This window comes from Lytechinus pictus, chromosome 5 (assembly GCF_037042905.1).
Source record: "Lytechinus pictus isolate F3 Inbred chromosome 5, Lp3.0, whole genome shotgun sequence".
NCBI lineage: Eukaryota > Metazoa > Echinodermata > Echinoidea > Temnopleuroida > Toxopneustidae > Lytechinus > Lytechinus pictus.
In genome coordinates, this window is record NC_087249.1 from 48,297,263 (window position 1) to 48,368,359 (window position 71,097).

General features: G+C 36.0%; 1 protein-coding gene across 3 annotated transcripts; it reads right to left on the reverse strand.

Annotated features, from left to right (window-relative positions):
- Positions 1 to 19,451: 19,451 nt before the first annotated feature.
- On the reverse strand, positions 19,452 to 50,770 carry LOC129260143 (sodium/glucose cotransporter 4-like). 3 transcript variants are annotated; one of them, XR_010293499.1, is made up of 16 exons: positions 50,601 to 50,731; positions 47,632 to 47,734; positions 44,522 to 44,593; positions 43,738 to 43,842; positions 39,798 to 39,857; positions 39,015 to 39,119; positions 36,029 to 36,215; positions 35,460 to 35,674; positions 34,469 to 34,604; positions 31,386 to 31,493; positions 31,037 to 31,187; positions 29,878 to 30,046; positions 24,158 to 24,373; positions 22,812 to 22,938; positions 20,846 to 21,217; positions 20,508 to 20,713 (listed from the first exon to the last, which is right to left on the reverse strand). XR_010293499.1 is itself a non-coding variant. In XM_054898186.2 (15 exons), exons 2-15 carry the CDS (start codon positions 47,722 to 47,724, stop codon positions 21,000 to 21,002), a joined length of 1,962 nt encoding a protein of 653 aa, XP_054754161.2. In that variant the 5' UTR covers positions 47,725 to 47,734; positions 49,013 to 49,297; the 3' UTR covers positions 19,452 to 20,999. The 3 variants fall into 3 exon arrangements, 2 of the variants coding, with proteins under 2 accessions (XP_054754161.2, XP_054754160.2); XM_054898186.2 differs by lacking the exon at positions 50,601 to 50,731 and adding an exon at positions 49,013 to 49,297 and having other exon boundaries at positions 19,452 to 21,217; XM_054898185.2 differs by having other exon boundaries at positions 19,517 to 21,217; positions 50,601 to 50,770.
- Positions 50,771 to 71,097: the final 20,327 nt, after the last annotated feature.

Sequence of the window (71,097 nt, forward strand, 5' to 3'; positions counted from 1 at the left end):
GAGCCTGAAACCTTGAGGAGTGCCCCGTCTAATGTCAAATTTCTTATACTTAAATATGGCAATGGAATCGATATTGCTGTAATCTATATATCCTTTTGCATTAAGAATGACTAAAAATAAAAGAATATATATATATATTCTGTTTTATTTTATCCAACTTATCTCTTAAAGGGGAATCCAGCCTTGGCCATTAAATGTTGTGTTGGGAAGGAGAAAAATAAATTAAACAGAATGGTGAAAGTTTGAAAGAAATCGGACAAGCAATAAGAAAGTTATAGCTGCTTTAAAATTGAGATCACTAATACTATGTAGATTTCAAATTGGCAACTGGGTAAGTAAATTATGACAAGGGGGAAGGACAACTTTCCCATAGGCCATGTACTTTATTATCAGGGATTTGTGGTTTTCTCCTAAGTACCCATTCCCCTGGGGCAGTAATATAAATATAACCCAGGTAGTATATTGTTTTGTGTCCTCATGAAAGAAAAATAAAATTTGAAATAAAACTTTTTGGAAAAATGACATTTTAGCCATAATATGTATTGGAGTACATGGAAGAGTAGTCCTTGCCTTACATCACTATGATATTCCATATGCAGCCAATTTGAAGTCTCCATGTGTATAGTGATTACCAATATTTACAACAATACTTTTGAAAATTCATAACTTTCTTGCTGTTTGTCCTTTATTGTTCAAACTTTCACCTACATGTATCAACTTGTCTGATTTTTCTTTTCCTTATAAAAACAAGTTTTTTATTTTGGTTGGATTCCCCTTTAAAAGGTGATAATAAAAAATATGAAAAAATAGCAGGATTTCGCCCTTCCTGTGACGATGTTGACACTCTGTCAATTGCCCATGTGGGATTAAACCAACGGATATTGCAAAAGAAAACAAGAATATGAAGGAATGTGATTCATATCTTTAAACGATTAGCCTCAAATTTCAATTTTGCTCCAAAATATCTTCGAATCTAATGAAATTTATGATTATTTATGATTACCAGTCACCAATAATATCAGTTCAAAAATTACTTACCCATATCCCTAGGGAGAATACGAGAACGAAATGTATGACGATGACGACGATATCCCATGCTTCTAGATTACCGTTTGACGTCGTATTACCCATTCTTTAACGAACTTCTATTCATAGGCTCCCAGATCAATCACGAATTCGAAATTCGAGAAAACAGATGAAGAGAAGAGAAGGCGCTTTTTATGCGAGAAATCTGGCACAAATTGTAAATAGTAATGTAGAACGATTGGATAAGATGATGTGAGATTATGGACACAATAGATAATGAAGACGTCTTAAGGTATAAATCTTTACGCCGAGAAAACGCAGAAAGACCAGCACAATGTTCATGTAAAGACAATGAATGGTCTTTTGTGGGTTAGGCTTGGGTACGATTTGGGTGTGTACTCTCTGCAGGTTCCAAGTTACGCGTTCATAGATTAATGTATTCAAGATAAAAACGAATCGGTAATTATCGATTGTCAACAAAATTATTATATTGTCTTAGTGGGCCTTAAAAAAGAGCGTGTTCAAAATCCAAAGGTTTTGTTTAGAGTATCTCAGGGCATCTAATTGGTATCTTACTCTTAAGGGGTTATCACACTTGAAAGTTTTAGCCTGCGTGTGCCGACGTTACATAGACTATGGCCAGCCGTTTTTCTTAAACCAGTTTCTTGATTTCAACAATTCTCTCTTGTAAAAAGAACAAAATGGTTTTTCATATACATTATTGAAATTATCAACAAAATGTTATTTAAAAAACACTATTCTCGATATCAAAAATAGAACGTCTGACATCAGTAAATGAGATTAAAAGAGAAAACGGCTGGTTTTACGTAGAGTGTATCTATATACGCTAGTTAAAACGTCCAAAGAAGAGCGACTATGGTTTTGATGTGGATGTGTTTTGTTTTGAGGGTGTTCGATGTTTGGTATTGCCCCTCCCCCTTATAGGACTCTTTCGTTATCGAAGACGGTTTGTCCGCGTAATATTATTTCCATGGAAACGGAAGCATTTGTCACTTTTATAGGAATTGTATTGACTAATGGCGCTCCAATTCTGCACATCTCGGTTAGTGCAGGGAGATGGAAGCATTTGCCATCGATAGTGGCTTGCTCGAAATGTTGAAGTGTCCATTTCACGTCTTCGGAAGACAAGAAGATGGGAGAAAGAGAGAGGGGCAGAGAAAGAGTGGGAGGAAAGGTTGAAGAGAGAAGGTATTTGAGAGAGAAAAAAATAGACAGAGAGGGTGGGAGCGGAAGAGGGGGCGGATGGGAAATTACACCTTCCTCTTTTCTTCCGTTTTTCGTAACTCTCTCCCTAACCACGCTAGAATAGCTTATGCAGTAAACACTCCTCCCTCTCTCTCTCTCTCTTTCTATCTTTTTATTTCTCTGTCATCCTGGCGTGCGTGAATTAAGCTCTTTCCTCTCATGTGAACATAAATTTATTTGTCTTTCTTTATTACGTTTAAAAGAAGTCCTATAATGATAATGACATGACATGATGTAACTCTGTGTGTATGATAACATGATGTGACAGTTGTGACATTGTGTGTTTGTAGCTACTACTACTAGTCACACCAACGAAAACCGATTCAAAACTGCCCGATGATAAACCATTCGAAATAGCTTCATTGGTTTACATATTTGATCTTTTTGGAGTTAATTTGTAGTAAAATGTAGTTATTTTCCACATCAATAATAATAACTGAAAAGCTACACAATTTATGCCTTTACAAGTATACAAGTACCTCCTTTCATAAAGCTTACATTAAAGGTATTGTTTAACTTTGTGAGCAGCCGATTTAAAAAATTCTCAAACCAAGATGAAACATGTGTACCAGTGCATGTATTAGAACTAATAAATCCTGAAAACAACCATTATTGAGAATGAAAAGCTAAAACTACAAGGCAAACCCCGATTTTGTAAATAGGTGTCTTATAGACGCCTAAATAAGTGTATGGGATGAAATTAAGATGGTGTTTTCGGTCACTTTATATTTAAATTTTTGAAGCACTTAATAATTATTTTCGAACGCATTTTTTTCTGGGCTTCATTTTTGTAACATATCACAGACACAGGTGACAAGTGTGACCTTCTAGCTCAGATTTTTTTAAAGTCAAAACAATATTAACCAATCACTTTAAGATGTAACTATGGGATATTATCATATTAATAACTACGATGACAGCACTGCCGAACACGTGTGTTACATCCAAGCAAAACGAAGGTTTCAGTCATGATGCTAGTGATACGATTGATGGCAAATAATCAATTACGCAATAGATCCCTGTTATACGTCCATACCTTTAAACTGCATCGTTCCATGATATTACAACAAAGTTTCACTGCTAATGCAAACTTCTCCAACGAGTACAGATAATTTAGAAAATTAAGATTCACGACAGTTAGCAACGATTCAAATAATATTACCAATAAGAAAAGAAAGTAATCAAATAATTTGGATTAATGTTAGATGGAATGATAATACGAAAAACACAAGAAAATGTTTAAATTTGTCTGCACAGTTTTAACTACATGCCAATTAAAAGTTGAATATGAGCTAGTGACTGCTCTCGAAGCACTTTTAAGACATTGGTCTGTGATTTATTTTCGATTGATTCTTTAATTGCATTTTATTCATCTATTTTAGTCGGGCAGCATATGTCATCTACTTCGACAAATTGGTCAGTTTGATTTTTCACTTTCATAAGTTTGGTCACATTACAATGAACAATTTTCAGCTTCGTGTCAATTGTCTATTGGTCATCTTGACCACGTGAGGGGTCAATATGGGGTGAATAGGGGTCTTTATGAAATTGTCCCGATTGTGTCAAATAATATACGTAACATTGCTTGTCTTGTTATACTGAACACAATAGTGTAAACCACCATATACCGTTGACCTCCCGTTATTATTATCATTGTTATTATTATTCTTTTATATCTTTTTTAATTCTCTGTATTTCTATTTGTACTTGGGACGTCACTTTTGTTACTCCCGTGATCAGAAAAACTTCAATAATGCTAAAAATTCAGCATCGTCAACTCCTTATACAGTAAGCTTAAGTATACATGTTATTAATTTTTACACCGTTACTCGATTCTGATTATCCATGTTTAGCATGAGCAAATAATAGAAATAGTTTTCTCTTTATTTATAAATACATTTGTCTTGTATCGGCTCGCATTGAAAATTAACAGTCGGCTTACTATTTGAAATTACAAAGATTAACAAAATTGTTTACAAATATATTTCATATCACTAGAGGTGGAATGACATAAGGTGTGTAATTAATTTTTTGTCATTCCATTTTTTCTTCATTTTCTCTATCTAATAATGGGATTATTACACAGTTACACGACCCCTATGATCTTCTTTCTTTCTTTTTTTCATTTTTAATTTTTCCATTTTCTTTTTTCCCCCTTTCTCATTTGTTTCCCTTTTCTCCCCCTTTTCTAATACCTGAAGAAAGTAGGGGAGCTGTCGCCCCGGCCCCTTACGTCGCCGTAGTGTACTTATAACTATTAAGAATTGTTATCCATAGTAGGCCAGTAAGAATACACACGCGGCGCCTAAAAGCACTCCATTCAACAGGGCTATTTTAGCCGATTTAGGATTCTCATAAGCAGTTGTTTTTCTCACTTGCTGTGGGTCCTCATTGTCTAGCTTTCCCCCCTGATCCGTTGGCGATCCACTGATCCCGCAGAGGATGTTCCAGGCCTTCCATTTAAGACCCGTCCTTTGTTGAGCTCCTATGTTGGGAGAAATAATGCAAGTACATATTGTTAACGTCGTGATGTGGCGGTTCGAACTCTCGCCTTGTAATCAGAGGGTCGTGTGTTCGAATCCCACCGCGGCCTAGCGTACTTTGACAAGACGTTAATCCACACTTTGCCACTCTCCACCCAGGCGTTAAAAGGGTATCCGGTAGGAGAAGCCTATTTAGTACAAGGCCCTGGGAGGCGGGGGTGCTGGGGATGCTGAAGCACCCTGTTACACCCACAAATGTAATAATCGCCCACAAATGTAATAACGCCCACAAATGTAATAACACTTTACCCACAAATGTAATAACGCCCACAAATGTAATAACACTTTACCCACAAATGTAATAATTTCACCCACAAATGTAATAATGCACTTTACCCACAAATGTAATAATTTTTGATCGCCCACAAATGTAATAATGACTTTACCCACAAATGTAATACATTTGAAGGGATTTTTTGCGAATCCGTTCTGAACTAAAATCCTATAGTAATGCGTTCATATAGCACAAAAGTGCAAAGTCTTTTTTCCAGACCCGGTTAATAAAACATAGTACAAGTCTAAAGTCTTTTTCCAGACCCGGTTGTTTCAAAATTATAATATAAGTCCAAAGTAAAAAAATAAAAATGAGAATCGAGCTTAGTCTTTTCTCCAGACCCAGTTAATCAAAACTGGTCGAAAAGTAACAAAGACCCAAACTCTCTTATTAATGTTAAATATAATGGAAATATAGCGTAGTCTTTCATTCAGACCCAGATCTTTCATATAACAAATGAATAATAATAATAATAAATTAGTAATAATAAAAAAAGCAAACAAAGACCCACGGTCCTATTTGTTGAATAACATGGAAATATAGTGTAGTCTTTCCTCCAGACCCAGATCTTTCAAATAAGAAATGATGAATGATAATAATAAATTAGTAATAATAAAAAAAAAGCAAACAAAGCCCCAAGGTCCTCTTTATGTTGAAAAACATGGAAATATAGCCTAGTCTTTCCTCCAGACCCAGTTATAAAAGTCATTTAGAACACAACAACAACAACAACAAAACAAAGACCCCGCAATCTTATCAACATTGAATAACATGGAAATATGTTGTAGTCTTTCCTCCAGACCCAATTATTTCAAAATAACCAATCATTAAAAAAGAATAACATAATCTAAGGCCCAACTATCCTTCAATCTAAGAACCTTCAATAAATAAAGTTGAGAGTTTTCTTTATTCCAGACCTTGTCATTTTCAAAAATAAGATAAATGACATCCTCATAACTAAGACTCAATCATATTCTTGTGCCTGTTCAACATGAATAAGATGATTGGGGGAGTATTTCATCAACATTTATGTCCGACAAGTTGTCATATCTGACAAATGTCCCTGATGTTGATTGGTTAAGAAGCAGTGCTACCATGGTAAGTGTCGGATAAAACGTCAGACAACTCCTTTCATGAAATGCTCCCCGGTCTCTAAGTTTTGATGTTGTTTTTTTATTATAAATTTATGTGCCTGGAAGAAAAAGTGAATGTTTAATTACTTCATTCATTATAGGATGTTAGGCTGGAAGAGGGTTAAATGGTTTTTTTTTTTGTTCTTTTTTTTAATAAACTGGTCTGGTCAAATTAAGTATGCGTTATCACAAGGGTTTTATAGTTTGGAAGGTGCTGGGGTCTAAGTTTTAAGATTAATGTTTCGCTTAATTTGTATTTTTAAGAGAACTGCGTGAGGGGTAAACACAACACTCCAAGCCCAAGCATTTTAAGTGGGTTTAATTTTGAAGATTGGTCTTAGCTGTGATTTTTTTTCAATATTTGTTTATCTTTAAAATAACCGGGTCTAGACGAAAGACTAAGCATAATACTCGTCTTATTCCACAAGAATAAGAATATGACAAAGTCTTTTGTTTTTAAGATTGTTAAAGTCATTTTTAAATTACTGGGTCTGGAATAAAGACAACGCTCTAAACATGTGCTTTTCTACATGCATGGTCTTAATTTGGAGGATTGTTGGTTCTCAGATTCGTTGTTGGGGGTAGGGTTTTATTGATTTTTATTCTTGAAATAATTGTGTCTGGAGGAAAGTCGATCTTCGACAATCGGTCTCCATGTTATTCCACAGTAATTAGATTATTGGGTATTCGTTTTAGAATATTTATAAAAACTATTTTTTTTTAAATAATAACCAAGTCTGGAGAAAGGATGTTTGCTTTACCCATGCATTATTAGAATGTTTTGTAGGGGTCGTAGTCATGGGCGGAAATCCCAGGGGGACAGGGGGGATGTGTCCCCCCTACTCAAAATAGTAGGGGGACACACTATCAAATGTCCCCCCTACTATTTCTGGTCTTTTATGATGGTAAGAAATTCATCATTCAAAATCGAAATAAAACATGTATTTTAAGACGAGATGACCTTACTTCCGGGTGATAACATTTATTTTTGCTTGTCAAATTTTCCAGACCCTTGTCCCCCTACCTTTTTGGAGAGATTTCCGCCCCTGGTCGTAGTATTATTTCAAAAAAACTGGGTGTGGGGTAAAGACATATTTTTTTACTGGGTGAAACTTTGGAAAATTGGTCTTAGATTTGAAGTTTTTTTATTCATTTTTTTAATAGCCGGGTCTGGAGGAAAGAGTACACTTGATTCTCAATTTACCCTTAGCGCATATATTCACAATATACGCCGTATAAGTTGAAATACCAACAAGGACATTAATTCTACTAGTTTTAATTAACTGGGTCTGGAGAAAAGACTAAGCTCGATTCTCATTTTTATTCCACTGGAATATCATTATCGTATCTTAGTATGGACTTATATTATAATTTTTGAAATAACCGGGTCTGGAAAAAGACTTTGGACTTATATTATTATTATTGGACTTATATTATTTCCTTCGGCAAGAAACTTATCCACAGTGTGCTGCACTCAACCCAGGTGAGGTAAATGGGTACCGGTAGGAAGTAAAGCTGTGTGCGCTATGAACGCCTAGCTTAGCCGGGTAATATAGGAGCGCCTTGAGCACCTAACAAGGTGGATATGTGCGCAATATAAATAACCTATATTATTATATTATTATTAAGATTTTTGAAACAACTGGATCTGGAAAAAAGACTTTGGATTTAATATTATAATTTTTTTAACAACTGGGTCTGAAAAAAAGACTTTGGACTTATATCATAATTCATTAAAACAACCGGGTCTGAAAAAAAGACTTTGGACACATCTTATAATTTTCTAACAACCGGGACTGGAAAAAAGACTTTGGACTTATATTATTATTTTTGAAACAACTGGGACTGAAAAAAAGACTTTGGACTTATATTATAATTTTTTAAACAACCAGGTCTGGAAAAAAGACTTTGGATTTATATTATAATTTTTGAAACAACCGGGTCTGAAAAAAAGACTTTGAACTTTTATTATTATTTTTTAAACAACCGGGTCTGGAAAAAAGACTTTGGATTTATATTATTATTTTTGAAACAACTGGGACTGAAAAAAAGACTTTGGACTTATATTATAATTTTTTAAACAACCAGGTCTGGAAAAAAGACTTTGGATTTATATTATAATTTTTGAAACAACCGGGTCTGAAAAAAAGACTTTGAACTTTTATTATTATTTTTTAAGCAACCCGGTCTGGAAAAAAGACTTTGGATTTATATTACAATTTTTGAAACAACCGGGTCTGGAAAAAAGACTTTGGACTTATATTATTTTTTTTTTAAACAACCGGGTCTGGAAAAAAGACTTTGGATTTATATTATATTTTTTTTAACAACCGGGTCTGAAAAAAAGACTTTGAACTTTTATTATTATTTTTGAAACAACCGGGTCTGGAAAAAAGACTTGATTTATATAACAATTTCTGGAACAACCGGGGTCTAAATGAAAGACTACGCTATATTTCCATTATATTTAACATTAATAAGAGAGTTGGGGTCTTTGTTACTTTTCGACCAGTTTTAATTTACTGGGTCTGGAGAAAAGACTAAGCTTGATTCTCATTTTTATTCCACTAGAATATCATTATCGTATCTTAGTTTGGACTTATATAATATTTTTTTAAACAACCGGGTCTGGAAGAAATACTTTGGACGTATATTATAATTTTTGAAACAACCGGGTCTGAAAAAAAGACTTTGGACTTGCATTATAATTTTTTAATTAACCGGGTCTGGAATAAAGACTTTGGACATATATTATAATTTTTTAATTAACCGGGTCTGGAAAAAAGACTTTGCACTTTTATGCTTTATGAACGCATTACTATAGGATTTTAGTTTAGAACGGATTCGCCAAAAATCCCTTCAAATTTATTACATTTGTGGGTAAAGTCATTATTACATTTGTGGGCGATCAAAAATTATTACATTTGTGGGTAAAGTGCATTATTACATTTGTGGGTGAAATTATTACATTTGTGGGTAAAGTGTTATTACATTTGTGGGCGTTATTACATTTGTGGGTAAAGTGTTATTACATTTGTGGGCGTTATTACATTTGTGGGTGCAACACACCCCCAATATTTTCCTTGGCGGTGCTGCGTGTATCATTTTCCATAGGCAGCACCCCAGGAATTCTTGACAGTGTGATAAAATGGAGAAATGTAACAAAAATGACCTATATTCTTTACAGGAACCTTTTTTCTTTTTTTCTTGTAAAATTTATCGTGACGAAAATGACCTTCATTTTAAAGTGAAACCTGCTTGTAAAATTGACATCAGCACCCCCAGTCAAAAAAATCGTTCACAGGGCCCTGATCTATTATGCCTAGCAATTGAGTCTTGGAACGCTCCCAATGGAGTGGAGAAAGAGCATACATTGATTGTGTGCGGACATGCAAGGATCCGCTGACCGGGGTGTTAATAATTACACTGTAAAGCGCTTAGAAACAAAACGTATTAAGCGCTATATAAATGTAACCATTATAATTATTTAATAATTGGAGTATCAAAGCGTGACGTCATAATTTTCATTTTAGGTACAGATTCATTATCATATTCGATGAAAAAAACCTTTGATGACAAACCTCCACACACTAATTTGACATAAATTGGTTGTTAATGGTTGCCAAGATATGATCAAACGCATACCTAGTAGACCATTCCCATTGAAATCGGTACTTTCTAAATGCTATGTCAGTTTACTCTTTTAATCCTTGGCATGCTCTAACTTTCTAGCCAGTCAATCGTATGGATTCACTTACACATTCATCGTTCCGACAAGCCAACTGATACTAAGGTAGGGCCTAATATGATATCAATATTAACTATAGTATCAAACTACATACTCTGAAAATAAGGATAATGAATTATTTTTAAAGATTGTCGAGGGAACTTAAAGGTCTTGCAAAGTTACAACAGTTGCAGATCCTTTATGAAACGGGCTCCTGATCAGTAGGCCTAATGAGGGTCAAATCAACTAAGATCTTGGGAGTTGGGACTTTCATTAGTGATATAATGACCTGGAAAATTCATACAAACAACATTTGCGAAATTTTATCGAGAAAAACTGGTGTATAAGCTTTTAATTTAAAAAATGATTAAATTCCATATTATGCGTATGTTGTATTCAACTTCATTACTCCCATATTTAATACATGGAATTCTTGCCCGGGGAAAATCTATTAAGCTTCAACTTTACAAATTTCTGATTATTCAAAAGAGAGCAATTCCCATATACATGTAAGTTCAAACTTTTTTAGAAAACAAAAGTTGTTTTGGAAGTTTCTGATATTTTCATTCTGCATTTGGGTTCTTTTATAGGTCCATGATTGAACACAATGATGACCTGCCTCCGGCACTTGATTATAATTTCATTTTTATTAAAACAACCAGTTGCATGATTATCCAACACGTCAAGCATTTGATTTCATCGTCCGAAAAACAGAATAAAATTTGTCTTTAATACTATTCAGGTCACAACATTGGATTTCTTCCAATTGCAAGATATAAAAAGAATCTGTTAGCTCAATTGTATTTGAAAGACAAATTGAAGACGTATCTTTTTAGACAACGGGGATTTTTCGCTTCCACCCCAAGTGCGCCTCAAGAACATAGAAAATCTATTGCCAAGAACCATTTATTTTGTCGAAAATCGGTGAATCAAATTAGCAGTTTTGTCCGTGACATTGAAAATGCTGAAAATTTTCGTCATAATGTACTATCAAACAACAGGGTTATTGAATTTTAAAGTTTAGCTATATTTTTTGAAGACATATATTCACGTCGCCATTAATATTCATGAGGTTGGCTGATAATGCCATGTACCCACTTTTTTTCTTATGTTATTGCGTGAAATCATAACTATTTCTTATTTTCATACATGTGTGTATGATGTGTCTCCTTTGTAGTGGCCGCAATGAATATCTAAATAAATGCAATACATTAGTTGTCTATCCATCTTTTTTTATTCTTGGTTGAAATATTTTGAATGAACAAAATTTCATTTAATGAAATATAAAAAAATAAGAATATTACATCTTCAATAAGCTCACTGAATATGCATGAAGACAGGCATAGAACTTTTTCACCGAAAAAAAATGCAAATCTTTGAATTACCATATATTTGCTATTCCTTGTCTGATTTTGATTAAACTTTCAGTATTTTTTTGTCTGATTTCCTGTGCAATTGGCAATATTTTCAGCCTGGAGTAAATGTTTTATCGTGTTACGCAATATATGAGCATCTGGTACCTCTTCTAACTCCTTTTCATTTGATACTTTTCTTACCTAGCAACTATAGAATTTCCCCTAGTCTCCTGGTTGCAGCTCCTTCCCCTCACTCTGCCTGTACGTCCGCCATGTAAACATTACATGAATGGCGCAGTCATATTTCGCCTACGATTCGAAAACAGCATTTTTTACAATATCTTTGTACCCGATTCCTGTGTGTGATTTTCTAATCTAAAATGTAAAATGTTTTACTTCAAAAAGTGTATTTCATTTTGAAAAAAAGGGGCACATTTCATTTTTTAAGGGCATTTTCCATTTATAAAAAGGCAATTTTTCCTAAGGGAAATTGGGACGGGGAATTGGGGCGGAATTGGCTGGTATGCACATGAGGAGACTATGACGTCATCCACTCACTATTTCTTTTGTATTTTATTATATGAAATACGAAATATTTTAATCTTCTCCTCATTGTCAAGTGATACAATGATTAATTCCTCCCTGAACATGTGGAATTAGCATTGTTTGATACTATATGGTTCAGTCAAGTTGGTCCTTATTGTCAAATCTAAAACAAAAATGAAATATTGTATAATTCAAACAGTAAAAAACAAAAGAAATAGTGAGTGATGGACATCATCGACTGAGTTGTGCATATCACTGCTTTTGTGAAAAATAAGCGAAACTTAAAATGACATAACTTTCTTATTTTACATCCGATTTTGATGAAATTTTCAGCACTATGCTAGTTTGATTTTTTTCTATTTATTCAAATCAGCAATTTCCTGGGGTGGACTTGACCTTTAAACATCGTAAATTTAATTGACGATTAACGGATCTTCTTTGATTTTGTTTTCTTTTTTGTTTTGGTCTCGTAACCCGTGTGTCCCCGTACTTTTATGTACTTTGTGTCACCAGTGGCGTAACAGGTGGGGGGCAGGGGGCAAGCTCCCCCCCCCCCCTTGGCGGAGTTCACTGGGGAAATAAAATAACGGGAAAAGGAAAAAAGGGGAGAAAGAAAGAAAGAAAGAAAGGGAAAGGGAAAAGAAAGAAAAAAGAGGAAAGGGGCAAAGGGGAAAGGAAAGGGAAAGGGAAAAGAAAACTAAGAAAAAACGGAAAACGGAAAGAAAACGGGAAAAGGAAGGAAAGAAGAGCAAGTGAGAAAGAACAATTCTCCCCGATATACAAATACATTAGCATGATTAGTAAGACAGGGAAAGAGATTAAAGATGACAAAAAGGCAAACAAAAGCGGAAAACTAAGGCAGAATGGAATTAGCCAAAATCTAAATTGGAACATAAAGAAAAGGGACAAGATAACACTACCGGGCTGCCGAGGATTGAAGATAACGAACGGGAAAAAAGATGGACGGTATTTGCTAGTAGGTCCATGATGGTATACAGCATAATGAAAGTCTATCATAAACTTGCTAAATCTCCAGAGCTACCGGGGGCTCTGTCCAAGAGTCAAGACCCCGTGCAGTGGGTGCTCTTCACCTGTAATCTTTAAAGGGCTCTATAACGGCCCCTATATGGACCCTTCCTGCATTAAGCTTTGCGTTGAAGCACTGGCGTACGGGGGTGGTTCCACAGCCAAGGGGAAATAAAAGAAAATAAAGGAGGCAGCGAAATGAGATGAATGAAAAAAAATATGACATGATATTTGCTATGATGTAAAAATCTATCACATAATTAGAATTTCATTTTAACAGGCCATTTTTCTTTTTGGCTCGCTTCGCTCGCTGGCGACTTTTTACAAATTTTCCCACATTTGCTATGGTGTGCCCCACAAAATATTTGGATGATTACGATACACAACTGCATTGAATGTATGTGTTGTGTGAAAGATATGTAAATATAGACGCAGTTTGATAAAAATTAGTGGCCATATGTAAGGTTTAAAATGCTTTAATATCAAGAGGTTCCGGGGCTCCGCCCCGGACCTCACCCATAAAGCAATGTTGTATGGATGAGTTTGGACCATTGCCCCAAAAAGTTGTACAACCAAACCAAAAAAGGAGGAAAGAAAGAAAAGCAAAGGAAAATGTATTATATTTTTTTCTGAATATCACGTCAAAATCTATCTTCAAGTTAGATTCTCATGAAAAGGTGATTTTTTTATCTCACTCGCTTCGCTCGCTCGGGACTTATATTAAGCTTCTTCTTGCCACAAGCGCCATACTCGGCCCCCTCGAGCGTATAGAGCTTCGCGCTGATGCTCACAATAATAACAAAAATCATGTTCACTGAGGCGTACAAAAAAGAGAGAAAAAAGGTATGGGAGGAGGGTGAAATATGATATCATCTTTTTAACATTATGTCAAAATCTATCACAAAATTATATTTTTGCAATAAAAATGTCAAAATTTGTGCTCGCTCGCTTCGCTCGCATATATATTTTTGTCCGATGCACCATATCGCCCCCTCAAAAATTTCGCCTTATGACGCCATTGCCTGTTCCATGATATGACCGGGAAATTGTTGGTTCTGGCCCCCAGACCCGGTTTTTAAAAACGTTTTACAAATGTTCCAAAGTCCAAGGACCCCATAATATTAAATAATGAGGAAATATAGGGTAGTGTTTCCACCACACCCAGTTATGTTCAAACATATTTTCTAAATATTACTGGGTCTGGAGCGAGAATGTGTGCTTTACCCATGCATTTAAAATGTTTTGTTGGGGTTTTAGTTTTAAGATTAATGTTATGTTTATTTTGTAATACTGTATTTAATAACTGGATGTGGCTTAAAGACAAAACTCTCATCCCATATTTTTTCACTGGGTCTGAATTTTAAAGATTGGTCTTAGGTTTGAAGTTTGAAGAAAACTACAGTGTACATGACGATGTGTGACTGATGGTAAAAATCTAACTTCTAAATTTCAATTTTACTTTGCTTACGATTTCAACTGATTTCTTTCAGCCACAGTCACCTCTATACAAATGCAGTTGATACCGATTTATTTTTCACAAAGAATGTGCCTATATAATTTGTGACTCAAAATCATACTTAAATCCTCAGTTGTAGACGATTTAATAAGATTACTCGTTAACCCTACTTCATCCGGGGGCCATAATGCCCCCCCCCCCCCGACAATTTTCGCGATATATCTGCTGCGCAAATTTTTTTGACCTCGCCGCTGACTGACTTTTTACTTTTAAGGCTCGCGCAAAATTTGAGACCAAATTTGTGACGCCCGGGTACGCGGTTACATTACGCAACATTATGTAAGTGCATGTCAGACCCAAAATTGCTCATAAACGTGATTTCATGTACAAATCCAATGCAAATTGTGCATTTAGCCAAAATTCATAAATGTATCATTATTTCTACTTTTACTGATAAAACTTAATTAATTTTGCCTTGTTTATGATCAGAATCAAGTCTGGAACGATTTCCATCGAAAAAAACAATAAAAAAACTAAAAGTAAAAAACAAAGAAATACATAAGAAATTAAAAAACCAATAAAATACATAAGAAATCGGTCTTGGTACCAGAATTGTTTTTATTCACAATTGTTAGGAATTATATAAAGAATATTTTCACCAAAAAATAGCATTCTAGGAGCTTTATTTAGTGAATCAATCAGAGCAAAAAGTATGATTTCATGAATAAATTAGCATAATTAATTCATATAAAATAAAAATATATGAATTCAGTGAAATCTACCAAGCAACTGCGTAGATTACGTCATTCTCTACCATCATGTAAATTTTCGTTGTGATCGCGCAATCCGCGGCTGAGATCTTAAGGGGGGCCATAATGCCCCCCCCCCCCCCGGGAATGACAAGAATCAAAATACCCCTGGAGATTTAGGGTTAAATGCCTTCAAATTTTGTAAAACAACCATTTGGTTTTATTAGGTTTCCATGGTATGCTGAAAGATTTATCCTGGTTCAACTCACTACATCTTAATTTTCACCCTTTATCTTTGCTATTTCCTCTATTTTGCTGGAAACCCCTCCCCCCTCAATAAAAATAGAAAATAAATGAATGAATAATGAATAAATAAACAAGTAATAAATCAATACATAAATAAAATAAATAAATAAACGAATAAATAAATAAATAGATAAATAAATAAATAGATAAATAGATAAATAAATAAATAAATAAATAAATAAATAAATAAATAAATAAATAAATAAATAAATAAATAAATAAATAAAAGGCATATAATATCATTGTGACCAGCCACCCCAAAACCAACGATCAATCGCCCAACATGAATTTTTATAGTTTTGGGCGGTTTTAACGAGCACATCCTAAGCTTTAAAACTATATATGATATAAGGAGAAAACAACGTCCCCCAATTCAGCCGTCTTCGCTCTGTGGGATCTTCTAACATCCAAATGCATCAATATTCAGAAGATAAAGCAGATCCGTTGAGATTTAATTTTTCGCCCTACCCGCGACTGGTCCAAATTTGCCAAAATATGACCAAATTGATTTCTCCGAAATTGCCCCCGAGACCCCCCCCCCCCCCCAAAAAAAAAAAAAAAAGTTTGTGTTTACTCAAGCATGACATGTGCACACTGCAATTTCAATGAAACTTCCAAGCAGTCCGCTAAAACTTTTGTCAAAGAAACTCTTGTACCTTCTTCTCTGTAAATTGTTACAATATAAAGATGAAGAAAGGCTCCTTCAGACATTTTTAATTTTGACTTTCTGAAGACCGATTTACTTTTTAAGCTATTAACAGAGAACCTTCCCTGGCGACTTATTTGTGGTGTTGGGGTGGTTGGTCTCAAATATATTTTTTTTAAAGAATAACAATGAAATGAATGAAACACACAAACGTCGTTTCCAACTTGATTCAGTCTTGTTATTAATTGTGCATATGATTCTAGAGAGCAGAGGCATCGAACATGTTCCGGTTGGGGGAGGGGCAAAGGTAAATGCAGAGTCAAATTTTTCGCGCCAAGTATAATACAAAGCTTTGCGCACCGAAACATGGACAGTATTGATGCTTAATAGTATTTTCATTTGACTTTTGATAGTTTTACAGTGTTTTCCAATGCTATATTTGCATTGCTTATAAAAGTTGCCAAAAATATGGGGGGCAAATAAATATGTTTGCCCCCCAAATATGTGTTAATTCGTTGGCGATCACCTCCCCCTCCCATCCCAGCCCTATAGATCGACGCCTCTGCCAGGAAAAAAAATTATGCTTAATTCAGATTAAAAACAAAATATTAGATATATACATCACATAAATTTACAAATTCACTTCAATCACGATGATATAATGGATAAGTATGTGAGTACTAACAGAATCTGCTGACTTTTCGTCAGATGGTTAAAATTATAAAATTGTTTTAAAAAAAAGAAAGTTGGTAATTTCACACACTTCAAAAATAGATTGTGAAATAAAAATTCACATCTGACAGAGCAAGCATTAGGGGCATTACGTCAGAAGGGGTGCATGGGTCAAATATGATAAGTTTCACTTCATAAGATTATTTTTTTTTTAAGTCGTGTAAGTAATTTCAATTCCACGAACTTTTATCGTAGTATATACAAATCAATTCAGTTTAACACCAAATAAAGATGATTGTATCTTGGTAAGATAATTGGGGCCAGTTGCCATGTTCATGTTCTTATATTTAGAATACAAACTAAAAAAAAACCGTGACATTTGGAAAAAAAAAACACGTTACAAGCTACTGTTATAAGCTACTAAATCAGGGTGTCATTGCATATCAAGTACTAATATTGTAACTTAGCCGTCCCACGGTAACCTCTTTAAAATTCGCAATATACAGATGTGGCTAGTTTTGAAAAGAAATATACGAAGAAAGACTGTACTGTACCAATAGAAAATGAACGTGATTGGTAACTAAGACCATGTAATGATCTTATATTCTGACTTAAATCTGAATTAAATTTATTTTTCGTAAAGTTTTCCATTATATTAAATAAGAAATACCTTTTTGACAGGTACGTAAAACGTGATGACCATTAATGACAAAATTAATGCAAAATTATTTGGGGTAATATTTTCCATCCACTTCGAAGCCTCCCCAAAGGATGATTTCTGGGCCCCGTCTTACCTAGAGTTACACTCTTAAAAATGTTGGGCAACATACTGTCCACACAACAATTGGTTAAAACTTTATCCAATTCTGGGTAGTCTTAAACCAATAATGTGTGCTTTGGGTGAAAACTACACAGTATTGGTCGAAAACTACCTAGAGTTGGATAAAATTTTAACCAATTGTTGTGTGAACAGTATGTTACCCAACATGTTAAGAGTGTACGATTGATCCGATCAACCTCAAGTGTATGGAAATCCATCAATGACATGATTTGTTCTTCAGGAAATTTGCACAATGTCCTTTGAAAACAAGAAAACAGTGAATGTATGAATATACATCATATCTAGAAAATATTTTGAACAAATATGTATCATACAGGTTGACGTTGTTGGCTGTCCATAGTTGTGGTTGACTGGATCAATCCTAACTCTTTGTAAGACGGGGGTTCTGACGTGACTGTAGTCAACAACCAGGGCCCCCAACACGACTAGTTATCCTAATTGCTTAAAAGGATACGTTTTGTCAAGCGCAACGATGTAGAACTAAGGTTGGTAGCAAAGAGATATGGCATTGTATTTTCTGAAATGTTAAAAGTTCAAACCAATTGAAAAGCTGTTTTTTCCGATGGATATTTGGGCTTTGGGTGACACCTGCTGTCATTTTCAGATACATCCGTTTCAAGAACACACACTCAAGTTACAATACCTGGGAAGAAAAATCATCTTGAAAACAACACTGTCCTAGACGAACCGCTTTTATAGGTCAAGTCCACCCCACAAAAATGTTGATAAGAATAAATATAGAAAAATCAAACTAGTATAACGCTGAAAATATCATCAGAGTCTGATGTAAAATAAAAAAGTTATGGCATTTTGAAGTTTCGCTTATTTTTCACAAAACAGTGATATGCACAACTCGGTGACACGCAAATGGGTCAGTCGATGATGTCCATCACTCACTATTTCTTTTCTTTTTATTGTTTTAATAATACAATATTTCATTTTTTACATATTTGACAATAAAAGGACCAACTTGACTGAACCATATAGAATTAAACAATGCTAATTTCAAATATTCAGGGAGGAAGTAATCGTTGTTCCCCTTGACAATGAGGAGAAAAAAATTAAAATATTACATATAATAAAATACAAAAGAAATAGTGAGTGGATGACGTCATCAGTCTCCTCATTTGCATGCCGGCCAGGATGTGCATATAATTGTTTTGTGAAATCAAGCGAAACTTCAAAATCCGATTTTGATGAAATTTTCAGTGTTATGCTTGTTGGATTTTTCTCTTTTGAATCAAGTCAACTTTTTGCTGGGGTGCACTTGTCCTTTAAGAAGAAAAAGAAAGTTGAGGAGCAAGGGGAGGAGGCTAAGAAAGGAAACACCATGTATGGTACAATCAAGCTCCAACTTGGGGAAGCATAAATGGTGAAAGAAAGTATATAAAAGAATGACTGAAATACACGTTCTATGTCTTCAAATCAGTGCCTCATTTCATAATCATAATTCGTACCTGTTATCAATATCAACTACTATGGCAACACTGGCCCACATGCAATCAATAGTACAATTGATTGCAAATATACATAGATCCTATATGTCCTCATGAATTCTACACCATTGTTTAATACAATATAATACAGGTAGTTGTGATACTTGCCAAAAAATGTACAATCGTATCTGGAAAAGTCCCTGATTATACTAAGCCAATTATGACTGTAAAATGAAATTGATAATACCACAAGCATCTGCTTGAATTTCAAATGGAAATACATCATGTAATAATCACAATACAAAAACGATGAAATGTTCGATTTTTCGTACACAAAAATATGCAAATTAGAACACTTTAATGATTGCACTCGAAGTTAGCTGCGATTTATTTTTTTTTTTCAATTATTAATTCATTTTATTTTATTCTATCTTATTCTGTTTCTATTTGTAATATTATATTTACCTATTTATTTATTTTTACTGCAATGTTTTCATTTTTTAAATTTTTTTTTCAAAGGCGGGTCCTGTTTTTATCATTTTCAGAAAAAAAATTGTCATCTCTATATTAAATTACTCTGAGTAAAAATTATACAAATATCATTTATTTTTAAATTGTTTGTTGAAAACTATTCAATCCTAAAATGTGGGGGGGGGGACTAAACAGCCTCTAAAAATTAATTTAAATATAGTTTTATCTTCTCTTGTATTATGTTGCATTGAAACTAACAGCATGAGTACATACAAAACATGCAGGCCTACTATTTGAAATTATAGAGGTGGATAATATTGTTTATGAATACATGTTACTGGTAATTTAAATATTTACTGAACTTTTGTGTATTAGATATAATATAAAGGCTCACCGAAAATTATGAATAGAATAACCATAAATGGGATCTGGAGAAATGATTGCTTTGTTGGTACAATGTTTACATTCTGTTTCCTCGATCAAATCAATGATTGATTGATTGATTGATTGAATGATTGATTGATTGATTGATTGGTTTGTTGATTGATTGATTCATCGATCTATCGATCGACTGATTGATCGATCGATCGACTGATCGATCGATTGATTAATTGATTGATTGATTGATTGATTGATTGATTGATTGATTGATTGATTGATTGATTGATTGATTGATTGATTGATTGACTGATTGACGACAAGAAATTAATTATGCTTCCCTAGTAATTGATTCCGCCTTCTTTTCTCCAAAACACGGAATAGTGTAGCGGTTTGTGATAACTAAAATGCGTTTGTTTAGAAAACTATCCTACTTCATGATGACGAGAAGATATGATTATTTCTTGTTTTTTTATGTAGGTTACGTCAGGATATGAGGGCGGGGGGGTCTCTACCAGAAGCTCCTTCATAGACATTACACTGAATTCACTTTCGAATGGTATTTGGTATACGTAGATCGGTCTGCTGGACCTTGGATATAGAGTTACTTTTTATGCCCCCCCCCCTCCCATTACTCTTCTTTTTTTTTTCTTTTCCCTCACTTCTTTTTAACTAGACTTGAATAACCATAAGGGAATGGTCGCCCCCAGCCCCCTATGGCACCGTCCCTAAATACATAGCATAATTTACAATTTCCGCAACTTTTCATAAGCAAATCAACAAAGAAAAATACTAAAAATGTTAGTATTTGACAAAGTATTTTACAACAATAACACTATCACTAAGATTGCAGGTGTTGCCCCTTTAAACGTAACATGACTGCGTGACAGCATTGGGAAGCATTTCAGAAATAATATTACATATCAACTGTCATAATGTCAGATTACAGGTGCATACTGGGGGGGGGGCGGAGGAGGGGGCAAGCGCTTGTTGCTTTTATTTAGATTTTGATTCGAGTTTTTCCCCCGTTTCGGAAAAAAATGTGCCAACGTTTCGGTATAGACCATAAAATAAAACAGTTATTTTATTCCGTAAATATCTATTCAGTAATACATTTTGTAATTCTTTTTTAAGGGAGAATTGAATCATCAACCGTAGTACGACAGAATGAATATACACACGGCTCCTAAAATCACCCCATTGAACATGGCTACTCTAGCCCATTTAGGATCCTCAAAAGCAGTAGCTTTCATCTCGTGTTGGGGGGACTCCTCGTCTTGTTCTTCCTCCTGGTCCGCCGGTGATCCGCTGATCCCACAAAGGATGTTCCAGGCCTTCCACTTAAGACCCGTCCTCTGCTGAGCTCCTATTTTAGTCGAAAAAAGAATGATAAACAATTTTTCGGTAATTTCCACTTTCATTGCATTTTTACACTAAACAGGGATCTCCTTTATTAGCAATTCATTTAAGCCAAGTTCGAGTTCCGGTATAGAAATGCGTAATTTCAATAGGAAATGGTTGTAGGCTATCCTAAGTGTTGATTATTCGCCAGAATACTTATTTAGAACGAAGTTTCATTAAAATAATTCAGGCTTATATTCATTTCACGACCACGTGTTTTTCCTGGCGTAGGTTACTTGAGAAACAACATGAGGGACCACACTAACACTGACGGGCATTTTCAGTAAATTTTTATCTTCATTAATTTTACTCATTATTTTTATAATTATTATAAATTATTATAAATTTTCCTGGAAAATCGCTTCATAGATCTAATTTCTGTATAGTTTTTGTGATTCTTTGTAAGTTTTGTTCATTTCTAAGAACATCTTATTATCTGGTTTTCTTTTTCAGTACCATAATTTTTTTTTAATTTCTTTCTAAACCAAGTTTTCGCCGGCTTGCAACGTTTTCTCACGTAATCACGTTACGGCGCGGTATCACGCTTTGAATACTTTCGTAAAAACGCGTTCTCTCATTTCCGAATTTTAGGTCTATACACTTCGTTATTTTGCACGTCGGTAAATCACGAAAAGTCACAGTTTTGCATTTACTAGACATGAGCCTTTACGCACTTTACCTAACAGTTTTTAGAGATTTTTTTTTAAATTGCAAGTAAGTTAGTTAGTAAGATTAATCATGACGTGACACACCAAAATGCATCCACACAAACATCGCAATGTATGTCTGCAACAAAACATACATGTCCGAAAGTCTCAGCCTTCAAATAAACTTTCCAGTATTCATTTCAATATTGCAATGTGGTAACCTATGAAATTGATTAATCTCCATCGTAACCTGCCATTTGTGTTTCGGTAAATTTTTGCATTTTCGCAAAACGAGGGAAATTCCGACGGTGTTCCATGGAACCCTTGTGGTATTCGATTCATAAAAGTACATGTGCCTAGCGGTCGGCCGCTTACTGTTTCAGTCTGTTCCCAATGATAATTTATATTCATTTTCTAAACGTTATGTAATGATTCGTATTTTGCTTGCCCTGTAGCATTTCACTGAATTGTTAAGTCACATAACCCAACACTTCGTAGATTTACGAATGTACGCAAAAAGTGATTGCATGCCGTGACGTGAGTAAACGTTTTAAGCCGTTTTCGCCATTTAATCGTATGGATTTTCCCTCACCTATATCTACCCGCCAAGGAAACTAATACTTGGGTAGGGCCTAATGTGATATATTTTTTTACTGCATTATCAAACTGCTCTGAAAATGATATTATGATTATTTAAAAATTGTTGAGTGAATGATTGTTACGGTTGGTTTCTTTTTTAAATTGATGCCGTGAGCTGACGGAGGCTAAAATACCTATCCTTGCATGCGCCTCTGAGGAAAAAAAATAATAAGACATATCATGTTATTGTTGATTATTGTAAAAATGGTCAATTACAATGATTATAATGCCTAACACTTATAACACTTCAATACTTATGAATAATAAACGTACTGATTGCGGCTTCTTTCTGTTTTTCTGCACGAATTATATCATTCTTCCTTTGTTCTTCTGCCTTTTCCTCGGACATTGCCATTCTCGGGAGATTCGAGAATCGCGTCCAGAATGTCAGTCGTACCAACTGATAAAAAGCAAAAAAAAAAAGATGAATGAGATACATTATTTGGAGTCAATGGCGTACCGACGAGGGTTGCTTGGGGTGCCACGGACCCCTAAACAAATTTACAAACCCAAAAAAGGGAAGAAAAATAAAGAAAGGGAAAGAAAAAGGGGGTAAAAACTCATATAATTTCTGAGTATTATGTTAAATTTATCACCATATTAGATGTTTGCATTCAAAAAGTTCAAAAGTTTTAATCGCTCGCAGCTTAAAGAAATTTTTCCCAATACGCCATATCGGACCCCCTAAAAAATTCCTTGGCTAATTACGCAACTGACTGCAGAGGGGCATCCGCCCTATGGGACAAGGCAGAATATCACTGTGTGAAATTAATACAAAATATGGGCATCTGTGTAGCGCTACTAATTTGTGAAAATATATCTATCAGATTCGACTACATATAAAAGGCAAATAAGAACATACTAGGTTATATTCTATTTATATATTTATGCCTTGGTTCAAGATGAATTTTAAAAATGCCTTTCATTTTATGTAGCATGCACAATGTGCAATGTAATAGGGTCCGGACTATTCCTTTGCGAGCGAGTGAAGCAAGGGAGGCAATAGCAACTGGTTACCCGCTGAAAAAAAGGAATATCTTACAAAGTTTCATTGTTAGTCTATAAATGTATGCGTAAAATGACACCCGAATACATTTATAGTTTACTTAGATCACCACACCGGCCTCATTAAGGACTTCGTTCTAGTGAAGACGCTTCAATTTTACACATTCCTAGAGTTGTTTCAAAAGGAGGGAAGCTCGCTTCGATTTTTGCGGTCCAAGATTATGGAATAGTTTACCAATTCATCTTAGATCATGTACTTCTGTTGATTCATTTAAAAGACATTTGAAAACATACTTATTTTTAGTGTAATTGTAATATTGGAGAGTAATGTGTATATGCGAATTGCATAAAACAGTTTTAATTGATTATGCGCTGTATAAGTACAAATTTATTATTTTAATTATTATTATCATCATCATTATTATTATTATTACTATTACTATCAACAACATGATCGGGTCTATCTCGTTTACCATGTACACAAAAGACTGTGGCGTTAATGAGTGGATAATAGCATTTTAATGAGGGGGTCTCCACATGGCGTTTATAATTTGGCCGGACACTTTGGGTCTTTTCTAAAAACTAACAATATTAATTTGTACAAAATATCATACCTTTTGAGGATGAATGGGCTTGGTGAACAAGCTGATTACCACTACAAGGATGAGGGTGAATACATAGAGGAATACAGCAAAGTGAAGAAAGTGGAAATCCCTGACGATGTCGGGTCGACTGTCGGGTTGCCCACAAGACGGAACACCGTATACGAAATCTAGGATGAACCGGGTCAGTCCAACCGCGAAACCGCAAAACAGTCCCCAGAAAGCACCCTGATAAAGTTTTTTTTAAAATCAAATAAAAATATTGAAATACATGGATTTTGTTTGTCCAGCCATTACGATCATCAATCTGGGTTTAACAAGTTGGTTAATAACATAATGACACCCCCCTAAAAGAAATATGAACATATTAGCAGAGTCCACAAAGAGTATCCTGCAACGTTGATATCCCACCCCCCTCGTCCGCTCTGTGCCCAATGTTGAATGTCGTTAACTCCAATGGCATGAATGGCAAGATAATCACTAGTCGTACTTTCCTATACCAACTCCTATACACCTCTGTACCACCTTCAACTGGGCACCCGGCGTCTGACAAAGAGTTACGAATGATCCAATCAACCACAACTTTGGAAAGCCAGCAACGTCAACATCTAAAAAAAACACGTTTGTTTAAACATTTTCTAGATAATGTATATTCATACATTCTCTGATTCCCTGACAATTCAGTATGCTTCTTTCTGTTTTCAAAGGACATTGTGCAAATTTATTGTAGAAAAAGAAATATGGCATTGATGGATTTCCATATACTTGAGGTTGGTCGAATCAATCGACGGGGCCTGTGGAGCCGTGTTATGTGCAAACGCCAGGATTTGTGCAAACAACGGTATTTGTGCAAACGCCACGCCGGGAAATGTGCAAATCTGTCAAAATTAATCAACGGCATCTGTGCAAACGTGACGACGGGATATGTGCAAATGAACAATTTTCACGGGAAATGTGCAAACCTCCGGGATATGTGCTAATCACTGGGTTTTTTTTTTAATATCAAGGTTATTTCTCATGAAATGTTTCATAACATTACTGTTAAAAGGATAATGTTGGTAATATTGAATAACATGAAAATATAGCAGCCTTTCCTCCAAACCCAGTTATTTCAAAATGATAAATAACAATTCCAAAACCAATATAAAGACCACAGAATCTTATTAATGTTAAATAACATGGAAATATAGTGTAGTCTTTCAGCCAGACCCAGTTATTTCAAAATTATGAATAACAATACAAAAACAACAACAACAACAACAACAAAAAGTATAAAGACCCCATAATCATATTAAAGGACAAGTCCACCCCAGAAAAATTTTGATTTGAATAAACAGAGAAAATCAAACTAGCACAACGCTGAAAATTTCATCGAAATCGGATGTAAAATAAGAAAGTTATGGCATTTTAAAGTTTCGCTTCTTTTTCACAAAACAGTGATATGCACAACTAAGTGACATGCAAATGAGTCAGTCGATGATGTCTATCACTCACTATTTCTTTTGTTTTTATTGTTTGAATTATACAATATTTCATTTTTTACAAAGTTGACAATACGGGCCAACTTGACTGAACCATGTAATATTAAACTGCTAATTCCACGTGTTCAGGGGGGGATTAATCGTTGTTTCACTTGACAATGATGAGAAAATTAGAGTATTTCATATTTCATATAATAAAATACAAAAGAAATAGTGAGTGGATTACGTCATCAGTCTCCTCATTTGCATACTGACCAGGATGTGCATATAAATGTTTCGTGAAATTAAAGCAAAACTTTAAAATGTCATAACTTTCTTATTTTACATCCGATTTTGATGAAATTTTCAGTGTTATGCTTGTTGGATTTTTCTCTTTTTATTCAAATCAACTTTTTGTTGGTGTGGACTTGTCCTTTAATGTTTAATAACATGGAAATATAGCGTAGTCTTTCCTCCAAACCATGTTATTTCAAAATTATAAATAACAATTAAAAAAAAGTATATAGACCTCATCATTTTATCAATGCTGAATAACATGGAAATATAGCCTATTCTTTCAGCAAGACCCAGTAATTTTTTTTTGAAAATAACGCTAATAGTAATAATTAAAAAAACTCCAAATCTAAGACCAATCAATCCTTCAAACTAAGAACCTGTAATAAAACAGAGGTTTAGAGCGTTGTCTTTATTCCAGACCTAGTCATTAAAATATTACGGTTTTTTAAAAAATGAATTAAAAAAATTCCAATCTAAGATCAATCTTCAAAATTTACACCCACTAGTAAAAAATATGGGTTTCGAGCGTTGTCTTTACCCCACACCCATTTTTTTTTTAAATACAAACTAAGACCCTTTCAAAACATTGTAATAATGCATGGGTAAAGCAAGTCTTCCTTCTCCAGACTTGGTTATTATTTTTAAAAAAATTGTTTTTGAAAATATTTTAAAAACGAATACCCGATAATCTAATTCCTGTGGAATAACGTTGTTGTTGTTATTTAAGGCGTGTACCATTCAGATATAAATATTTACGCCTATGATTAATTTGTCTTATTTTTGTGGTTATAAAATTTGATACATTATGGATAACATAAAGAACGATTGCAGACTTTCTTCCATACACGGTTAATTAAAAAATAAATTAGAAATTTGACGTGTCCAAAGGACACAGATGCCCCCGCTTAACGCAATCAGAAATCCATTCAATACAATTGAACCTAATATCGTGCAAAAACCAATATGCTTATATATAATGAACAAAGTTAGACCTTTGAACCAACTCGCATATATAGTGAGCTGTGACCTTTGACCTGCGGACTCCGAAGTCGAACTTGGCCTGTATTTTGGTGTCATCTACCTACACACCCAATTTTTTGTTTAATCTGTTGAATATTTCATAAGTTATCATACGGAAACCAACTCGCATATTAAATGAGCTGTGACCTTTGACCTTCGGACTCCGAATTCTAACTTAACCTGTATTGTGGTGCCATCTACCTACACACCAATTTTTTTTTTAATCCATTAAATATTTTTCGAGTTATTGCGCGGAAACCAAGTGGGGGGACGGACGGACGAACGGAAGGCCGGACGGACTGATGGGCAACGCTTAATGCCCCCTCCAGACTTCATCTGCGGTGGCATAAAAAGCAATTAAACCCATCCCCCCCCCAAAAAAAAAAGAATCTAAGATCCAACAACCCTACAAACCAAGACCATGTACAAAAGCACATGTTTAGAGCGTTGTCTTTATTCCAGACCCAGTAATTTAAAAAATGATTTCAACAATCTTGAAAACTTTAGACCCTGTCATGTTCTTATTCCTGTGGAATAACACGAGTTTTAAGCTTAGTCTTTCGTCTAGACCCGGTTATTAAAAAAAAAGTCAAAGCTAAGACCAATCTTCCAAATTAAACTCAGTTAAAATGCTTGGGTTTCTAGCGTTTTTTTGTCTTTACCCCACACCCAGTTCTTTTAAAAATACAAATTAAGTGAAACATAATCATAAAACTTAGACCCCAGCATCTTCCAAACTATAAAACCCTGTGATAACACATACTTAGTTTTACCAGACAAAAGAAACAGAACAACAAAACCAACATTTAAAATTAAAACCCTCTTCCAGCCTAAGATCCTGTAATAAAGAATGCATTTAAACACAATTTTTCTTCCAGGCTAAGAAATTTCTAATTAAAAATAAAATCTTCAAAACTAAGAGCCCGGGGAGCATTTCATGAAAGGAGTTGTCAGACGTTTTATCCGACACTTACCATGGTAGCACTGCTTCTTAGCCAATCAACATCAAGGAAGGTTGTCAGATCTGACAACTTGTCGGACATAACTAATGTTGATGAAATGCTCCCCCGATCATCTTATTCATGTTGAACAGGAACAAGAACATGATTGAGTCTTAGTTAAATGAATATTTCATTTATCTTAATTTTGAAAATGACAAAGTCTTGAATAAAGAAAACTCTCTAAACCTTTATTTTATTACAGGTTCTTAGTTTAAATATTGTTGGGTTATATTGTATTGTTTTGTTATTTTTAAATAATTGGGTCTGGAAGAAAGACTACGCCATGTCTCCTTGTTATTCAGCATTAATAAGATAATGGGTTCTTTGTTACTTTTTTTCACTTTTTTAAAAATGGTTTGTAATTTTGAAATAAGTGGGTGTGGAGGGGAGACTACACTATATTTCCATGTTTTTCAACATCAATAAGATTGCGGGGTCTTTTTTTATATTTTTTTGGTATTTTTTGTATTTGTTTTTTTTAATATCTCGGTCTGGAGGAAAGACTGCATTTATTTTCATGTTATTCAACATCAATAAGATTGTGGGGTCTTTGTTTTATTACTATCTATCTTTTTGTGATTTGTTATTTTGAAATAACTGGGTCTTGAGGAAAGACTACGCTATATTTTCAAGTTATTCGACATCATTGGGATTGTGGGGTCTTTGTTAATATCGTTTGTTTGTTTTTATTGTTTTTTATCATTTGCTATTTTGAAATAACTGGGTCTAGAGCAAAAACTACACCATATTTCCATGCTATTCAATGTTGATAAGATTGCAGGGTCTTTTTTGTTGTCGTTTTGTTTTTAATGATTTATTTATAACTGGGTCTGGAGGAAAGACTACGCTATACTTCTATGTTAGAATGATACACGCCGTATAAGCTAAAACAACAACAACAACAACAGTTATTTAACATTAAGAAGAATTAATTTTCATTTGTTTGGAAGATTGTTTAAATGTTTTATATAACTGGGTCTGGAGAAAAAAGACTGTGACTTTGCGCTATATGAACGTATTACTATAGGGTTTTAGTTCAGAACAGATTTGCGAAAAATCCCTTCAAATTTATTACATTTGTGGGTAAAGTCATTATTACATTTGTGGGTAAAGTGTTATTACATTTGTGGGCGCTATAACACTTGTGGGCGTTTATTACATTTGTGGGTGTAACACCACCCCCCCCCCCCCCCACCGCCGATGGCACTGTAGCTTCCATAGGCAGGCATGTTAATGCTATGACACATTTCATGAGAAATAGAGTTAGTATTGCTAAATACAGTGATTTTCACATATCTCAAAGGTTTGCACATTTCCCGTGAAAATTGTTCATTTGTACATATCCTGTCGTCACGTTTGCACAGATGCCGTTAATAAATTTTGACAGATTTGCCCCCCGGGAGATTTGCACATTTCCCGGCGTGGTGTTTGCACAAATACCGTTGTTTGCACAAATCCCGGCGAAATTTTGCACATATACCGTTGTTTGCATATATCCCGGCGTTTGCACATAACACGGCTCCACAGTGCCCTGGAACTCATTACATGCAATACATTCTTTATTTTTCATGTAAAACATAGCCCCTCAAGTTTGATGCTAAAGCCACATCAAGCAAGATGCAGTGGTGGCTTGTAACGAAAATAATCGATATCATTGTTAATCAATACGAATAGCACTGTTATTCGACAGTCACGCCAACGAAACTGACTCCAAACCGGTCAATGATCTGTCGTTTGTAACGTTATAGCTTTGATAGGTCCGGAGTTCGTTCGGTCAGTGTGACTGTATGGCCTATCGTGCGTGCGGACCCATTCTGACTTTGAAAGATTTAAAAATGAATATATTTGCGTTTTATATCTCAGTTTTTTTCTATCTGTATAAGCATTCTTCAATCAACAACCCACCCCCCTTGCTTTAGATTTTGTTTATGATTTGCCTGAAATAATGACCAACCGTTTCATTGATTCTGTGCCAAGCAACAGCTGCCGAGAAGACCGAGAATACAGCAGGGGTAAGGTAGGACAAGATGGCTTGCAAGTACACGAAGAGCTGCCCAGAACCATACGCTTGAATGACAGGAATCCATAATACCCCTACTACTACCAGAACAATCGTCGCCAATCTGATCACGAAAATAGGGAATTAGATAGAATATTGGTTATTATAAAATAAACTTTAAGATGTTCATGAAAATATAATGGAGTATCAATGTAAAAAGCCGTATTTATAAAGGCAAAAACGGAGGTGTCTGGAATACGATAAACCTTTACCTCTTTCATGGTTCTGGCCAAATCGTTGATCTTTCACTGTATTAACCTTTTAGGCATTTTTATTTTTTTGCTTTGCTTCTTTTTAGTTATTTTGCTAACTTTGCTATCGTGTTTTGTCGCTTTCCTTTCCTTAGATACACGAGCCCTTTTCTATTATGGCTGAAGCTTTTCCATAATCATGATAATTGGGGGTACTCGGGATCTTTTTCTAACGATGTTGCGCCTTCTCTTGAAGCCACTCTATCTTGAGAAGTATTGCACTCTGAAATTTCATCACGAGATTTTGTTATGAGACAAATAATTAATGATGGCGGATTGAAATGTCCCAGTATATAAATGTACTTGGATATCCCAACTTTGAAATGTGTTATCATCATATTCTATCTACTTATCTTGTCACACTGCAAAAAATCCGGTGTTGATTTAACACCAGCCCGGAATCTATATATGTCCACACCAGAGAAGTATTGAAACAACAACATTTTTTTAATCAAACCGATGCTGTTTTAAAACTAAGTGGTGTTGTATAAATACCTATCTGGTGTTTGACTTATACCAAAACCGGTGTTGTTTAACACTTCTCTGGTGTGGACATATATAGATTCCGGGCTGGTTTTAAATCAACACCAGAGTTTTTGCAGTGCAGTACCGCTCATCAGTAGTGCAATAAGGTCACTCCCTAGTCATTTTGCCTCGGATTAATGAAGCCGCTATTGTCTGTGGCACAAACACTGAAAAAATATTGCCTCTGGGTTTGCCTAACCGAATTTCATTATTGCCAAAAGGAATGTTGACGACAAAGGAGCAAATCAATCCTGATATTGACTACACGGGGAACATACTTTCCAACGATAACGAGCTCGAGCTCTGTCGATCTCGGTCTGATCTTGTACCATACGTCGATGACGAACATCGAGCTGGCTGCGTTGAAGATGGAGGTCAACGAACTTATCATAGCTGCCAACATCGTCGCCAGCATCAACCCGCGAAGTCCTGTAGACGAAAGACAAAGTTTGCGAGCACAAATTTTGAGCAATATTTTAAGGGTATTGTAATAGGCCTACAGAATTGCCAGAAAATTGATCAAGAATTTTCTTGCTCTCTAAAATCTTGGAAAGGGTATTAAATTACGCAAGAAAACTCTCAAAATCACATCAAGGATTTCAATAATCAATTGAAATAAACATTTACCTGTCGGCATCAGTTCAACTACGAGTCTTGGATATGCGATGTTAGAACACCCTGCTGGATTTCCACAAGCTTTCTCACAAACTACTGGATCGACACAAGCGATGTCATCTGCTCATGAAATATAAGAAAAGTTCATGGATTATTTCGTTTCGTCATTACTCGAGCAGAAACACTTCGAACGATTTGTCGATAGTGAACTGTATGATTATTTCGTTACAGACGTCATCTTGTTCGCCGATAATGCCCAAATCCCGAGGTTTTTTTTATTGTGGCAAGATAAATATCGAGGGGTATGACTGAAGAACACAATCGGTCCCCGACTTCAAATCCGCTGGTGATGTAGGCTTCAATCTGCATGGTATACATTATGTCACTGAATGTTGATTGTTATTAGTCTTTCTGATTTTAAGTTATCATGATCGGACATTAAATAACTTACAAAATGTTATACTATGTTTACCACTTGTGCACCGTTACATAGAAGAATACTCTCACGGGAACTTTGCTAATGTGGTAGCTACCATGTCAACCCTGCTGAGCATCTTATCAAAATAAAGTTTTCAGAGTACGTAACATAATTAGCAAAGCTTCTTATTCTATCAACATATTGCAAAAGATTTTTTTTTTCCAAATGGGACCGATCATGGCGTCCTTTGCAGGGCCGTAGCCAGAAGCATTTTGTTGGGGGGGGGGGGGGGGGTGTACCAGCTAAATTTGCCAACTAAATTTGGCGTGACAGCGCCAACGTGAGCACAGTGGGAGTCTGATGGGGGATGTGCCCCCCCCCCCCTACAATAATCACATGCTAAAAGATTTATAATTTTTAGAATTGAATTAGTGGCATTTGGTGAATACTTTAAGGTAAATTATACAAAGATATAGAAAGATATTTGCACTGTAAAAATAAACATTTTGGATCAAAATAGAAAGGCTAGTGTGCCGTAGTTGCTAACTTGCAGTATAATGATATACCCTATATGCATTAATAATATCAAAATCAAAGATTTGTTAATTTTTAATTGACCTTCTGTGCAAGATGTCTCAACTAAAATTTCAAGAGCGCTACTGCTAACAGTGGCGTACGCTGGGTCACGGCATGGGGGGGCACCAGCAAAAATTTTGAGTCATTAAGTGGGCGCGCGAAGCGCGCTCAATTGCCATGTATACTGACCTAATAGAGACATTTTAAGGACTGTGCCATTAAACGGATATGTATCTAAGTGATCAAATAATGCGAGCGCGAAGCGCGAGCTGAAAATGTTTGATATTCAGTCCTAAAAAGGGACATTATAAGCAAAGTTTTGTAATCATGATACGTACCTGTCTCACAAAACAAACAATGCGAGCGCGAAGCGCGAGCTGAATTTTTTTTGTATAACTTAACCCTAAAAAGGGACATTTTAAGGACTATCTTTTGGAATTTATGAAGTGCGTACGTATCTCATCATAGTCATCTAATGCGAGCGCCAAGCGCTTGCTGATTCTGTTAAAATTACACTGGTACATGAAGCACTTTTTGTGGTCATTGTAATCATAAACATGATACGTATTTCACTAATGAAATGTTGCGGGCGAGAAGCGCGAGCTAACAATTTTTAAAATTCAGACCTGAAGAGGGGCATTCTATGGCTTGTTTGTAGGAATTTACTATTTCACAAATTAAGGGGTGCGAGCGCGAAGCGCGAGCTGAAAAATTGTTGTAATTAGATCAGAAAAAGGGACATTTTAAGGACTGTCTTTAGGAATTCGTGCACTGCAAAAACGCCGGTGTTGATTTTACACCAGCCCGGTATCTATATCGGTCCACACCAATGCGAACGTAAGCACAGACTGGAAATGTTTTATTAAGGCCTTAAAAGGGGGCAATCAATTTAAGTATATAGTCATGAAAAAAGCATATGTCACTACATAAAACAATAATAACTTGAAGTGCGAGGAGATAATTTGGTGCATAATCCTCATGGACTTAAAATACAACAGGACTATATATCTCATTAGTCAGACAATGCGAGCACCAGGAATGATGCAACCCCAACCTGCCCCCACTCCCACCCATCCCCACCCCAAGCACATTCTGACACCATAAACAAAAAAAAATCTTCGGCGACAGAATTTAGTAAAAATAACTTCAAACTGCAAACTTGTAGACAAGTCTACAAGTTGTAGACCTGTCTTCATGAATTTGCCAACTGAAGAGTTACCAGTTTTTTAAGTCTTGTGTTCTGTTCTTTTCAGATCTGAAACGGGGCAGTACTTGTACATCACTTTGCTGACTGGTAGAGCGTATAGTGTTCTGCCACTTTAATAGGCCCACTTTATAATTTGCCAACTATACTTTGGCTTTGATTATTCAACTTAAACCTTGGAAATTCATCCTACCCCATATTTATTTACCTAGTCTTGCCTCTGATTTTACAAAACTAATGTGTTTGTTAAATGGTCAATAATTGTGGTATAATTTGCAAACTCACAAGCTTGTTTATATTGGGGGAGGAGCGGGGCTTACTCTGTGTGTTATTATAGCTCCATCTGTTTTGTCCTTTGTATTTCGCTGACTAGTAGGGCTCTAAGCCTGGCTACATGGACTTGGATTTGCCAACTGGTTGTCTTTACTCCAAAAGTCGTAACCTTCTTCGAAGTTAGTACCCCTATTTTTCTTTCCTTTTTTTTTCTTTATTTCTTTCTTTCTTTCCTCCTTTCTCTCTCTCTTTCTCTCTCTCTCTTTCTTTCTTTCTTTTTCTTTCTCTCCCCCTCTCTCCTTCTTTCTTTTTTCTCTTCCTTTCTTTCCCTCTTTCTTTTTCTCCCCTATCCTCCATTTTGCCAACTGGTACATGATTTTGCCGACTGCCATGAATGTTGGGGGGGGGTGTCACACCCCCCATAACCCCCCTCTAGCTACGGCCCTGGTCCTTTGTAACCGTAAAGGATGAAGGCATGAAGCAGACGATGTATCAAAAGTGAAAGGAAATCTCATTTAACCCGTTGCATACTGGATGTAGATTTTTCCTGTGGAACGCCTATGTGAATTGCAAATTCCGTAGACAACTGGTCAACAATAACTTAGTAAAGTTGGTGAGACTTACCTGGCCACATAGTTCGGCTGATCATGCCAGGGATGACCATCAAGAACATGGGAAGGATCTTGAAGTATCCAGTCATTATACAGGCGGCCTTGCTGTGGGTCACGTTTCTTGCCGCAAGAGTACGTTGAACAATCACCTGCAAGAAGCAATGATAAAAGTTAACCCTTTGCTTGTCAATGCTCAACGTCGCCAACTGAACCATAATCATACACACAAATATCATTGAGCAGCAAATCATGTGGCATAAAAGGAGTTAAAGTACACTTTTCGTTTGGTCCAACAACACCTAGCGTCTGATACGACAGAGGGACAAAGACGTATGGTCATCAATATTTATACCAAGCGATGGCTTCACTAGAGATTCTGTGAAGGAATCCTTTCTGAATTTTAAACAGAACGCAAAGGTTTGCTAGCAAAATTTATGCTATCGTAAAAAAAAATGATGGAGATAATTAATAGGACAGTTTGTATTGGAAGTACCACGGGATTATCATGATAATCACCACATGATAAGCAGTCAGGCAGTTCGTTGAACACACAGTTGCTTAATGCCGACACCCCCACACCATTAAGAATGTCAAGGAAAAACGACAAAGAATTACTTGACTTTTTGCCCATTGCAGAGGAGCTCAAGGCCATAATATTTGATTCTGATTGATCTAGGACAGTTGGTCCTAAGTTCAAGGAAACGTTGTGCATATTGCAGAAAGTGTGCATTTGATTGCACATTTTCTGCAATATGCACAACGTGTCCTTGAACTTAGGACAAACTGTCCTAAATCAATACCCATGTACAATGGGGAAAATAAGACCGTTTCATTTAACTTGTCATACTTACACATTTGCAGTAACAGTTCAAAGCTACTGAAAAAGGTCCAATTTTATTGGCTGATGGTAACATTGTTATAGAAAATTTGCATGTGTGTGTTATTGTAAGTATTCGTGAAACAGGATCCTGATGGCAGAAGGATCACCTGAGGGTAAACAGTACCTGGTTTGTACACCAGAAGTAGCATCCCAGGACGAGGGTACCAAAGACAGATCCCGGCCAGGGCAGGTCCGATGTCTTAGCATCACGGAAGATGTGCCATGTATCCTCAGTGGGCATTCCGCAGGTGGTGTTTCCCCAGACCTGGGTGGTGTTGGGGATTGCTGACATGTAACGGAGACGAAGGGTCTCCATGGACCAGCCGATCTCCGAGAAGGCTGAAAGAATAAATTTTATAATTTTGTTTAACCTATATGACCTAGGATTTGCATGCATGACTACTATTGCAAGGTCATTCAGAGACACCCTAGCATCATTCGTTTTTAATATCTGGGCTCAGTGGCGTGTGCATGTTGATCAAGCTACTATACATGGGGAGTTACGAATTGATGCAGAGATTCGAGGTTGGAGCCTTGGTCTAGTCTTTCTCATGGTGACGTTAAATGTCTCTCCCAGGCCACAGACGTTAATTATTATATCCGATTAACATGCGTCTGCATAAACTTACACACAAATACCTCTCACACACTGTGTTCATCCACTTCTTACAATGTTATCTTAACATCACTCACCGATTCCCATTAAAATAAAGGCACCAATCGTCATGACAACAGCTTGGATGGCATCCGTGTAGATGACTGCTTTTAATCCACCTGCCACCGTATACACAGCGGTCAGGAGGAGCAGGACGATGACAGATGTATAGATGTCCCATCCTAAGGATTGTTGAATGACCAAGGATCCAGCGTAGATCTCTCCCTGCAGTTGAATAAGAATAACAATGATAACGATAACAGTAATGACAATAATAATAATTACTTTATTATCATTATTATCGTTATTATTATTATTATTATCATTATTATCATCATCAACACCATTACTTTTATTATAGGGCATTTGTGTAGACCACATATCCACCTTGTTAGTTGCTCAAGGCGTTCCTGTTCTACCCCCGGCTAAGCAAGGCTCTTCCGGTGCTCACAGCTTTTTGAGAAATTACTTCCTGCTGGTACCCATTTTTCCTCATCTGAGTTGAGTTCAACACATTGTGGATCAATTTCTTGCTTAATGAAATTACACCATGGCTGGGATTCGAACCCACTCCCCTCTCAAAGTCCGAGACTGGTAAACATGGTAAACAACGCTCCAAAAATAATTACCTTAAGCGTGTGGAAATGGGACTAGTTCGCAAAGAAGTTATACACTATATCATGCATAACGTAATACAGAAATATGTGAAATATAATCAAAATGCAATTCTTTTAGAGCAAGCGCTGAGACAGCCTGATATTAGCGTATTTTGACATCCACTTCGAAGACGCATTCTACAACACACCAATTCCTTTGAAATGCAAGTCAAATCAGGATGGAAAGATCAGAGGTCATTGTCGAAAGTTAGGGGACTGGAACAGCACATTCGGACTGGACCAAAAATTGCAAATATGTTGTTTGTCCAGGGTCCAGGACGGCACTGCTGTTTTGATTCACGCATTTTCGACAACGGCTTCGTTATTATGAAGGGCTTTTGACAAAATCAGCGCTGTACTTATGATAAGCGTCTTCGAAGTGATGGCTAAAATGTCCTGTTATCATGTTTTTTTTTATTATTATATTATATATATAATATTATTAGATTATCATATTATATATATTATTTTTTTTTTTTCATCGATACCTTTTCTATGTAGCAAGTAAATGTTATGTGTTAAATGTCAGTTCTGCACAATCATAAACTTTATTATCAGGACAGATTGAGTTTGACACTTCATAGTGAATTGATCCAGGCCAGAATAAAGAACGAATCGATTGTGTACATACAACCGTTGTTCAGAGGCTATAATTGTAGGGATATTTAACAATCGAACGCAAAGGACGAGCGAGTCTCTAATACTTGCGAGCATGATACGTGTGTTTACCAAAGAACTTATATGGTGTACAAGTATTTGATAGGTCTTACAGATTTATTATAATGTGTGAAAATACATTTTGTAATTTCAGTCCCTCTCCAGTACACCATAACTTGCAGGATTCTAAATAAATCCATCTGGACTGTCGTTTGGACCAATCAAATTCTGGATTTATTTCGAATCCTAAATAATCATTTTTAAATCTCGAGGGATTTGAATTCAGGTCATTTTAATATTAAAATGAACGTTTAGGATTTAATCTAAAAACAGAATTCGATCGGCCCCTAACTACAGTCCACCTGTTTCTGTTTATGGTAGGAGCTCGGCAAGCTGGTATATAACCAATTACCTAGGATACATTCTACGTCTAGGTTTATCAGTAATAGTGGCTGACCTTATAGTCAACAGATGTCAGATATTACTCTCGGGCCTTTTTATCAAAGTGGAGACAATGACGTAGTGGGGATTCGAACTCACAACCTTGCGATTATGAATCCAATGATCTAACCCACTGGACCACACGACCCGGGTGGTCCAAGTATTTAGGTATTTCAAATCCCTGCAATTAAGAGTGTACGTATCTGAAAAGTTATAAAAATATAAAATTCAATATGAATGTTAAATCGACCTTGTTTGTCATCCATGCGTTAAAACGCTGATTAAAATGTTATACAACATTGTTTACTATATGAACCTTACATTAGTTGTTTGACTGTTAATCTATTGAGGATTGAATATCGAAAATTAGATTTGTTGTTGTAAGACCTTAAACACTTTTTAAACTGTTTAAACAACTACTGTAAGGTTCATATAGTAAACAGCATTGTATACACATTTTAAACAACGTTTGTACTGTTTACGGAATACATAGGACCTACTTATCACATAAATCAAGAAGGACGCATTCATAGGTTGATTTAAATACTCCAATAAGATTTCATTCAAACAGTGACTTTAGATTGTTGCGATCCGCCTTCCTTTCAGATAATGGTGCGTGCCAATAATGCGTTTGAATTTTGCGTTCAAATTGTGCATTCAGATAATATTGGGAAAGTGTGTTGGGATATATAATGATGAAGATTAGATATTGCTATCAGATTTTACTTTCAGGGTATGTGTTCATATAAGTATCCTTCAACTTTGCTTTTTAGAATATATTGCATGCAGATACGATGTTCAGCTATATTCTGTCCAGATAATATGTATTCAATCGCCGCATTTCGATGTTTTGCTTTCAAACATTGCGTTCAGGATTATGGCGCATTCAAATACTAATGTCAAGGAAGCGTTTCATCCACATTTTTGTCCGACGAATTGCCGGATATGATAACTCTACTTCAGTTTGATTGGCTGAGGAGGACTACCGCGTGAACTCTCGGATAAATCACATTTTGACGAATGAAACGTCTGACAACTCCTTTCAGATTTGTTGCGTTCAACCTTGCTTTCAGATTACAAGCAAGTATTGCCCGCAGATTTTTGGTTACGTTCCAAGAATGCGTTCAGATTTGTTGTATTCAAATACTGCCCTCAAAGGTATTGCGCATTCGTTAAGATAATGTTATTCTGTATTCAAGATACCATACTACGATCATGTTCTTTTCTCGTCCTTCTGTTAATAGATTATAAAGAGTGACTGTATATTTACCGATAACATGACAACGATCGCCATGATGAGATTGATTACGGAGATGAAGATTTGAAGACGATCCCCTCCAAATCGGAGTTTGAGATATTCAGGGACCGTCGAAACCTTGGAAAAGAAAGTAATTTGTTACGATGTTAACCTTTTTCAAATTATCATGTTCATTAAATCCATATTTCATTGTCCATGATCCAATATCTATATTTTAATCTGTTCAGATAAATTATATATCACACATATCATTTTATAGTTACCGGTGATTACCCATTCGGCCAGTGTGAAATATTAGTAAGCTGATAATGATTTAGAACTTTGATATGTACACTTATTTCCTTCATAAAAAAATTTACCATCATAATGGCGCAGTTACATCAAGTCAGACCTATCAAAACTTACGTTATTTTCAACAACATATATGGTTCAGTTCAGAGTCAGATTTTTTCATGCTTCGACTTAATATTATAATCTAGTTCCATTGGAATTAAAATTCAAGTACTAACGAATTCTTTACCTATACCATTGTGACATTCAATATTTGACGATTTAAATAATCATAACAACAAAAACAACAATAAGGTGACAGCGGACATACACAACTGCATACCAATATCAGTGTAGGCCTCTAAGTATATGAAAAAAGGGTTACTATAATGTATATATATGACGAAAAATCTCATCTACTAAATTTCTTTCAGCGAGTGTACTACATATATCTTTGAGCAACATCCCATACAGTACTTTTTCCGTAATATCATTTTACCATCATTTTATCAGGGTTTTACATACCTCTGACGCGAAGTACACAGGCACAAAGATGAATCCCAACAACAGCAAACAATTCAAGGCCTAAAAAAACGACAGAAATGTTAAAAGAGAAGAAAGAAAATATAATATTTCATCGAGACATGCAATACATTTTGATTAAAATTACTTCAAAAGCTAAGGTCATTGTTTGACTCACTCCCCACCTTCCGTAGATTGAAGTATTTTAGAGTTCAAGTCCACCCCAGAAAGTACCTTAACATTGAACATTTCATCAAAATCGGATGTGAAATAAGAAAGTTATGACATTTTAAAGTTTTGCTTATTTTTCACAAAACAGTTATATTCACAACTCCGAGACATGCTAATGAGAGCGTCGGTGATGTCTCTAACTCACGACTTGTTTTAGGGTTTTTTTTTATTTTTTTTATTATACAATATTTATTATATAAATATATTTATATATATATATACAAATATATATATATATAGATTTGGCGATGAGGACCAACTTGACTGAACCATGAAATGTAAAAACAATATTAATACTACAATGTTCCGGGAGGAATAAACATTTTGTTCGACATAACAACGAAGAAAAAAATTTAAATAGTTCATATTTCAGATTTAAAAAAAATGCAAAAGAAATAGTGAGTGAATGATGTCATCAGCCCCCTTTTGCATACATTTTCGACTTTAAGAACGACTGATGATCCTTTCTTACGCGCTAAACCATCGCCAATGAACATTTTGGTATATACTATTTACCACAAGAAACAATCACCAGTCGTTCTTAACTTACGAACAGCTTTATGAAACACCCACCTGGATAAGCAAATAACTCTTTTGTGAAATTAATCGAAACCTTAAACTGTCTTAACTTTTTTATTGTACACCCGATTTCGATGAAATTTTCGGTGTTATTCAGGCGCGTATCCGAAATTTTGCACCCTGGGGTGCCAGACCTAATTTTGGCGCCCCTGTGAGCTTTTCGGAAAATGACCCCCCCCCCCCCCGTCTGCTGGACAAACCCTTCACTCGAGTTAAGGGTCTGAATGTGCAGCCTACTCGTGCCTTGTGTACCGAAGGCTCTATTGGAACAGCGAGGTTTGTATGTGCTAGTCTTTGCGTGGAGGCACACTTGTTGATCAAAGTTCCAATCAAGGTCTGTGCCTGCAGACTACCCCCGCTAGGCAATCATATGTGCCTTAAATGCATATTGAAATATCTTATTTCATAATCACGTGAAAAAGGGTAATCGAAGACCTTTTTTTAATGTGTGCATTAAAAAATAGCACTTTTTTTTAAAGAATAGATTTAGGCACATTGGAGTTTCAATTTGGCTCAACTTCTTATCAGAGTGGTAGGCCCGACTAAAATTGTGTGTGCGGGAGCTGCAATTTCTTTATCAGGGGCGGATCCAGCTTTCGCCAATAGGGAGGGGGAGTATTTTCATCTATATGTTTCTCGATCGGAAATTTTAAGCACTTTTTGCAACCGTGAACATCATGGGTATACGTATATATCTAAACAATATCAGTGCGAGCGCAAAACGCGAGCCGAAAATTTTTGATATTCTGACCTGAAAGTAAAGGACCTTTGATAATCAACAACAGGATGAGTATCTATCTCAACATTTTGTGCGAGTGCAAAACGCGAGCTGTCAATTTCAAAATTTCCGACCCGGAAACTGTACATTTTGTAACCATGAACAGGATGGGTATCTATTTAAATAACTGATGTGAGCGCGAAGCGCGGGCTGATTTTTTTTTAAGATTCTGCCTTAACATTTGGACATCCTAAGCACGTTCTGTAATCAAAAACAGATTGTGCTTCTAATCTATTGAAAATTTTTGATATTCAGACCGAAAAAGTGTTATTCTGTGCACATTTTGTGACCATTAACAAGATGAGTACCTATCTAAACAATTAATGCGAGCGCAAAGCGCGAGCTGAAAATTGTTTTATTTTCTGATTTAAAATTTGGACATTCGAGAAAGCATTTTTTGTAATCATGTACAGGAGGAATATCTAACAAAACATTTTATGCGAGCGCGAAGCGAGAGCTGAATTTTTTTATCTTTCGACCCAAAGTTGGACATTCTAAGCACTTTATCTAATTATGAATGGGATAGTCATCTTACTAAACAATTGATGAGAGCGCGAAGAGCGAGATTAAATATGATATTTTGACCTGAAATTTGGACTTTTCTAAGCACTTTTGGTATAATCATTAACAGGATGGGCATCTAACTATAAGCTTTTGATGCGAGCAAACATAAGTTTGGCGCCCCCCCCCCCCCCGGTCAAACATCAAATTGGAGCCCCAAAAGACGAATATGAATTTGGCGCCCCCCCCCCCCCATCTTAGGTTGAACATGAATTTGGCGCCCCAAGACAAACATCGAATTGGTGCTCCTAAGGTCGAATATGAAATTAGCGCCCCCTCCCTACGTTGAACATCAAGTTGACATCCCTAGGTAAAACATAAAATCGGTGCCCCCCCCCCCCCCCGGTTGAACATCAATTCGGCGCCCCTATGTCGGACATCAATTCGACGCCCCTAAGTAGAACATAAGTATTGCGTCCCCTATATCGAACTTCAATCCGGCGCCCCTAGGTATAACATCCACTCGGCGCCCCCAGGTATAACATCCACTCGGCGCCCCCCCCCCCCCGGTTGAATATCAATTCGGCGCCCCGCAATGTCGAACATCAATACGGCGCCCCTAGGTCGGACATCAATTCGGCGTCACTCCCCCCCCCCCCCCCCCCCCGGTCGATCATCAATTCGGCGCTACCCTTGGTTGAACATCAATTCGGCGCCCCTACGTCAAACAACAATTCGTCGCCACTAGGACGAACATAAATTCGGCGCCCCATATATATCAAACTCAATTAGGCGCCCCTAGGTCGACCATTAATTCGTCCCCCCCCCCCTCCTCGGTTGAACATCAATTTTGTGCCCCCTAGGTTGAAGATCAATTCGGCACCCCTACGTCAAACAACAATTCGTCGCCACTAGGACGAACATAAATTCGGCGCCCCATATATATCAAACTGAATTAGGCGCCCCTATGTCGAACATCAATTCGGCGCCCCTAGGTCGACTATTAATTCGTCCGTCCCCCCTCGTTTGAACATCAATTAGGTTGAAGATCAATTCGGCGCCCCTATGTCGGACATCAATTCGGCGCCCCCCTATGTCGAACATCAATTCGGCGCCCCTAGGTCAAACAACAATTCGGCGCCACTATGACGAACATAAATTCGGCGCCCCATATATATCAAACTCAATTAGGCGCCCCTATGTCGAACATCGATTCGGCGCCCCTTGGTCGACTTTAAATTCGCCCCCCCCCCCCCTCAGTTGAACATCAATTCGGCGCCCCCTAGTTTGAAGATCAATTTGGTGCCTCTATGTCGAACATGAATTCGGCGCCCCTAGGTCAAACAACAATTCGGCGCCACTAGGACGAACATAAATTCGGCACCCCATATATATCAAACTCAATAATGTCAGTTAGGCGTCCCTATGTCGAACATCAAGTCGGCGCCCCTAGGTCAACCATAAATCCCCCTCCCTCGGTTGAACATCAATTCGGCACCCCCTAGGTTGAAGATCTATTCGGCGTCCCTAAGCAAAACATCAATTCGGCGCCGCCCCCTCCCCTCCCCTTCCCTCTTCTTTTTTTTCCTTCTCTCTTTTTTCCCCCCTCTTTTATTTTTATTTTCTTTTTTCCCCTCCTTTTTCCTCCCATTTTCTTTCCCTCTCTTTTCTTTTCGGCGCCCCCTTTCAAGCCTACCGGGGGGCCGGAAAGCACCCCCTGAATACGTGCATGTTGTATTAATCTTTCTTTATTCAAATCAACTATTTCGGGAGTGGACTTGTCCTTTAAGTAAATTAACACCGCTCAGTGATTTTATAGTGCAGAAAGTGTTGCAATTGTGTAGATATCCATACCTGGAATTCGTATATGACCACTCCAAATCCCGATATGGATGCCGTCCCGGAGACTCCGATGAACGTCGAACTACCGATGTTCGTCACGACAAGCGATAAACCTACCTGTAGAGTAGTTGAGCATTTATTCATTGATCTATTTATTTACTTATTCATTTATTTATCTATTCATCTATCATCCATTCCTGTTCACAATGCCACAATCTGAATACGGTGCAATAGGTTACACATGTGAAGGTATGTATGCCACAATAAAGAACAAAATGAACATACAAAGGCGCACAGAGAAATAAAGGATATGTGTAATCATAATAATAATGATGACAATGAATTGTATTGAAATTGATAACAACTACTAGAATAATAGTAATGATAATAATTACAACAACGATAATTATATTGATAAAATTAATAATAATAATGAAATGGTTATGATGATCGTGACAACTTTAGCAATTATACTCATTATATTACAACAATGATCATATTTACGATGGTGAACAACTTCCAGAAATGAAGATTATGTTATGGTAATGAAAACCATGTTAACAAGAGATATTGATTTAATTGGAAAAATCATTATAGTCTGGACAGTAATGATTTAATTCAAGTTCGAATTAAGCGTCCTGGTTTTGGACTATTCACCGAGCGATTTTGTTAACAGAAATGTCACTCTCGTTCAATTCCATGATTATGAAATTACAAGAATGTGTGTTTGATGAGTGGTGTATATTTAAGCTATTTTGGATTAAATGCAAACAAACTGAAAAAAAGGTGCACTTACGAGATACCATGGCATTTGTCTTCCCGCCAAGAAGTAGCCACTTGTATTGTCTTTTCCTCCTCCCCATGCTGCCTGTTATTGATACACAAATAAATTTCATTTTAAACGGTCAGTCCCAAATGTCCTATATCATTCTAAGCGTCCTAGTATACCCTTACGTCCTATATGTGCACACGTCCTTTATCCATAATATCCACTCGTCGTTATGTTAATACGAGAACATTCGGGTATCAAATAAGAAATTTGGCTGTATTTGGTAAGTTTTCCAATTTCAATATTTTCTTTGTTGTTTGTGGTATTCTTTGATACATTACTTGTCTGTATTTCATTCAATTAAGTTCTTGTAGAAATTTTCAATAGAATATCAGGTTCCATGTAGAATTCATTTCGAACAGACAAGCAGTCAACCGGAACAACGAAAATGACTCTTCTATCACCCCTCCCAATGGCAACTCTCTTTCTTTTGTTACCTCTGAAATTAAAATAAATATGCGACCTATTCAGAATAGAATCATTAACTCTTTGTATTTTTGTGGGGGTCTTTCCAATAAAATGGAGTCGGTTTCACGAGTCATTTCTTACTTGACGTGCTATCGCCGAACTAGATATATTTCTATTTTTATTTTAAAGAAAAGCCGGAACACGCTCAAATACCAAAGGAGAAAGGTTTAACACAATAATTTATTTAACAATTAACAACAAAGTCTTTAGTGATGTCATCTTAATTTTTACATTCGTGTATGTTGTCAAAATAGATTTGAAATAACTTTTCACAGTTTATAAACTCGGCAGTCGCCAGTGACACTGTAAAAACAAGTCAGTCAAAAATGACCAGTTAATAGGGTCAGCTGGATGCAACTGTTATTCTAGTCGTATTTGATTATTTTCTAGGTTTATTTTACTGGAACAAAGTTATTTCTGAATAGAATATATGTCAGAAATTTGATAATCAGTGGTTGTCATAAGTTGCACCCAGCTGACTACTGGTCTAGTCAATTTGACTGATTTGTTTTAAGAGTGTAGTGTGCAGGATAGTGGCAGCTAAATGTATCTTTCTCTCTCTCTCTTATTCAATCTCCTTCTTCCTCACTCCTTCCCAAGAACAAAAGAAAAACAGAATCTTCACGATACGAAGCTAAGGGGCGTTACCCTAGTTTAAACATATCAAATGTTATGTCAATTTAAACCTACAGGGTTAAGGGGGGTTGCGGAAAACAGGACGGGCGCCCAACATTTTTCCGAAATGCGCATTAAATTTTTTTTTTCAAAAATCTAAATCCAGTATCATGCAATTTCATACAGTATGACATCTTTCCTTTACCATCTTTTGATCGTAATGTTAGTCATACTCATTTTGGAAAAAAAATCTTTTCAACAGCTTTTCACTCTTTTTATGTCTATGCAAAGCAAAGTAAATGATGCTTGACGCGTTTGAACAAAGTTCACTTTTTTTCCTCAATGTCCTTTTGCAAAGAAAAATCATGGGATTTTCTTTTGCCATTTATATCCGACAATTCAATGTACGTAGAGAGAAGTCGCATGAAAGATATTTAATTGATAGCAAGAGCTTTGTGCCGAATATGGGAACAAGATAGTTCGTCACATTTTCGTAGCTTTGACAAAAAAAGACAATAGTTGATACTTACACTTTTGTTTGCATAAACCCTAATTTATAGGATAACATAACATTAAGCCTAAAATAGATCTGTGGTTTTATTCAATAGCAATTTACTTTACAATATTGATTAAACTTCTGAAAAGAACTTGTATATAGAGCAAGGAGTTTTGACAGGTTTAACATTGCGAAAAATCATCTTTGATCACATCGCCCACTTTCTCCCCACCCCCCCCCCTTCTCTCTGTCTCTCCCCCCCCCCCTCTTTTTCCTCTCAGCCAGAAAGCCAGAAATCATTTCATTGCAAATTATCTTAATCATGTTAATTTACATGTAAGTAATCTCTTGAATATAAGTCTTTATGATATTGAAAAGACTATACCCAGGCCTGTGAAATAAAACAAAGAATTAATAAATAAACGAAGAAAGAGAGAAAGAAAGAAAGAGAAGGAAACAAAAGAAAAAGAGAGAGAGAGAGAGAAAGAAAAAGAAAGAAAGAAAACAAAAAAGAAAGAAAGAAATAAATAAAGCAAAAGAGAAAGAAATAAAGAAAGAGAGAAAGAAAGAAAAGGAAACGAATGAAAAAAGGAAAGAGAGAGCGAGAGAAAGAAAGTAAGACAGAAAGCCAAAAATGAAAGAAAGCCAAAAAAGAAAGACAGAAAGAAACATAATAAATGAATAGTAAATAAATAAATAAATGAATAAATAATAAACAGATATATAAGTAAATAAGTAAAAAGATATAAATCAATATAATCAAGCAGTGATTGAATTTTCGTATAACATGCACATACTATATAAAGCCTTTCAACCTTTTTAAATAATTACACATGACACATTTACTGCTCCCTAAAAGAATTATTGCATCCTTGTTTATCAAAAGGACGAGGTCAATAGTACCTACCCTCTGGTTCTCAAGTTCAACAACGTATACACATAGAAACACCTTGCATTTATGTGACACCCATTCATGGCAAAGGTAGTGAAAGGCCCATAAAGGACCGAATTATATTGTGTCTTTACTTAGTCACTGTGCCTTGTTTCTCTGGTTAAAGCATTATTCATTATTTTTCCTCTTCTTTCAGTTTTTCCTTCTCCTTCAAGCAACAGTAAAATAAGAGGCATAGCTAAATAGGGCCTACCCACATTATCCGATATCGTAAGCAAACGTTCGTAAGCGTTTGCAACACCCGTTAAAAAAAGTTGGCGAATCTCAAAATCGCAACGTTCGTAAGCATTTGCCTCTAGGTTAGATATCCTCTTTAAGCTAGGGTTACACCGGAACCGAATCGGCTGCGAATTCATCCGACTACACGTATTTGGGTGATTTCGCGAATGCGAGAAAATTCGAGAGGGATTCGGGATCATTCGAATCCACCGAAACCATCCGATTCAGGTCGTATTCGAGCAGAATCTATTCGGGAGAATTCGGTTTTGGTGTAACCCTAGCTTTAGATAATGAAGGTTTGGATCTGCAGTGAATCCATTTTCTTACCCATATTCCAATTGAGAACACGGCGGTAAAGTGAATGATGATGACCACGATGTCCCAAACTTCTAATTTTCCATTCGTTATTAAATTTCCCATTGTGATTTGCCTGCATGCGAAACGATGAGAAACATTTTTATTGGCCGGATTACATGTTAGTGCGTTAAATCTATATGTTAATGACCATACTAACTAAAATGCGATTGCAACAATACTACACTATTATGAGGTATATTATTATAAATTTACCTCAAAAGAGGCTTAAAGGACAATGAAACCCTTGGAACAAGTTAGCTTGTACGAAAAACAACAAAAAATCAAATAAAAAGATCAGTGAAATGTTTGAGAACAATTGGACAAACAGTAGGAAAGATATGAGCATTTGAATACCGAAATCACTAATGCCCTAGAGATCCTCACTTTGGCAATGCAACCAAGATTTTTGACGTCAAATAAGTGCAACTATCCCCTTTGTACACTAAAGATATAACAAAATTATCAATTTTGCTCATTCTAATGATTGGTTAGGCAAAACTCCTTCTCCATGCTGTATTTGATGAAACCTCCATGTCCCCTCATAAAAACAAAACCATGTTTTATGAATAGACTTGATAAAGTGATAATCTAAGTAAAAATATGTAAAGAAGTAATTTGAGAGTTGGACATTGCGAGTGTGACATCACACCTGTTGCCTGTCGTATTGCCAATTGGAGGACGTCCACATCATAACATGCAAATGCTCATAACTTTCTTATCATTTGCTCAATTATTCCCAAATTTTCGTTGATCTATTTCTTTGTTTTTTGTTTCTGTTTCCAAGCTAGCTAACTTGTTTGTAGGGTTTCATTCTCATTTTGCGTCTTGCTTGGAATTGAATCTGAAACCTCCCGGTTGCGACCCCCCCCCCCCCCCTGACCGTATGCATGAATATTTTCCATGGGGCAACTCCCAAAACATAATCATTTAAGCGAGAGAACAAATCGATCGAACTTAATAATAGGCACTGTGTATACGGCCACGAAATACATAACTCTAAAACTGAATTTTATCTTTTTTTACACCCAGCATGCCTAACAGAGATACAAAACGGTGCTATGTTTTTTTTTCAGTACAGTAATAATATTCTCCCCGAACAGTTGGAAACAATATGTTTGCATCTTGATAAATGTCTCTAAAGAAATCACAATTCATAAAGCCCCATACAAGCTTTCATTTACAGTAATCATGGATTACATTTAAAACCTCGCTTGATCAGTGTTCTAAATACTACCATGCCTACCAAAATCTATTCATAGAATAAGTTATTTTAAAATAAAAAAACTTTAATAAACAAACCCACCTTACATTTTAAAGTAAATATGAAAAACATAATATAGTTTTATCCTACCTTTATCTTTACGTTTGCTTAACCCATCTGAAATGGTTCCAACTAGACGCTATAAATATATATCTACCAGTCCAACTACAACGACTGAAACACCAAACCATACATGTATACAATATTTCTCTGTCGCCACATTTTCTCTTCTTTCAGCTGCAGGTAGAGGTGGCTTGGAGTATTGCTTTAGATGGTTGAGTAGAATTCAATCAAGCCTAGATACGTTTGATTAAGTCCATTGATTAGTATTATCATATTTTTGTTAATGGTGCTGTTTACAGAGGTTTCCTTTTCAATGCAACTTAAAATTGGGGAACCAATCATCCAATGAAAAAATAATTCATCATTACACAGCAGGGGTTCCGTCATATAAAGGCCTTAACATTTAAGGTAACTTTGCAATGATTTTTATTTAAAAACAACTGATATGTTTGTCAAAACTCGGCTACCCCTCATCCAAGGAAAAGACTGATTCATCCCCATATAACAGATCAGGGGTCACGTTTTTATATAAAGGCCTTACCATTTTAACTGAGGTAACTAAACTTTGTAATGGTTCGTGTTTTTAATGTAACTTGTCTGATGTTTGTCTGAATCGGGCAACCATTCATGCGAGGAAAATGGCGGTGTTTCATAAAAACAGAGCAGATGCCCCGTTTTACAAGGGCCATACCATCGAAGTAACTTTGCAATGGATTGTATATAAATGCAACTTGTGTATATCTTTATTACGGATGTGCCCCGTTTCACAGTAGCTCAATGGTTTCACAGAGGACTTACGATTGCATTTGAGGTAAATTTGCTATGATGGTAACTATCTTCATGATCATGGTAACTGAACTCGGCAGCCACTCAGAGTCAAGGTTTCCATAGTAGTTATAAAAATGGAAGTTACCACAATTATGAGTCTATTATGAAACTGCCCCCTAGACCCGAACTGTGTATTGTGTGACGATAAGATCTCATCTAATCAAGAAAACATCCTTGCATACCATTTTTTATTATATCGTTCATAATCATCTTTATTATGAATATTTGTTTGGCGTCACTTGTGCCTGGGAGGCGGAACGAGAACTGATTCACTGTGACCCGCAGATCTCTCATTTGGTTAAAATTATAGAAGTTGGGATGTGCAGGTCATAATGAATAATAAATGGTTAACCCCCCCCCCCCCACCCCGACCTTACCGATCTTGTTCCAACGAAATACTGTCCTAAATTTTGAAAACAGATGGCATTTTTTAATTTTTTAATTCATGTGATTTAATTCAATATTCAAAATAAAAAAATAATGTCTTCATTTTCTTTTCATTAGCGTCATCAATAAACAGAGATTTTAACGTCTTCATGGCCTCAAGAGGTATTATCGAATTCGATAAGAAAATGAATTCTAGATAGATACAAAAAATGTAGCAATACTTAATTTTACTATTAAAATACGATAAAACCATAATCTTCGAATACCAATGAACCGAGAAATACTCTTAAAAATAATATCCGATCAGTTAACAGTTGCATTCAAGATCTTGCTACCTGGTCTGCTATAATGATGAATTGATTGCCTTTTGATTGAAAAAAAAAACCATGATAATCCTTACCTTATTCACTTGTCCTTCAAAGATATAGTGAAATAAGTATCTCTCATTTCTGTGTGAAACGAATACCAAAGACTGTTACCTTTTATGATGCGGTTTATAGATACTTGTTACATGGCAAACTTTGATTTTACGGAGATCTAGTTAGTATATAGCTTTCACCTGATAGTGGTACTTTGCACGGTCACGTGACCCTAAGCCAACCAATCAACGTCGATTATTTACCGTGGGCACTGGGAACTGCCCACCGCAAATAAAGCAGACAAACCTCAATATTATACAGTCGTATTCTTACAATTATTATGCCCGTAGCAGGTAAAATAGTCCAAATAGTGCGAAATTGTAACATATGCATGCATGAATAATCACTTTCTTTGCAGTATTTGTCCGATATTTATGTTTCTTGTCAAGTTGTCACTTAATTATATTTTCCTGAAAATATTCATGATCTATGACATGTATGATGTGAAAATATTGGATTTCTATGAATACACTTTCCCCTTTATCGAAAATGTATCATTTATGTTTGCCTATTTCAGGTAGATCAGATATTGACTCTCGAATTATTTCTTGAAACACTAGGTAATATTCATGTTGATTTTATCAAATCTGACTTATTTCAATCTTGTAATCAACCAATTTTCGAAACTTTTAAATGTATGTGAAAAATCTCTAGATGCAAATAATTTGTTTTTACATAAACTTTGCAATAAATATAGTCTTAGGACGACTGCATTGTATATGTATGTAATAAACCGAAATTGAATTAACCTGATTTGATTGATTTCTGTTGTCTCATTCAAATATGTGGAGAAGAAGCATCAAAGAGAACAAAAAGGCCTTGAAAAAAGGAGATGTTTAAGAAAAGTCAGAATTCTATAGATAGATGTCGCATTGTCCTGTAGCCAATAAAATAATAATAATATAGGGTATTTATATTGCGCACATATCCACCTTGTTAGGTGCTCAAGGCGCTCCTATATTACCCGGCTAAGCTAGGCGTTCATAGCGCACACAGCTTTTTAAGGAATTACTTCCTACCGGTACCCATTTACCTCACCTGGGTTGAGTGCAGCACATTGTGGATCAGTTTCTTGCCGAAGGAAATAACGCCATGGCTGGGATTCGAACCCACGACCCTCTGTTTCAAAGTCCGAAGACTAATCCACTGGGCCACAACGCTCCACGAAAATAGATAATTAGTATAGATCGGTATACAAAGTATTTAAAGTATTGTTCGGTATTTTGGGAAATGTTCGATATGTATGTAGCTAATACCTCGGTCATATTGCTCTACGGCGGCCGTACGGCGAGTCGAAAACAGCAACTTTATTCATTTTTTTTTTTCAAACCACCTATGTACAGCTGGTACAAAAAGTGTTAAAACGGCTGTTTTTGACTCGCCGTAGAGACAATGTGACCGAGGTATAAACAACTTTATCAACTGATCGCTATCATCTGGCATCTTAATCGAATATGTTGGACATCGTTCTTCATACGCAAGCGGTGTCGATCAAGGTAAACTGACGCCGATTTTTTTTTTAAACAAGTGCACACCGCGAGTTACAAATAATGCGGAAAGCATTTCCATTTATTTGAATGCAGGATAAAAGAGCATAGGTGTCGTGGCCGGGGATCGAACCCCGGAATTCCCATGAATAGCCAGGCGCCTTAGACCACTCGGCCACGGCAGCTCAATGATAACGTGACCCCGATCACCGTGCAGAGTAAGTCCTGTCGATCATGACGAAAATATAAACGTTGCCGAGCTTAACCGAACTTTGCCGAAAGTTTTTCGAAAGGGCTTGATTGAATTGATCAGTTCGGCAGTGGAAATGGAACTTATCTTCATAAATCTTATGAAGTGGATAGATCGGTATACAATAACCATGGTAACGCTATCATGGATATCGTCGTGGTTTCGCGCTGTGCTTGCACCAATATAAATCATAGTTTCGGGGTTCAAGTCGCGCCCTATAGTAGACGTTTCATATTTTGTTGTTCGGAAGTTGTAGACGACTTTACGCACGCAGTGGCGTCGTAGAGGTGGGGGGGGGGGGGTTGTGGGTACTGATCCCCAAAATGAAAATAAAAAATTAAAGGAAAATGTGAAATATGATATAGTTTGTTTTCACACGTGCTAAATATTCGTCATTACCCTTATTTTTCACTGGAATCATCATTTAAATTACTATTTCTTTTACCGTGTGAAAGGGCGGTTAGATACATGTGACTTTCGCTATCATCACGATAATCTCGAATAATTCATAACACGGTACAATAACGTGGTGGTACTGTATATATTAGGAATTCAAACTTCAGAATCACTCTCCTATCATTGTACGTGTCTGTTGTAGACTTTGCTATTTACCCTCGAGCTTGAAAGGGCTTTCAAAACATTATTCATCTTCCTAGTATCAGAATATTTTTTTATTGTAAACAAAAGCAGCATCGTGGATGGTGGAGAAATAGGTGAGTCAATATTTTACCAGTACACCCAAGCCGAATAGAATTTGAATCAACATAAAGCAATTACGGGAGAGGGGAGAATAAACCCGAACTTTGTCATACTTCTGTTATATCAAAGTCTACAATTCACAATGTATTGACTGATAAAAACAAAAAATGGGGGGGGGATAAAAGTTGCTCATTGCCATGTTGTCTGCGTCCGTTTGACAACATACTACTTCTCTTAGGCGCGCGCAATGAGGGCATTAATATAAGTTGTGACTTTTTTTTGTATTTCTCTCTTATTTTTTATTGTAATAATAATAGCTGGATTTATATAGCGCTTTTTTGCCCGACAATACAAAGCGCTTGCTATTATTACCCCGGCTTTAGCTCGAGCTACCATCACCAGCGCTCAGTGCATGCATGGAATTATTCCTTGAACGCTTTAGCGCCTATTAATATGGCGGCTTAGCTACAGCCGGGTATTATGATACCAAGTATTGCCAAAGAAATAAGTTACATTTACATTTCTGTCCAAATGACTTTTAACCTTGATGACACCCGATTATTTTATTTTCATGTTGTTTATAAAAAAAAATTTGGACATGAGTGTCGGAATGGTATAAAATATATTAGTCAGACAAACATCGTTCCAAGAAAGATTCTTCAAGAAAAAAAAAGTCTTTTCTGACGTTTGCCATGTTTGCAAAGTTGTGAAACATCGCTCCAATTATGTTTGTATGATTGATGTGATTTTATTTCTTTATTTTATGTTTTATTTATTCTATTTTAGCTCAATAACTAATCCTGTACTGATCATTATGATTATCACTTTCACTGCCAGGCTATTTATGCAGGCTGTGACAACATAATTATTTTAGTTTGGTTTATCTGATCAGCTCCGGCGCTCTCATTCGTTGAAATTTTCAATTTTATGAAAAAACTAAATATGGATATTATATCCTGAAATTTGCTTCTTACCCAACGCTTAGAAGCGATTGTGCACAAAAAATGTATTTCAACTTTCATCCATAAGTACCAGCCTTAAGACATTTTCGAACGACAAGTTGTCAAATGTTACAACTTTTCTTGATTTTGATTGGCTAAGAAGCAATATTACCATGGTAACTGCCGGATAACACAGATTTTCCCCCATTAAACTAGATCATTGGATCACATATTTCACACAATAGAATATACTATATGTTTTTGTGATATTATTTTGTTTCATGTGTCAGTCGATTTTTTTTTCTTCAGGATATTACACCTTATTCCGTAAAGATAGTTTTGATGTTGATCCTTCTGTATTCATTACATATTTACTTTGATTGATCTGCATAAATTTATGAGAAAAATGTCAATTTTATAGCTATTAAACTGATGAACAATATTATCACAATCACCATAACTTAACTCTGGCTGACGATTATGAGGATAAAAATGCAATAAATTATTATTTAATGGACAATTTTCACAAACACCAAAACTTTAAGCTGGCTGTGTTGTGACGCTATCAAGATGATCACGACTGACTTTTTTTATTATTATTTCTTGCGCTGCTGTGTGTGATCGGATTTTGCGTGATAAGATGATAACCTGTGTCAATAATTTCAAGAAGCACTAATATTTGCACGATTCATGTTTGAAGTATAGATATCGATATATTTCCACGGGCATAATTTAACATGTATTCATAACAATTATCCACGTTGTTGGTGCGTGATTTTGCATAATCACAGGCGTGATAGACATCGGCGAAATGACCACCACCTTTTTTTATTAAAATAGAAACAAATAATAAGAGTTTTTTCTAGGTGGGAAGTATGGATAGTACATGAAGGAAAGGACTAGTATGATTATAGCTGTGTAAAATATTTCTTTTTGCTTTACTCCTTTTCCTTTTTTTTATTTTAGATATAAAGATTGTTTTAAAACAAGAAAATATTTAAAGTTGACTCTCGGTCACCGTGACAAAAAAATAATAATTGTGAAAAAAACTCTCATAACCGTGGAAACAAATATTTTAACAGTGAAAATTTAAGAACAAAAAAATGATAGCGGTGAGGAAAATTGATAACCGTCAACGCATTATAACAACAAAGATAATAGCCGTGAAATAATTGCAGTGAAATATGGTAGTCATGAAAAAACAGAATGGTGATTGGTGAAACAAAATCACAATAATCGTGAAAAATTGAACTATTTTGTTTGCACTTAAAATATGAAAGGTGCTTGAAGTGTCTGTCCATATAATTCAACCCGTATGTCATTTCATAACGAAATGAATAAAGGATTTTGCTCTGATATTATTCTAAAGTAGAAATACATATTTACTATACCCTGCGAAATGCAAGATGTAAATTATCATTCGAACGCAACAATGGTTTCGCCCATGCGAGGTTTCAAAGGTCATCGTCACAAGTGGCAAGGCCATTTTGTGTTTGCTATTTTTCCGTCGACATCTCTTTATGTGGCATCACACTATTCAAGCATAAAATTGATGATGAAAACCTTGTGAGGATGACCAGGGGCTGCATTACAGTCGGCAAACGCACCCCCCCCCCCCCCCTGTGATTGGTCATTGATTGCGAATTATATTAAGACGATAAAAATAAATGGGGAAATGTAAAGAGACAAGAAATGAAAAAGAAAGGTACAAAAAAATATAGTTCAGGGCCGTGTAACAAGCTCATAATTCAGTTGAGAAAAAAGAATGACGTCACATTTAGTTCGTCTTGCCCCCACCCCACCCTCCCTTCAAAATATCCTTTGACCCGCCCTGACCATGACTTACGATGTTTTAGTTCAGAGATGTTTACAGAAAGAAGTATGACGTACATTAATATCTGGATTGTATTCTTTTATTCTTTAATCTTCGACTTTCAAAAATATTAGCCCGCTCCCCTTAATATTTTGTGAAGCATTGTAAACAATGTCACTGTGTATTACATTTGCGTTAGATATGTGTTTGTGTTATGTGTATAACATTTGTTACAAGTGTGTGTGGTGGAATAGTTATTTCATCATCGCTGTCTCTCCCCATAGTATTTTTTGTGTATGGGCCGTATACATAATACTTCACTGGTCTGCAGACACAGACCCTGATTGAAATTTTGATCAAAAAGTGGGTCTTCACACAAAGACTAGCACATAATCAAATTTGCTATTTTAGTTCAGCGAGGGGGCTTTCCATTCACACACCTTAACTCGAGTAAAGGGTTTACAGAGCAGACTACACCCTCTCTGGCAAAACAGATTCCAGACCGATCACGGCTATTGCAATGCTGACTTTTGGCCACGATTTTTGTCATGGCAAGTCGTGCCATTCTGTGGCACGAACTGGGAGCCTCCCAATTTGTTCCAATGCATGACACAGGATCGTGCAAGTGTCAGCCCGGGGTGTCAGCCTAGCTATTTCGTTTATTTCATTGGCCAATATGTGGTCGATTTATTTTTCAAGGATGGTGGGATCATTGTACCAATCTGCACGCTGCGTATATTTATTCTCATAATTTAGTGAGCCCAGATGGCGTTATAAACTAGTCAACGACCACACTTCATGAATATTCATTAACACGAATCGAAAATATCAAACTAAACAGACGTGTCCTTTTTGACTGATTTACGTTTATGCATGAATTATTTCATTTTAGTTTTCTCTTTACATCAACCCTTTGAAAAAATGAACACGGAAAATCATACTAAATGAAAATAAAGAAGTAAAGTAAAACAATAGAGATATATACTAATGCTAGTAATATATCTCTATGACTGAAACCCAAATTATAGGCATCAGATAATTAAACTGGAAGGGCGCCATCTTTTTTCCAGCCGTAGCTGCACATTGGAGTAAAACATCATTGTATTTCAATATTAAAAAAGTTGACAAAAGATAAGAATAATAAATCATTTAATAAATGATAATTGTTTGCCCGACATGACTGTTTTCTTATCACATCAAGGATTACTCACACCTGTTTATATTACCCTATCCTTGAACATATATGTATAAGAACGACAATAACACATTACGGAAGAATATGCAAACACTTGTGAGTGGAATATCATGTTTATTGAACATTCACATAACAACTGGTGTTTACTGAATTTTGACTTTCTTTATTTATTGTATATTTTATATGAACTCTTCGGTATTGAGTGAGTGAAAATTTGTGTCGTAGGTGGCGCTATTGCAGACCTGTGCCAATGTTAAGAGAGTTTGTCCATGGACCTTTTAGGTCCATGGTTTGTCCAACCATGGACCTATTACAAACTTCTGTTTCAGTTGGTATCGAATAGGAACACCCATATGTGCCGTGGCCAAGTGGTCTAAGGTGCCCGCCTACACCATAAAAGTCCGGGGTTCGATTCCCGGCAAGGCCCTTGACAATGCATTTTAGATACATTGCTCTTTTATCTTGCATCAAATGAATGAAAATGCTGCATGCATTAGGGTGCACACGTCTTCCAAAACCGAATCCAAACCGACATATAATATGTAATTGAAAATAATAAGCTTTGAACGGCCCAGCGTCGGTTTCGTCGACTGTGTGTGCTACATTATACAGCCTTGCAGACACCAGGGATATCATTATTTTCCTCACGCTTAAAATGAACTTGGATTTTACATTGATGATTATAATGATAATAATATCAATATAAATTAAAATAAAAGTGCACCTACAGAAAACCAAGCAATGACATTAGAAACTGAAGTAAAGAGTGCTAGGCGCTGAGTTTATTACATGAGAAAAGTCTTCAATTTATCTAAATCATGAAGATTTCTAATATGATTGGGGAGTGCATTCCATAGGATGAAAGAGCGTATATATGCAAATGAGCGCTCACCAAGTACGTGAGCGACATTTATCCCGTCTTACAAAGAGTTATAACGTTGATCCGATCAACCTCAGCTATTTCGAAATCCATCAATGTCATATTTTCTACTACAGGAAATGTGCACAATGTCCTTTGTAAATAAAAAGAAGCACACTGAATTTTCAAGGTTTATACATAATATCTGGAAAATATTTTGAACAAACATGAATTTTAGAAGTTGACGCTGCTGGCTTTCCATATTTGTGGTTAATCGGATCAAAAGCAACTCTCTGTATAAGACGGGGCCATATAATTTTATATCATCTGAATAATGTCATATGGAAGATGGAGTGCGTTAGCATCGTCGCGCGCGCGGAAGGAATGGCGAAATGACTAATTTGCAGTTAATCTCCGAACACGAATTCCAGACTTCCATCGATCGTGATTTTTAAGGTATAATAAGCTCCCTATCAGTTGCGTAATGGAACCAATAATAAAATGTCGGCCGATTTTTTCGACATGGATAATTTGTAAAGATTACGAGAGGGGAAGTTGACAAGACGAAAAAGTAACTTTTTATTACGATTGATCAATAAATTTTGTTATAGCCTTTTAAAAATAAAATTGACCAAATATTTGAGGGAATTTCGACGAAAATTATGATGTTGGAATATTATCTAAAAAATGGCACAATTTTTACAAATACCGTTGTCTGTTTATTTCTTTGCCTTTTTGTGTGCACGGCAGTACACCAGTGCTCCCAATTCAAATTCTTCTAAGGATTGCTACGAACTATGGGACCATATGAACCATGAACCATATAAAAAAATAAAGAAAATCACACCTGCCAGAAAAAACAAGTGTTGTTGTTGTTGATATATCCGTAAAGCAAGCATTTTTAATCCCAATTGCAGTTTTGACGGAAATGTGCAAAGAAAAATGGAGTTATCAAGGTCATGACTACCAAAACAAAAATGCTACTTATAGTGCGGTGATTTGGGTAACTTGACGCTAGGAATTCAGAATTAAAGGATAAGTCCACCCCAACATAGAGTTGGTTTTAATAAAACAAGAAAAATCCAACAAGCATAACACTGAAATTTTCATCAAAATCGGATGTGAAATAAGAAAGTGATGACATTTTAAAGTTTCGATTAATTTCGCTCACCATGTATATGCACATCCTGGTCGGTATGCAAATGAGGAGACTGATGACATCACTCACTCATTCTCTTTTATATTTCATTATATGAAATATGGAATATTTGAATGTTCTCCTCAATGCCATGTGAAACAAAGTTTTATTCCTCCCTGAACATGTGGAAGTACAATTGTTTCAAAAAATGTTGGTTCGGTCAAGATGGTCAGTATTGTCAAATCTGTAAAAATTGAAATATTGTATAATTCAAACAATAAAATACAAAAGAAATAGTGAGTGATAGGCATCATCGACTCTCTCATTTACATATTACAAAGTTATGCATATAACTGTTTTGTGAAAAATAAGCGAAACTTTAAAATGTCATAACTTTCTTATTTTACATCCGATTGTGATGAAATTTTCAGCATTATGCTAGTTTGATTTTTCTCTATTAATTCAAATCCATATTTTTCTGGGGTGGACTTGACCTTTAAGCAGATATTAAACGGAATCTATATAGATCCTGGATGGAGGTCGCGGCTTTTCACGACTTAAGCATGAAAATTAGAAAAACAAATCAATGAAGGTTTTACCACAATCTAAAAAAAAAATGTTTTTTATGACATCACATACAGGCGGTTGCCCAAAGAGGCTATGCCTTATACATGTAATCCAAATTGCCGATACTTTCCTTATCATACCATGGAGCTGTTAATAGCTCTATGATTATACCATGGTCCACGATAAGTGTAAGACGTGCATGAAATAACGTGTCTGAATTTGATTACGTGCATATTATCAAATTCTTGGCAACAGTAATTTTCAAAGAGACGATGGAATTTCAAGAAATTAGTATCACATGGAAAAAGGAGTTGCTCACATAATTATGACATCACAAAATCAAAATCATTATTCTACTCATTTTTATAGTTCATTTTTTCAAACCTTCCTCAGATTTATTTCTCATCGTCTTTTTCCTTCTTAGTATACATCAAATCCGATCTGACATCATGGTTGTTTTCCCTTCAAGGGTTTTTTTTTTTAATAATGTTTAAGAGTACTCTTGACTGAAATATTCTCAAGCAGGTGTGAACCCCGGGGATAAAGGGGCCACCCCGAACATTTTTGTGATAATTATTGTTTGCTTGTCACTTTTGTAAGTGGGTCACAATCATGTTTTATAAGGAACCAGAGGGTCAACTTGGTGCAACTGATATTTTAGTCTCATTTCATTAAATTCTAGTCATTTCTTAATAGATCACCGTCATTTCTGACGACTAGAAGTAAAGGTTGCTCCCAGCTGTCCACAGATCTAGTAAATAGTTTGACTGATCTGTGTCCCGTAACACAAAGGTTAGCAATGATCGTAGAACATTTTTCTACGCTTGATTTCATTGAATATAATGTACAATCAATCGTAAGAATCTATATAGCGTATGATTAATCGCAAACCTTTGTGTTACGGGACCCTGGTTTGAGAGGTTTGTGAATACCGAGTCTGTTCCTAACAAGGGACAGGGAGTTTCCGCTCCGCGACGTACGGAGGATTATAGAACGCAGTGAATGTATTGAAAATGCCCGTCAAATGACAAAGAGCAGCTGGGAGGTCTTTGTCGAAAATTGGTGAACCGCAACAGTATAGTTTCGTGCTATGTTTCGAAGCTGACGAAAAATTGCAAATATGCCGTTTGACCAGAGTCAAGGACTAAACTGCTGTTTTGATTCAACAAATTTTCGACAATTCTTCTTGGTTGTTCTTTGTCATGAGGGACATTGACAATTTTTTTATACATTTTCTCCTGTTCTTGAATCCGTAGTAAGTCAATGTGCGAAAATTCCCTAATATTTCCTCAGAAAACAAATATTTTCTTTTAACTGATAACACCGTAATTCGACGAAATCTTTCGAGAAAAAAAATGTTAAGTCGAAGTAAATATGAGCATCACTAGAAAAAGATCCGATTATAATTTTTTCCATGTGAAAAATCCATTAAAGGAGAATGAAACCTTTGGAACAAGATAGCTTGTGTTAAAAGAGAAAAATCAAAGAAACAGATTAACAAAAGTTTGAGAAAAATCGGACAAATAATGAGAAAGTTATGAGCATTTGAATATTGCGATCACTAATGCTTTTGAGATCCTCACATTGGTAATGCGACAAAGATGTGTGATGTCACTTGTGAACAACTCTCCCCATTACTTTAGTATAGGTTTCACTTAAACTGTGCCTTTTTTTCCACATCTATCAGTAGAGCATATATTCTGTCTATAGGAGGGAATGTAATACGGATTTTTTAAGAATACATCATGGATAAAGAGTTTGTATCACCATACATGCCATAAGAAAAAGCAAATAAAGACATTTTGGGGGTATTTTATAGTCCATCAAAGGGAAAGTTGTTCACATGTGACATCACACATCCTTGTCGCATTGCCAATGGGAGGATCTCCATAGCATTGGTGATTGCAATATTCAAATGCTCATAACTTTATCATTATTTGTCCGATTTTTCTCAAATTTTCTGTGTTCCTATTCTTTAATTTTTCTGTTTCGACACAAGGCTACTTCTTCCAAAGGTTTCATTCCCCTTTAACTCTGACATGAATCATGTCCCTGATGAATGAAACAGATTTCCACTGCTTTAGTCACTATATTATTGAGAGGTTTGATTAATCCGAGAAATGAACTTTCTCACTAGCAGATTTCCAATCATGAGTACTTCTTACCAAGAAATGTGTCCGGTTTTTTGTTTTCATGCAGCAGAAAATTTTGTTTTAAAGCCTAATTAGTGAAGTGAGAGTTGCATTGATCATGCTAATTCCTTGAGATAAGTAGCATAATGGACCAGCAAAAATGAGGGGGGTCAGGCATGAAATATGGGGCAAAATTTTGAAAAAGCTGCGAGCAAAATTTTGACCTTTTCAGTACAAAAATCTCATTCTGTGATGGATTTTGACATAATATTCAGAAAAAACATGTAATAGCAAACTTCATCCATTTGGCTTTTCTTTTATTTTCCTTTTCTGTATCATTTTTTTTTTGGGGGGAAGTGTCATGAAGATTTGTTGGGGGCCCATGGCTCCCAAACCCACCCCCTTTGTACGCTAGTGGCAGATAGATAGTATTGTTCTGAAGCACATCGACATGATAGTTTCATTGAACTTGTTAATTCCCTGATATCAGCCTTGTTCAGACGTGGGATCCTCTTCGGAATATAATTCGGAGTATAATTGTATGCATGGATTAAATTCCAAATAAATTTACGTTATCACGACCCAGACGTAAGCTGTTTTAGTCGGAGGAAGGTTCGGAGGGCGTCCAGTCGGAGGAAAGGTCGGGGTAGTGTCGTTTGGACAGAGTTACTTCGACCTCCCTCCGACCAACATACGGCTACTTGTTTCCAGGAGTATCTTAGCTGGTGGAAGATCGGAGTAAATGCCTTTGGATGTTTAATCCATTCATAATAGAATTTTACTACAACTAGGATCTGACGTCTGAACGAGGGCATGGAGAAGAGAGCACTTGGATCGAACCCTAGTCCAGACGTTAATCCCATTCAGCAAGATACTTATCCATAATGTGCTGCTCTCAACCCGGGTGAGGTAAAATTGGTATACCGTGGCACTGGCGTATTCCTCAAAACGCAGAGCGTGGAACAACGGCTCTACTAAAACCAGGGTAATTTACGATGTAGAGTAATTGTTAAAGGCTAAATTAACCCGACGATAATTTTTTTTAACAGAAAAAATTGAGGAAATTATTTGTGATGGTTGGGTGAAAATCGCTTCAAAAGTAAGGAGTTATAAAGTTTTGGCATTTCTAATTGTTAACGTCATATTGGCGCAGCTCCCCTATATTTGTAATTACGTGAAATATTAAAGAATTTCAGCTCGTATTATTTATAATGCCTTGTAAGATATCTTGTTTGTAAAAACCAAAATGTACTTACCCCCCCCCCCAGAATAAAACAGCTTTTCTTTTCCGAGGGCCAATTGGGGCAAATGAAGATACATGTTTTCCGCCCCATTACAAAAGCTGGATTCTCCCCTGAAATCGAATCCCCCTTAAAGGACAAGTCCACCCCAACTAAAAGTTGATTTTAATAAAAAGAGAAAAATCCAACAAGCATAACACTGAAAATTTCATCAAAATCGGATGTAAAATAAGAAAGTTATGATGTTTTAAAGTTTCGCTTAATTTCACATAACAGTTACATGCACATCCTGGTCGGTATGCAAATGAGGAGACTAATGACGTCATCCACTCACTATTTCTTTTGTATTTTATTATATAAAATATAAAATATTCTGATTTTCCCCTCATTGTCACGTGAAACAACGATTAATTCCTCCCTGAACATGTGGAATTAGCATTGATTAATACTATATGGTTCAGTCAAGTTGGTCCTTATTGTCAAATCTGTAAAAAATGAAATATTGTATAATTCAAACAATAAAAAACAAAAGAAATAGTGAGTGATGGACATCATCGACCGGCTCATCTGCATGTCACTGAGTTGTGCATATCACTTATTTGTGAAAAATAAGGGAAACTTTAAAATGCCATATCTTTCTTATTCTACATCCGATTTGGATGAAATTTTCAGCGTTCTGCTAGTTTGATTTTTCTCTATTTATTCAAATCAACATTTTTCTGGGGTGGACTTGACCTTTAATGAAAACCCTGGCTACGAGCCTGACGCACAAGGTACTTTGCGAAAGATTCATTTTTTATTACTCAAACCCCTCCATGATATAGTGACAAAAGACAAGACACAGGTGGAAATCGTCCTCATTCATGAGAGCGTTGTGGGGGCATGATTCATGATGAGTTAGGAAATTGTTAAAGCGAAGAAAGATGACATATTTTTGTCCTTTTCTACACAGGAATGACGGAGATTTCTAATGAAAGATGGGGCCCAGATTACGTTCTTTACATAGATTGCAGATATGCCTCGCATGCTAGAGATCATGAGAAAGAACATATTGGAAAGTCGATCATCGATACGTCATTTGACATAATTATAATTCAATGCCTCCCACTTGTCCCAAATGTTTTTTTTTTTTTTTTATTGGAATTTCCCCGGAAAATAAAATAACTCTCTCTGCGGCGATAGATTATTGTATGAATTATCCTTCTCTCATCACGCTCACCGAATTAACATCCACGGTGATACCATGGAGGTTCCAGACAGGAACGGCGCCAGGGGGGTGAGGCTACCTCTCCCCCCCCCCCCATTTGATGTTCCAAGTAGTGAAACAAAAATGAAAGGGGGGAGAGGAAGATAAGGGAAGAGAGAAGAAAGAATCGTATACAAAGTAGGTGGTGTAACTCTTTATAACCCCTGTTTTAAATTCAATGGAAAAAAATAGTCTTGCTCCCCCCCCCCCTAATAAAAAGATACCCTGGCCCCGCCCCTGTTTTCAGAATATTTTCTTGGGGAGTTTTGAAATCTTTTCCATCTGCATGATCAATCTATGATGGATGCTTACCAAACGTAGTATGCCTATACCCCCCCCCCCCCTTCCCTTGCCATGTCTGTTGTGCATTGAAACTTGCAATTATATAGCATTCCATTCTGGAGCCCAAAATCAATTGCAATTCTTGCAACATCTTGAATTTGCAACTGACTTTTGCAGGAACAATTGTGAATTGATTTGCTATAGCTAAAATTTAATAATCTTGTGCAGATACAGGCCAGCAGTTAAGGACGCTGAGAGTGCCAACCCTGAAACCTTGTTTAATCGTTTTGTCACAGAAAATACAACTTTGTTCATAGTTTTTATTGTCAAAAATTTTGTTACCTACTTCGTTCATTGCATTTTCTTTATTAATTTGTTTACGAAAAGGTTGCAGAAATTAGTATATGAAAGTGAATGAAATATGTGATTGACATATCCATTCGTAAATATTTTTTGTAAATAAGTTTTATTTAACTATGGACATTTTATCATCGTAGACGGCTGCTCGATTGCAATCGTTACAGATATTGTATTCCCAAAATAAAGAAATATTATCAGCATTAGAAATCGTTTATTGAAGCCAGAATGGCAATTAAGACATATATGCTTTAATAACACATTTTCATATTTGAACGCTGTATACTTTTGATACACATTATAATATTAGAAAACAGTCATTATGCCCATCATCTTTTTTTTTCAGTAAATAAGCGGGTTGCACGTTATTTGCCTTCAAAAGACGCTGTTAAACTTGCACTGGTTAAGCACAAAGGTAATAAGCTGCGGTTTCGTTTTTAAATTGTTACTTTCATAGTATACCTCCAACAAATACCTCTGCCAACTAGCCTCCTTTGGGGGACGCCCCTGCACATTGCTGGGCCGACTGTCTCGCCACATGACTCTTCCAGATTTCGACATAGTTGCACGATTTCAACCTTTTTGGTTGCAGACTTTGAATTTTTCAAATGACCTCAATATTTCTATCTTGAAAAGTGTGATTGCTACAACCCGATACCAGACACGAATATTTTGAAAGGAAATACGGGGAAAAAACAACTGGAAATAATTGCGTTTTAAAGGTATAACATGGTATAATACATTTTTTATCAAAGAAATTTATATAATCAAATTTCAAAAGACAGTATTGATGTTTTTTCCGCAGCCTACAAGTTTTGTTGAGCAAGTATATATTTGGGCATTTTAAAGCACAAGAATCAAAAGCCAAAATTTTCGCTGTATTCAAACAAATTAAATGTAATTATTGTCTTACAGACTTTTGCATTCTCTATATCTAGTTCGTTTGATTACATTATTCACAAATTTGAATTGTTGTTCAGAAATCGGTTGAAAAGGTTTTTAAAATGTTTGCTTCTCTTAAGTCGCGTGACTTACTTACTTCGGTAGCACAATTTAGTAAAAAGACTGAAATTTGGTATTAAAAAATGAAATTGAACTACACACCTAACGGGAGCCATATAGTTGATCTTCAGTGTGGTAATCTTTCTGATTAGATTTCATGATTTCACATCGTTAGATTTAAATAAATTAACCAGGGCGATATTTAAGTTTGACTTAGAGTCGCACTTAAATGCTCAGTTGCATGCGTTATAAGAGGCATGACCGCATTGGTCAGATCATGCCAAGATGACGCGCACGCCTGCCCATTGATCAATAAGATTGCGCGTTGCATATCATGCTTAAATCTTTGTGATTTGACACCCGCCAGACCTAGATCTACCATCATGACTGTGGTGAGGTGGCAATTAGCCTTGATTTTTAAAGACTTTATCATGAGATCATTCGTTACTGAAACTTCTTTCCTTTAGCTTTTAAAGTGCGCAATTAAATGTTGGGGTTTTCCCCGTATCTTCTTTTTTTCGGCAAAATATTCCAATATGGTACCGAAAAGGCCTAATGAGAATTTTCTACATGGCTCTAAAGATCTTCAACATGCAGGACAATAATTTCTTTGTATCCTGTGTGTGAGGGTGTGTGTGTGTGTGTGTGTTTGACAGGCGCGTAGCCAGGGGGCGGTGGGGGCGGTCGCCCCCCCCCCCCAAAAAAAAAAAAAAAAAAAAAAAAAAAAACGGAAGCGGAAAGGAGAAAAAGAAAAAGCGAAAGGAGAAAAGGGAAGAAAGGTATAGCTTTTGTTGTTTTTTCCTTCTGTCTTGGTCAAAAGAATAACAACCTAAACGAGGCGTTCTTCTCTCTTCATGCTAAAAATATTGCTTCCGCGCTCCGCGCGGGAAAAATACCAAAATTGCTATTCCCTTTTGTTTCCCACACCTTTTTCTACTCCGTTTTTCCCCTTCCCTGCCATGGTAATCGTATATTCTTGCCAAAAATTATAAAGTATACATGGGTGTAAAGAGTATGAAAAGTATTTTTTTTATATTGCATTGACACAAAATTTTGGCTCTTCTGTTCGGAGCGGGTAAACAGTACTGTCACTCCACCAGTCCCCAAATGCTATTTCTTCCGTTTTTCAGCAACTAATTTTGGCAAAGTATATGCAAAAGTATGTACGATAAAATCGCTGCACATCCATCTCCCGTCTTGTTTTGCGCCATTAATTTGAAATTTTGAATATTACTGAGCTTAATATGAGCGATTTTTTTTTCTTCCAAAATAAATCACAGAGGTTTCCATGCTTCTCTAGCATGGGAAAGGAAATTTCCATCTTCTAGCTGGCATCATCCCTTTCACATTTTGAGCTCGTTTTTCTTCTTAATCGAGTTATATAATATCTAAGTAATATCAAAATTAGAACAGGTTAAACTTTCAGATAAATTTCTAAAAATCAGAGCTTCAACGCCATTTTCGGGAAGGAATGGGGCCTCTTTACCTCCTGTATATACCCGTCTTCTACTCTGTTTTGCGATATGAGTTAACGAAATCTAATGGGGACAAACTGTTTACACTCAAATCTGATGTGACAAAGGTAGGCATAATTGTATCATTTCTGTTCTCTATTTTCATAAAACGTTTTCAGCTTCCGCGCTTCGCGCGGTCAGAGAAATTATTTCAAATTCTCCAATCTTTTCCCACTTAGGGGCGTTCATAAATTCTTTCGAAGACAATTTTTTTTTAATCACAGAAAGTAAATATTCGAGTTGATAAGGGTACTAGAGACGCAAGAGACGCCTTCTTTTGATTTGAATTTGACGAGATATCAAAAACTCCCCCCTAGGGAGCGCGCTTCGCGCGCTCTGTAAGTGTTGGCACGCTTTGCGTGCACTTACCGCCCCCTCCAAAATTAAATCCTGGCTACGCGGTTGGTGTTTGAGGGTAGGGTGTGTGAGGGTTTGTGTGAGTGTGTTCCCTTGAAAATTGCCAAGTTTACTCGGCAATTATTAATAACATATTTCGTGAATATGGACGACCGGTGTATACCCAATGATTGGATGCTGTCTCCTATTCATCTATCTACATCTTTTCCCCTATCCATATATATTTATGCTTACTTGCTTTACCACAATCTCATAATTCATGGGGGGATCGATCATTCCATTACGCTGTGCCATTCCTATGGAATAATCTTCCAAAAGACATACGCAATATTTCTGGTCTCACCGCTTTCAAAAATTCACTGAAAATCTGGTTATTCACACAAACTTTTAAGTAATTACAATTCTTCGCAATTTATTGTGATTGTTAGTTGTGGTCTTGGCTTCAATTTGTCTTATCAATATCCGCAATACTGTGTTTTCCATTCTTTCGCCCTCGACAGAGAACATTCGTGATGATTGAAATTTCTAAATTGAGGAAATGCCCTTCAGTTTGGTGAGTGTCTTTTTTATTTGACCTGATTTCCATTTTGACAGGCTCTTGGAACAACGTGAAAGTATTACGCAAGGTACACGCTATGACAATGCGATTTTTACCCATGTTTTGTACGGAAGTTTTAATAAGGTGCCATCGACTTGTAGATTTGGCGGGAAAATTCATTTCGCCAAGTCCACATAATATTATGTCGACATGGCAAGATATCTTGTCATCTCTACAAGTTGATGTTTCTTTTTGTTTAATTATTTGTTTTCCTTCATATATTTTTATGCTCTAAGGCTGTGTTCACATAGAAGCATACGGTATTCGCTATTCACTATGCGTTATACGCGCATGGCGGGTCACGAGTGCCAAATACTTATATATTCTTTTGGCGCCGTCGAAATGGATACCTGAGACAAAGAAGATTTGGCTCTATTGCTTATTTTGAAATAGGGAAAATAAAAAAATGAATGCTATCATTTAATATTTACGTGAAATCATTTCTGTATTTTTTTTTATTCATTTGGACTTGAAAATAAGAGTATGAAAATAAAAAAAATTCCTTCCCGAGGTTAATTTCTGTTTAAAGAAAAAAGAAAATAAAACACCCCTTTTCTGCATAATTTATTGATATCCGATTTGGAATAACTTCAAGCAGAGAAATCCCCTCTGCAAATTATTGAACTTTTGTTTTAAACAACTGTTGATTTATTAATCTGGTTAGTTGATCGAAATTGGGTTCTTTGAGTCATATGATTTTATACACCAAAAATAGAATTCTCTTTATTCATTTTTTTGGGGGGGTGATTGGAAATAATGTGGTTATGTTTCCAATTACATATTGTAACATTTCAAACAATATCAGCCTAATTGATAATATCAATTATTCCTCTTTTTGCTTTGATGTCGTCATTTTATGATGGGGGTAGCTTAATACCCCCACCCCAGTTCGGTGAACTTATATCAAAAGTGAATGATAAAGAATTCATTTTTATGAACAATATTGTTCTATCAGTTAAAAAAAATCGGAGGGGGCATTTGACATTGTAATCCTGAAGTGCTGGATAGGTGAAATATGACGGAATGTGTAATGAAATTGCAATAAAATGAGGACTAATAAATTAGTTTATTTGTAATTTACCTATTTCCCCACAGCACACCATCTACCAAATTCGAACTAGATGGTATTCGCTACACGCAAATCGAACAAATTTCATTCCCACTATACTATACGCAGCTATACGGCATTTCCGGACAGTATCCTCTAATGTGAACAGGTATTATGTAATCCTATATTTTTACTCAAGCTATTCGCGTGACCTTTGAAAACGTGCATCGTATACTGAATAGTATATTTCTATATGAACTCAGCCTTAGACTCACATGTAAAGTGAAATTGCGATTAGAGTGACAAGCAAGGCGATGGGGACTGAAAATACCCGTCAAATGACATTGAACAGCTTAGAGGTCTTTGTCGAAAATAGGTGAACTGCATGGGACAGCTGATCGTCCTAAGATTCTGAACTGACAAAAGATTTCAAATATGTCTTTTTTCCAGAGTCCAAAACGAAACTTTTGATTTGATACACTGATTTTCGACAAAGACCTTTTTAAGTCATGAAGGGCTATTGACAATAAATTTTCTATGTTGTAGAATCCGTCCCCGTCGCGATTGGAAAACTCCCTACTATCCCTTTTTTTGGGGGGAGGGGGGTCCAATGATGACCAAATATACCAATTATTTGGTAGGGGCAGGGGACAGCCCCCCCCCCCCGAAATTTTGAAAACTATGATAACAATAATAATAATGTCATATTTTACCCAGGGAACCCACTTCAGTTCTGAAAATTGTCCTGCCAGCGGGCCGTGCTTGATATGATAATTTTATTATAACCCCGGCTTTAGCACGGCTACCTTGATCGGGCGCTCGAGCATTCGAGGAATTTCTTCCTACCAGGTACCCATTCACCTCATCTGGGTCGAGTGCAGCACAGTGTGGATAAATTTCTTGCTGAAGGAAAACACGCCTTGGCTAGGATTCGAACCTGTGACCCTCTGTTTAAAAGGCAAGAGTCAGAATCACTAGACCACTACGCGCCCATGACATATTTTTACTGAATTTTTTTTTTATTCACCAAACGTGTGCACAAAATTTTTCAATTTTACTTAAAAAAATGCAAAAGTAAGAATGACAAGATCAGTCGCTTCACTCCCTCGCTTCGAGTTTCTTCGAAAAGCTTCATGCGTCCCGTCACCCCCCCCCTCCCCCGGGAAAACAAATCTGCTACGGCCATGTGCGTTTTGATATCAATGCTTCAATACTTTAATGAATTCCTTGTCTTATTTACTGTAAGACAAGGGAATCATTTCCCCCTTTTTTTCAAATATATTTATGTATATCAAATATTTGAATATATATTTTAATATCAGCTAACTATATTAGTCTTGAACCAGCACTCCATGGAAGTAAGTTTGGAGGTAAAAAAAAGTACAACAAATAGCATTAGCAGATGATAATACGATTGTTGTACAATACGCTTATTCGATTTGGAAGTTAAATTAAGCTGAGTTTTTGCGGAAACATCAGGATTGAACATTAACAGAAGAAAAACATTGCAATGATATTGGGACCCCATACATAAGCAGATTCAGAATCACCTTTCGGTACTTGAATTTATATATTAAAAATGATATTAATAAAGGAAATGAACTGTTACCATGGTGTGAAGATTAACCTTAATTGGTAAAATTCAGCTGTATTATCCAAACTAAAAGACGCGTTCAATCACCCTTTCACTGTCATGAACGTTGACCACTGAACTGACCTAATCGCAGTCCCTATACATGGTTACTTTCCCAA

Bases quoted from the DNA above. Each gene is read 5' to 3' on its own strand.
- LOC129260143 (XM_054898186.2), bottom strand. From the start codon at position 47,724: ATGGGAAATTTAATAACGAATGGAAAATTAGAAGTTTGGGACATCGTG. The intron at 39,858-43,737 runs GTATGGATATCT...TCGTTTTTTTAG, and splicing joins TGGTCATATACGAATTCCAG to GCCTTGAATTGTTTGCTGTT. The intron at 39,120-39,797 runs GTATGTAAAACC...TTCTTTTCCAAG, and splicing joins CTGTGTACTTCGCGTCAGAG to GTTTCGACGGTCCCTGAATA.